The 72,089-nt window shown below is 34.6% G+C and overlaps 3 protein-coding genes and 1 long non-coding RNA gene across 6 annotated transcripts; 2 read left to right on the top strand and 2 right to left on the bottom strand.

Moving 5' to 3' along the window:
- Positions 1-14,323: 14,323 nt before the first annotated feature.
- Positions 14,324-19,102, bottom strand: LOC108487344 (folate-biopterin transporter 1, chloroplastic-like). 2 transcript variants are annotated; one of them, XM_017791660.2, is made up of 9 exons: positions 18,709-19,102; positions 18,390-18,619; positions 17,583-17,647; positions 17,320-17,482; positions 16,500-16,648; positions 16,159-16,413; positions 15,903-16,071; positions 15,459-15,551; positions 14,324-14,880 (listed from the first exon to the last, which is right to left on the bottom strand). In XM_017791660.2, the coding sequence occupies exons 1-9, from the start codon at positions 18,941-18,943 to the stop codon at positions 14,581-14,583; spliced, it is 1,659 nt and encodes a 552-aa protein (XP_017647149.1). In that variant the 5' UTR covers positions 18,944-19,102; the 3' UTR covers positions 14,324-14,580. The 2 variants fall into 2 exon arrangements, with proteins under 2 accessions (XP_017647149.1, XP_017647148.1); XM_017791659.2 differs by having other exon boundaries at positions 18,390-18,634; positions 18,709-19,101.
- Positions 19,103-37,128: 18,026 nt separating this feature from the next.
- On the top strand, positions 37,129-38,076 carry LOC128282630 (uncharacterized). The gene is made up of 2 exons (XR_008272971.1): positions 37,129-37,555; positions 37,714-38,076. It is a non-coding gene; the product is annotated as an uncharacterized LOC128282630 (long non-coding RNA).
- Positions 38,077-41,406: 3,330 nt separating this feature from the next.
- LOC108486918 (pentatricopeptide repeat-containing protein At3g22690) lies at positions 41,407-44,384 on the top strand. The gene has a single exon (XM_017791080.2). It carries the CDS (start codon positions 41,407-41,409, stop codon positions 43,927-43,929), a length of 2,523 nt encoding a protein of 840 aa, XP_017646569.1. The 3' UTR covers positions 43,930-44,384.
- On the bottom strand, positions 44,119-45,615 carry LOC108486919 (protein RDM1). 2 transcript variants are annotated; one of them, XM_017791081.2, is made up of 3 exons: positions 45,392-45,615; positions 45,038-45,219; positions 44,119-44,745 (listed from the first exon to the last, which is right to left on the bottom strand). In XM_017791081.2, the coding sequence occupies exons 1-3, from the start codon at positions 45,448-45,450 to the stop codon at positions 44,378-44,380; spliced, it is 609 nt and encodes a 202-aa protein (XP_017646570.1). In that variant the 5' UTR covers positions 45,451-45,615; the 3' UTR covers positions 44,119-44,377. The 2 variants fall into 2 exon arrangements, with proteins under 2 accessions (XP_017646570.1, XP_017646571.1); XM_017791082.2 differs by having other exon boundaries at positions 45,038-45,226; positions 45,392-45,592.
- Between the last annotated feature and the right edge of the window lie 26,474 nt (positions 45,616-72,089).

Genomic DNA, 72,089 nt, shown 5'->3' with positions numbered 1-72,089 from the left:
TGTATTAAGCCTTGAATGATGGCTAATATTCATTTTGATTTATATGCAAAGATGTTATTTTCATGGATGAGTAAAATGCACAAATGGAATGTTGTCTATTGTGGCTGATTTGGTTGCACAAGATAGCCTTACATTGGTTTTGATTACCATTGTGCAGGTTGTGTAAATAAGGGTGGCTAAGAGGCTTGGTAAATAGCCTTATATTGTCCATATAGGTAAACATACAAGTGTGTGTCTAGGTCGTGTGTGACACACGGTTTTCCTTATGGGCGTGTAGTCCGGCCGTGTGTCCCCTACACGTAAAAATTTCAAGTCAATATGCATGATAGTAAACAAACGGGCAGAGACACAGTCGTGTGTCTCAGCCGTGTGATAGACACGACCCAGCACACGGGCTTGTGATATTTTGGGGATGGTGATGTCAGAAACAGAATGTCTATGTTTTTTCACACGGGCTAGGACATGAGCGTGTCATGGCCGTGTGAAGGACACGGGCGTGTGCCAAGCCATGTAAAAACCTATGTAGGTGTGCATTTAGAATTAATTTTACACAGGTGAAGGACACGAGCGTGTCCCTGTATTGCTTAGGCCGTGTAAACCACACGGGCCATCAATACGACCATGTTGAAACGGATACATGGTCGTGTTGCCCTTCTACATGGGCATGTATCTTGTTTCAAAGTCAAATTTTTTATAGATGGTTTAAGGGCCCGGGCTTATCCTGAATAGTTTCAATGGTCGATTTAGGGCTCGTAGGCCCATAATAATAAGTTTAAAGTAGAAATTGAAAAAGTTCTAAAATAGGACCAAGTCTTGGTGACGTGGGGAATGTTTGTGTGTATGAGATCGAGTTAGCTAATGCCTCATATTCTGCTCCGGCATGGGTTACGGGTATGCAGTGTTACATTTAATGGTATCAGAGCTATGGTTTAGTCGGTTCTATGACTAACCTAGTAAGAGTACGAGTCTAGCCATACATGTCATAACTGTATATTTATAGTGTGACAAATTCTGACGATTATAAATTGTATTTTTTTATATAGTAAATGGATCCTGATAGAGCCACGACAGATGATGTGGAGAGTAAGGTGCCGGCACCAGTCGAAAAGACTACTCCAATTGAGAGTGAGCCCATGACTATAGGCCAAGGAGAAAGGGCTAGAGAAGCCTATCTTCGAATCATGGATGCTTGGTATACGGAGTTCGTTCGTGTGAATTCGAACACTCCACCTCTCCCACCTTCTCTGATTCTTCAGTATGCCCCAGTAGCTCCGCAAGGCGCAGACTTGATTAGGAGAGAGAAGCCTCCGATAGACAAGATTCAGAAGCAATGTGCTAAGGAATTCCAGGCTAACATAGATGATGACCCGGAGAAAGTAAAGTTTTGGCTAGAAAATACCATCAGGGTATTTAATGAACTGTCGTGTACGCTTGAAGAGTGTATGAAGTGTGCAATATCGCTCTTGAGAGATTCAGCCTACCAGTGCTGGAACACTCTCGTGTCTGTGGTACTCTGAGAGAGAGTAACTTAGGAATTCCTCCAGGAAGAGTTCCAAAAGAGTTAAAGCAAGACAGTGGGATAGTGATGGAATATGAACGTGAGTTTGTGAAACTCAGCAAATACGCGTGGGAGTGCGTATCCTCAGAAGCTATCATGTGTAAAAGGTTTGAGGATGGTCTAAATGAGGATATCTGAGTATTTGTTGGCATTTTAGAGCTAAGAGAATTTGTGGTGCTCGTTGAGAGAGCATGCAATGCAGAAGAATTGGTTAAAGAGCTAAGAAAGGTGGCTATTGAGTCGCGGGATTCAAGAAAAAAGACAGAAAGGGAAATCATACCATTCCTCATCTAAGAAATCTAAGGAATTCTCTACTCGATTGAATGTTTCGGTGGGGTTCTCGAATAAGAACTAGAACCAGTAGAACACAGCCTCTAGAGCCCAAGCCACCTCTATCGCGAGTGTCGACAGTGCATGGCCAAGTAGGCCAGAATGTTCACAATGTAGTAGATGCCATTTCGGTAAGTACTGAGGTAAAGAAAGATGGTGCTTCAAATGTGGGTCACTGGACCACTTCATCCGAGATTGTCCCAAAATGGAAGAGAGAGAAAAAGCAAAAAGTGAAGGCAATTAGTACTCCATTAAGGGGTAGACCACAAAAGAACTCTAGAAGCAGGGCTGCTAGCAAAGGTGCGCCAAAAGATGTTGTAGTAAGGTCCGAGGGCAGAGTGCCTGCAAGGACTTACGCTATTTGTGCATGTGAAGAGGTAGAGTCTCCCGACATGATCACGGGTACCTTTTCTATCCACGATATATCTGTTGTTACATTAATTGACCTGGGGTCTACCTACTCCTATATTTGTATGGAATTAATATCCCGTATAAACATGTTAGTAGAGCCCACAGAATTTGTGATAAAAGTGTCCAACCCCTTGGGTAGATATGTGCTAGTAGACCAAGTGTGTAGAAATTGTCCTTTGACAATTAGGGGTCATTGTTTTCCGGCCAACTTGATGTTGTTGCCGTTTAATGAATTCAATGTAATCCTTGGGATGGATTGGCTGACTTCTCATAGTATTGTAGTGGACTGTGGGAGAAAAGTTATTGAGTTAAAATGTGAAGACAGAATTGTTCTTCGGGTTGGGCCAAATGAATTGAATGATTTGCCCGTGATAATATCGTTGTTGATTGCTGAGAAATATTTGAGGAAAGGATTTAAAGATTATCTCGCTTTTGTGCTGAATACTCAAGTGTCTAAATTGAAGATAGAATCGGTACCAGTGGTTTATGTATATATAGATGTGCTTTCAGAAGAATTACCCAGACTACCTCCAGTGAGGGAAGTAGAGTTTGGAATTGAGTTGATACTGGGCACGGTACCCATCTCGATTGCTCCGTATAGAATGGCTCTTACGGAGTTAAACGAGTAAAAAGCTCAACTACAATAGTTAACTGACAATGGCTTTAAGAGACTGAGCTTTTCTCCGTAGGGTGCTCCGGCGCTCTTTGTGAAAAATAAAGATGGGTCGATGAGGTTATGCATCGACTATAGAAAGCTCAATAAGGTAACAGTGAAAAACAAGTATCATTTTCAAAGGATCGATGACCTGTTTAATCAGTTAAAGGGAGCCACTGTATTTTCCAAGATTGATCTGAGGTCAGGATACTACCAGTTAAAGGTGAAAGAGCAAGATGTACCGAAGACTGCGTTTCAGACAAGATACGGGTATTATGAGTTCCTCGTCATGCCTTTTGGTTTGACTAATACCCCAATGGTATTTATGGATTTGATTAACCACATTTTTCGGCCGTGTTTGGATAAGTTCGTGGTGGTCTTTATCGACGACATACCGTTTTACTCGCTTGATGAGAGTGAGCACGCGAAGCATTTGAGGACTGTATTACAGACCCTGAGAGACAAACAATTGTATACCAAGTTCAGTAAGAGCGAATTCTGGCTTAAGAAGGTTGGATTTCTAGGACACATTGAGTCGGGTGATAGGATTAGAGTTGACCCAAGCAAAATCTCGACTATTGTTGAATGGAAACCACCTAAGAATATGTCAGAGATCCAAAGCTTTTTGGGATTGGCTGGATACTATAGGTGGTTTCTAAACAGATTCTCTATGATAGCTACCCAGATGACAAGACTACTGCAAAAAGATGTCAAGTTCGAATGGACAGAAAAGTGCCAACAAAGTTTCGAGTAATTAAATGCTTTATTGACCAAAGCCTATATGTTAGCGCAACTGGAGTCGGGCAAGGAGTTTGTGATATATAGTGACGCCTCATTGAATGGTTTAGGGTGTGTGCTCATGTAAGAAGGTAAGGTTATAACCTATGCCTCAAGACAGCTAAAGCCACACGAGAGAAATTACCCGACCCACGACTTGGAACTAGCAGCTATAGTGTTCGTATTAAAGATTTGGAGACACCATTTGTATGGCGAGAAATACCGAGTATTCACCAATCACAAAAGTCTCAACTATTTTATAACTCGAAAGAAGTTGAATCTACGACAACGAAGGTGGCTAGAGCTGATAAAGGATTACGAGTTGGTGATTGACTATCGCTCGGGCAAGGTGAACGTGGTCGCTGATGTTTTGAGTAGAAAATCGTTATTTACGTTGAGAGCAATAGATGCCCAACTGGATTTATTGGATAATGGTTCGGTCCTAGCAAAGTTGAGAGCTAGACCGACATTTCTACAAGAGATCCATGAAGCTCAGAAAGATGATAAAGAGTTACAAGCTAAGATGATTCAGTGTAAGACGGAATATGAATCCGAGTTTCGTATTGGTGTTGATGGATGCTTAATATTCAAAAATAGGATTTGTGTACCCAAGGGCAATGAGCTTATTCAGAAGATTCTGCGAGAGGCACATAGTGGTTGTTTGTCCATCCACCAGGGCAGTATAAAAATGTACAACGACCTGAAGAAAATGTATTGGTGGTCGAGGATGAAAAGAGATATTTTAGAGTTCATTTTCAAGTGTCTTGTGTGTCAGCAAGTGAAGGCTGAACACCAAGTACCTTCAGGTCTACTTCAGCCTATAACAGTTCCAGAGTGGAAGTGGGATTGGATTACCATGGATTTTGTGACGGGTTTGCCAGTAACCCTAAAGAAAAAGGATGTTGTTTGGGTTGTTGGAGATAAGCTAACAAAGTTGGCACATTTTGTACCAGTACATACTGACTACTTCCTTGAGAGATTGGCTGAATTGTACGTTTTCAAGATTGCGATACTACACGGGGTGCCTTTGTCGATTGTTTTAGATAGGGACCCGAAATTTACCTCGAGGTTTTGAAAAAAGTTATAAGAGGTATTATGAAAAAATTTGAGTTTTAGCACGGCATTTCACCTACAAATCGACTGCCAGTCGGAAAGAGTGATTCAAATTTTAGAAGACATGTTGTGGTGTTGTGTTCTCGAGTTTCAAGGCAGTTGGGAAAGGTACTTGCCATTGGCTGAATTCGTCTACAACAACAGTTATCAGACAAGTCTAAAAATGATGCCTTATGAGGCTTTGCATGGGTGAAAATGTCGAACGCCCTTATATTGGACTGAGCTCAGAGAGAGTCAAATTCACGAGGTCGATTTAATCAAAGAGACTGAAGAAAAAGTTAAAGTGATTCGTGACTAGTTGAACACCGCCTCGGATAAACAGAAATCCTATACGGCATTTCGTTTCAAGTTAGCGATAAGGTATTTTTAAAAGTATCCCCTAGAGGAAAGTCCTGAGATTTGGTAGAAAATGCAAGTTGAATCCTTGTTTTATAGGACCTTATGAGGTTATCGAGAGAGTAGGACAGGTTGTCTATCGATTGGCTTTGCCACCAGAATTGGAAAAGATTCACCACGTGTTTCATGTATCCATGCTACGCCGAGATAGATCAGACCCTTCGCATATGATTATGCCAACAGAGGTTGAGATTCATCCGGAGATGACTTATGGCGAAAAGCCGGTCAAGATATTGGCTCAGAAAGTCAAACAGTTATGAAATAAGAGTGTTGCACTCGTGAAAGTTTTGTGCTATAGACATGGAGTCGAGGAAGCCACATGGGAACCCGAGGAGACTATTAGAGATCAGTACCCAAACTTATTCGCCGATAAGATTTTCGGGGACGAAAATCCCTAAGGGGGGAGAAATGTAACAGCCCGATTTTGGGCCTAGTCAGAATAGTGGTCTCGAGACCATAAATCCAAATTCATAGAAATTATTTTATTAATATTTTGATATTATAGTATGTTTTTAATAGTGCATGAAAAATTTGGTGAATTAATTTTAACGTTTGTGAGCTTAATTGTGTAAAAGGGTTAAATCGCATAAAGTGCAAAAGTTCTAATTTGATAGATAAAGGTGTCAAATAGCTAGAGAATAAAATTTGGGGGTCTTTAAAGGGCAATTAGACCCTTTTAAAAGAGCTTGGCCGGCCATGAGACAAAGAAGAGTAAATGGTCAAAATGTTAGGTAAGTGATGACATATTATGTGATAAAATAATACCCTAAGTGCCTAGCCTTCATCTTTTTCACCTATTCTTTCCTCTCAAATGAAAATATTAGCCAAGAGAAGAGTTTTGAAGCTTGAAATTTTCAGCAACTTATCATCTCCAGAAGTAAGCGATTTTCATACCCTTTGTTGATAATTTTTGCATTTTGAGACCCTTGAAGCATAAGCTTTCAAATGAGGGTACTATTTTCCAAAATGATTAAGAGTTTAGGGTTTTTTCATGAAATGAATTGTAATTTTTACTGAGTTTTTATGGAAGAAAATGAGTCTTGGGTGTCTTATAAACAACTTTTGTGAAAGGTGTTAGCATGAAAACATCTAAAATGACTATTTTGCATAAGTTGTAAAATAGATGATAAGTGTGTGAAATAGTGGGAATTTTGAGTTGCTATAAGAGTAAAAACGGCTCAGCTAACGATAAAAATTGATTTTTGAACCTATGGGTAAAATGGTATTTTGTCAAAATTTAAGGGCAAAATGGTAATTTCACTGAAGAAGTGAAATTTGTTTGCATAATTTTATTTAGTGTCTAAATAAGTGCAATTTTCTATTTTAGATCAAGAAATACCGAATCCAAATCTAGACTGGGGGAAAGCCAAGCAAATCGACTAAATCGACTAGTCGCCACATTTTGTAATCCGAGGTAAGTTGCATATAAATAGTACAACTACATTAATAATATATGTATTTGAAGTGTATTGAAATTATTATAGCATAAATTGCTTGATTTTGGAAATGGGAAAATGTGATGAGAATAGAGATAGTAGAATTCCCGATTGAACCTTAGGAAATAAATCGGATATTCATGCCATAACGTTTGGGTCACTTGTTGTGAGCTGGTGTAAGATATGTCTGGGATATACATCGGCCATATTATAAGAATCAGTATAAGACCATGTTTAGGACATGGCATCGGCATTGAGACGAATGCTAGTGTAAGACATGTCTGGGACATGCGTCGGCCTCGAGACATAAGCCAATGTAAGACATGTCTAGGACATGCATCGGCTACGAGATGTTTCAGTGTAAGACCATGTCTGGGACATGGCATCGGCATAGATATGCTAGAACTTGTGTAAGACCATGTTTTGGACATGGCATCGCACTTTACCCCGTGTTTGAGGCTTATGGAATATCTGATAGTGTTACAAATGGTTCAACGGTGAAAGTTATGATTTCTAGTTAATGAGGAAAGTATAACCCTATTGTGAGTGATACAGGTGAACCCAATATGTACTATATGATGTGTATTGGATATTGATGAATAAGTTTTACTTATGCCCACTTGTAAGTTATGATCTTGTTGATGAATGGTAAAGTTGTTTTGTATATTTATTTATGTGCAACTTACTAAGCTTTATGCTTACTCTCTCTTTTTTTCTTTTTTTTCTTACAGTGCCGCCTATCTAGCTCAAGGACCAAAGGAAGTCAGAGATATCGATCACACTATCAATCGAAGTATTCGGTATAGTTTGATTTATATTTTTGAATATGGCATGTATAAGGAACTAACTTGTGTTTTGTGTTATTATTAATTTGGCCAAATATGTTTGCTTAGGATAAATCCCTCATTTTGTATTAAGCTTTGAATGATGGCTAATATTCATTTTGATTTATATGCAAAGATGTTATTTTCATGGATGAGTAAAATGCACAAATGGAGTGTTGTTTATTGTGGCTGATTTGGTTGCATGAGATAGCCTTACATTGGTTTTGGTTACCATTGTACAGGTTGTGTAAATAAGGGTGGCTAAGAGGCTTGGTAAATAGCCTTTTATTGTCCACACGGGTAGACACACGGGCTTGTATCTAGGCCGTGTGTGACACATGGTCTGCCTTATGGGCATGTAGTCCGGCCGTGTGTCCCCTGCACGTAAAAATTTCAAGTCAGTATGCATGATAGTAAACACACGAGCAAAGACACGACCATGTGTCTCAGCCGTATGATGGACACAGCCTAGCACACGGGCGCGTGCCTTGGTCGTGTGACACTTTGGGGATGCTGACATCAGAAACAGAATGTCTATGTTTTTGCACACGGGCTAGGACACGGGCGTGTCACGGCTATGTGAAGGACACGGGCCAGGGACAAGGGTGTGTGCCAAGTTGTGTGAAAACCACTGTAGGTGAGCATTTATAATTAATTCCACACGGGTGAAGGACACGGGCATGTCCCTATATTGGTTAGGTCGTGTGAACCACACGGGCTATTAACACGACCATGTTGAAATGGACACACGGCCGTGTTGCCCTTCTACATGGGCTTGTGCCCTGTTTTAAAGTTAAATTTTCTATAGATGGTTTAAGGACCCGGGCTAATCCCGAATAGTTTTCAATGGTTGATTTAGGGCTCGTAGGCCCATAATAAGAAGTTTAAAATAGAAATTGAAAAAGTTCTAAAATGGGACCAAGTCTTGGTGACTTGGGGAATGTTTGTGTATATGAGATCGAGTTAGGTAATGCCTCGTATTCCGCTCCGGCGTGGGTTACGGGTATGGGGTGTTATAGTGTCGTCCCCAGCCGAGCGACTTTGAGACTCAGTCTCAATAGCAGGCGAAACTGGTGCCTCACTCGTATCTAAGTTTGACATACTGCTTAGGAAAGAAGACTCAGCTCGAGCCCCCCTATGGCCTCTACCATGGCCTCGAATACCACGTCCGTGAGTTTCACGAGCACTCATTGTATAATTTAAGTTTTATCTACATTAAAAATTTTATGCATAGCAGATGTTTTATGCATAAATTATTAGAAGTTCAGAATTGTTTTCAAAGGTTTCAGTCTCTAACTACTCAGTACAGTTTCAGAAAGTACTAACTACATTATTTTCAGAATTTTCTATCTAATTACAGATATACTTACAGAATCGGCGCCAGAGACTAAGTGAACCACATACTTTCTCAATTATTCATACCATTTGAAAATAACCAACTCTTCCCTTTTTTTAAAACACCTTCTTGGAACCTAAAATTTCACAGCCCAAGTTTTGTAACCTGGCTCTGATACCACTAAATGTAACACATCAAATCCGGCCTAGACGTTATGGCTGAATATGGTGATGTCACAATGAATGAGTTTTGAAAACGGAATTAACTTGATAAACCATTCAAGTTTAATACCACGAGTTCGTTCACAAATAAACTGATAATGTTATTTAATTAATTAATTCTGTCAAAACACTTATAAAAGTGAAAGTTTAATAAATTCACCATATTTTAGAAGCTCGATTTGTTATTTTTAAGAAAACTTATTTTTGCGTAAAAACTGTCAATTTCATAAAACAATTTACCAAGCATGCAAAAAATCAGCAAACTAGAATCAACAGTTTAAAACCCAAAACAAAAGTCCAGAGTGTCCCAAAAATTACAACTCTCAAAAATGATTACCAAAAATATAAATAACCATAATTCAAAAATTTTAAACCATTTACAGTCGAGTGGTCACCTTTGAGTCTCTACCGCACCGATCTGCCTAAGTCTGAGGATTACTTGACAAAATAGACAACAGATGTGAGTTTACAAAAACTCAGTGTGTAACTCAACAGAATTAAGCATGCAAATATTCAGAATTATATACACAGTCACATACATATATAGATTCAGATTCAGACAACAGATTCAGTTTTAGATATGCAGAATCCTACCCCCATCCTCTACATACCAACTCCGACCATCCCATCACACCATGTGGGTTTATAAACACCCACACATCCCTACACACCACATTGTGCCATTAAGACACATATCAGACAATATGCAGTCAAGTTGCCAGAATAAAAGCGATTAACGTCGAACAAAATACTTCCTCCTCATATACAAATCTCACCCCATTAACAGATAAGAAATTCAGATACTGATATAACAAATTAAACATGCTCAACATGCTTTATTCGGATATACATACACTGGTATAGACAGGCATACATTTAGTACCCTACTCAGATCAGTCTATCAAAATATCATAGCATACAAATCAGGGTTAACTCTATAGTAAGCCCACAGTCGATCGGAGCGACCTGTGCGACCATAAGGAAATTTTTAGAATTATGGACCCACATGCCCATGTGGTTTTCCTGTGTGGCCCACACGTCCTGGCCTAAAATCCATACACTCGTGTGACATGCCCGTGTGGGCCCACACGCCCAACTTGGCCTAGCCCTTGTTGCCCACACGGCCGCACTCAAGCCACCATACAGTCGTGTGCTGCGCATGGCCATACATTTGTCAACCAACGACCATGTTTCACACACGACCATCCACATGGGCGACCACACGCCGGTGTGGCGTCGATAGATTCATTTTTTGACTTTTGTTGAAACCTCATTTTTTGCATTTTGGGTACACACCTGGTATCGTTTTGATGTAAAAACTATTCTGAACACTCCAGAACCTAAGAGTCAACATATCAATGCTCAAAGTCAGTCTTAAAACGCGACTAAATCAAAAAATCAAAACCAACCATAGCTCAAATCAAGCACTTATCGCTTACCCCAACACTCCGAACGATTGACTACGATTCTGCGAGAGTAGAATCACGATCTTCCTAATTTGTTGCTGCCAAAACAACCGTATAACCCCAATCAACGTTGGAAAAAACACAAGTTACAGAATAGAAAAGCCCCACTTACCAGAATGTGCGATGAAAACTGAAATAACAAGAACAAAGGTGTGACAGCCAAAAAAAGGAAACGAAATCGAAAGCAAAATAGGAAGAAGAAAACAGCAGAAAAGCAGAATGTCATTTTTTTTCCTTAAGAGAAGGGGGAGAATTTTTAGCAAAAAGAAAAAGAAACCAATACTGATAACCTCCATATCCCATATTTTTCTCCCACTAACCCACTCTCTCAGACTTCCAATACAACCGAAACTCTATCAGTCAGCAGAGCAAAAATTAATACCCACGCTTGTGCAAGAATTCGAACACAGGACCTCTAAGACACCAATACCCTTACCACTCGAACCAGCAGGCTTATTCTAATATAAATTAACAGAAAATTTTATAAAAGCCCACCGAACAAGGGTAAGGCTTAGATTAAAATAACCAAAATTGCCAAAGGTGAGACTTGGACCCCAGACCTCTCACACACAACCAGAACACTTAGCCACTGAAGTAGATACACACTTGTGTTAAATACTCACAAAAAAAAAAAAGAAAGTCAGGGCGTTAAATGAGCGTTCGATCGAATAGAATTAAATGAAAAAATTTTGAGTTAATCGAGTTTGCGAATCCTATTTTATCATCTTAACTCGATTTGAAATTTCCTCGAATCGACTCAAGTGAGATGAAATTCAAATCGAACAGAATCGAATATATTTGTTCGAGTTAAATTAAAAAATGATTTTGGTGTTTCTTATTTTTATGTAATTTTTAAAAAAAAATCAATTTTTTTTTTAAAAATGACTATATAAAGAAAAATTGAAGTAAACAAATAAAGACAACTAATTGAAAAAGAATAAGAAGATTTTGATTTTGAGGGGTAAAATGGGGGAAATAAAAGATTTTTGGGAGATTTTGATTTTTGGGAGTAAAAGGGGGAGGGAAAGTAAAATTTTTAGAGGTAAGGGAGATAATAGAATTTGTGGAGGATTTGATTTTTGGGGTAAAAGGGAAACTAAAAATAAATTGAAGAGAAAGGGAAACTAAAAAAAAAAATTGAAGAGAAGAGTTGGTGGGCAGAAACGGGGACGGGGGATGGAGGTAGTTTAATATTCGATTTATTCAAATTATTAGAGTTATTCACATTCAAAAACCCATCTCGATTCTAACTTGAAATTTAAAAAAAGATTCAAGTTCACTTGATTAACTCAATTAGAATAAATTCAATTTTTTTCTATTTTTCGATTCAAATCAAATTTTGCTCACCCAAAAAAATTGAGGAATTCAAAATAAGGATTATTGGTGCTGGTGGTTCTGAGTGCAAACGATGTCAAGCGCTCGAAAAATTTAGCGATGATTAAGGAACAAGGCTATATATAATAAATAAATTATTATTTGTTAAACTAAACTTTATTTGATAATATGTTTTGATATAATAAATTGAAGTGTTTTTGAATAAAAGTTAAAATTTAACAAAACTAACAAAATGATTTTTCACTTGAAGTCTAAGAGACAATTTTAAATCTTTGTTTTGAACACTTAGAATATTTTTGACAAAGTTCAAAAATGAATTTAAACTCTTGAACTTGATTGAAATAGTTTTAAAACAATTGAAAAAAATACTCCCTACAAAAAGTATCGATATTTTCCAAAAGGTATCAATGTCAATATGATTTTTATCGATACCAAAACTACTGTTTGACTTGAATAAAAACAATTAAGTATCAATACTTTTAAAATTATATCGATATCAAAATTTTATATCAATACTAATTTTGCATTTTGTTTTTATGATTTTTCAAAATTTGACAAAAAGTATCGATACCCATAAAAATTATATCGATGCCTTTTATCAAGTATCGGTAAATCATCCTTGGTATTTTTAAAAACTAACGGTCACTGGATTAGGCATTAAATACTATTAGTATCAATACTCGTAGAAAAAGTATCGATACTTTTTGTTGCAGGTGAATTTAATAATCTGATATTTTTATCTCCAACGGCTCTATTTATTTTCTCAATAACCACAATGGTTGGAAATTAATTAGAGGGTATAAATACCAACTTCTAAAGGCCCTACAACAACAAGAGAAAATATTCAAACTTAAAGATCAATCAAAACAATCTTTGTGCCAAATATTTCCATGCTTTCTTTCTTACACTATTTGCTCAAGTGTTTTTCATTGTAATTGACCTTAATTTGCAAACACATCAATCTTGTAAGAATTATTTCTTTGTTTGCTTCTTTATATCTCTTTGAGAGGGTTTGTGTCTTAAGGTTTAGGTAGAAAGCTTAAGGGAGTTTGTAAGGTTAAACATTGTTCTCAAAGGTCATCAGATTAGTGAATTTGAAAAAATCCTTAGTAGTGAAAAGCTAAGGTAATGAAGTAGACAATTGGGGTCGAACTATCCTAAATTCTTCTATTCATTTCTCTATCCTTTCTCTCTAGCATTCATAAAATTTTTAAAAGTCAATTCACCCGTCTTGACGATTTTAGTTTGATTTATTAAGCTAACATTAGTTATAAAATAAAACTAAAAAAAAAAAAAGGAAAATCTTGAATTTGGTTTAAGTCTTGTAGTTTTTTTAATTATTTTATTTATAAAATTATAATTTTAATAAATAAATTTCATTGTAAAAAGAAAAAAATAGGTATTAATTTGTTTATAATTTTATATGTATTTTTATCGAAACATGAACTTTTTAAAATTTTTAAAGTTTTAAAAGTTTTTATTTTGAATGTTTTAGAAACAAAATTAAATTGATAAAAATTGTAAAGTTGGCGGCTGAATTTGTTGAACTTTTTAGAATTAAGATCAAATTGATCAAATCTGTAAATATTGGAGGGATAACTTTATTATTATACCAATAAAAAGTACTTTCGTTAGTTATTGAACATACGAGAGACCAAAATACTAAATTTCAATAACATTGTTGACTAAAATAGAAAATTTTAAACTTAAATGACCAAACATAAACATACTAATAATTAGGTGACTATTTTTATAGTTTACCCAATTGCTTTCCACTATTGTGTGTCTTTCACCCTTCTGTTTTTTGTTGCAAGGGAGACAGACGCTTTCTTTGCACCAAAGCCCACCTTACCTTCTATCTTCAGGCCCAATGGTAAATTCTTTAATGAAATCTAATATTTTGAAAAAAAATTCAAATTATGCCAATTTACAGTTCTAACACGAATATAACATAAATAAACGTGTCAAATCTATATTAAATTAATGGTTAAAATGTAGATATGAGTATTGAAATTTGTAATTATACTTTATTTTATTAGCATTTATTATTATATTTTATAATATAATTAAATTGATTTACGTGATTTACTTTTATCACTAAAATTTTGAATTTCACTTAATTTAACCCTAAGTTTATTTAATAGTTAATAAAAGGTAGACTTAAAAAATTAAAATTACCCTTTTTTATAAATAATTGTTGATACCATATTAATTTATTATTTTAATTACTAAAATTTCATTAAAACTTTCTTCAAATTATTTTAAAATAAAAATTAATATTAAAAATTTTAACTAAATTTTAGTGATAAAACCAATCAAACGAAAATAAAGTGGCAAAATTCTAGGTAAAATTAAAATATACTGATAAATTTCTCTTTAGTTTAAAAGTAGAATGATAAATATCAGTCAAAACAAAATATTGTTGCAATTTTATGTTTTAAGTAGTTTGCACGTTAACCCTTAGATTAATTATAATCATCATAAAATTTATATGAATATAATACTTTAAATTTGATTACAGTACCTAAAATTACACGAAAACTACAATAGTGCATGGATTAAAAGCATGGCACCCTCCCATTTTTTTTTATCTTCGTTTATACTTTAATCTTGTAATAGTCAAACAAAAGGATCAAACATTTTAGAAAGGAGGGTCCAATGAAATTTGTGGAAAAGGCAAAACATCAAAGAACTTTAATATGTGTGTATATATATATATATATCAATTAGATTTCATCTCAATATCTACATCCTCATTAGAAACAATTCCAGAGTCATCCTCAGGAAGGAGGCCAAGTAGCGGCAAAGGCAACAATGAACTGAGATTGCATAGGATTATCAAGGAGGATAAGTTGTCAAATTTATCCTTGGTTACACCAAACACCTGGGTCAGTACTGCACCTAACAGTCCCCCCACCACACTGCCTCCGTTTGATATGGACATCAAAGTTGCAAACAGTGTTGCTTCCATCCCTTCCGGACATAGCTTGGCTGCAAGTACAAGAACCGGCATGAAAGAAACCTGCAACGTTATCAAGTGCAGGCAACATCAGCAGCGAAGTTGGAATGAAATAAAAGAAACAGTTCAGTTTTAAACTATGTTAGTGAAATTGAGATGAATGCCAGACATAGGTACATATCTAAGAATGTTACGTTTAATCTGAAAAAAAAAAAGAAGTTTTCTATTGATTGGAGGATCACATCCTCGTAATTATGTTTGATTAAATGGTACATAGATACTATTAAGAAAATGAATGTTTTATAGTGTAGATCATACGTACATGTTGAGATATCATAACTATTGTCCATTACAAAAGGGCCTCTGGGAAATTGAAGAATATTATAGACTTTGTAAAAAAGATTCAGATAATTACATCATGCACATGCTGTAACTCATTAATTTATGCTGCTGAAGCTAAAGAAATTTCTTTTACGTTAAAACATTAATTTTATTAAAAAAAGGAACACTTAAGAGGAACCTTATAACATGCAGTAACTCAAAAACCCATCCATTGCACCTATTAATCTTGAAAACTCCTGCCCGTCCAACAACAGGCGTCTAATAAATCAAAAACATCAGAACAAATAAACTTAAATTACCTGACCAAGGACAGTTAGAATCAATGAATCCCCAATCGCAAACCACTCATCACTTATTCCTAACTGCCGGTTCAATCCAGTTACCAGCAACACCTATGCAAGGATGAAAATTATATATTAAAAATGATGATAAGCACTGTGAAATCGAGTGAGAGAAGAGAGGAAGAGAGAAGGGAGCTGCTCTGCTGCTGTTACAGCTTGCTGTTTACAAAAGAAAATAAAAAAGGTTAATTCTGAAAAGTATTTCTTGCATATGTACGTTACCTTACATAACCTATTTATACTAGTAATTACATATACAGAGATGTTATAATCCTAACTTTATGCTAGTCTAGTCAATCCCTAGAATCATAACAGAATAAATCCTCAAGATTACTATCACATCAAGCACAATAAGCAAACCAGGTTAAATATATGAAAGCATAAGTAAATAAAGACACAAACCTGAGTCATTCCAAAGGCTGTACCGATAATTGTTGTGGCAAGAAAAATCTTCCGCAATGGAACTCTTTTTAAAAATCCATTATACAATCCAACTCCGACCAATGATGCAACCGAAGTGACAAGTTTTACACGTCCTAGAAATTCTGGGGTGAAACCAAGTTTATTTGTGCTGAAATGAAAACAGCCTTCTGTTGCAGATATGAAGATTAAGAAAAATAAGATGCTGACAAAGAAATTTAAACAAAACAGAACTTACGTGAAGTAAAAAACGGCAGAGTCTGACTGCGGTGTTGCTTGCCACAAGAAAATAAAAACGGTGGGAAGAAACACATTGGGTTCTCTTACAGCATTCCACAACTGAATAATATTCTCTCTTGAGCTTTCAAGAAAGCTAGGGTTGGCTAAAAGAACATTTTTCCCTCTTGTTGGGCCAGGCACATGCTGTTCTTTTACAAGAACAGCAACAGCAGATGTTATCATCGGTAGCAATGCAGTGATACCAAAAACAAACCTGAGGCATTAAATTGGTGACGAAATGGTTAAGCAGAATTTCTCTAATCCTTCAAACCATATCCACAAACAAAGCACGTCAAGTACCTTACACCATAAGCATCCACTAGCGAACCACTAAAATAGGAGCTCACAATACCACCAAAAGCAGAGGATCCCCAGCATAGAGACTGAAGAGATCCAGATATGGCTTGTGACTCCCCACGAGCCCTCTCCACAACCATGGAATCTACAACCTGCACCACGCAACATTTTCTAACATAATCCAAGAAACATGACTAGAACAATAATAGGATAACACCTGAACAAGGAACTTTTAAGCCTGACATTTAGAATACTTCTTAGTAATGCACGTGTGCACTTGCTCAATCAATCATGTGTAAGTTGCTGATAGAGAAAGAAAAAGGTGCTAAAAGTAGTGTCTGCTACAGTAAGGCATACACTAAGAATACAATTCACAAGTAATACAAAAGCTGCTAAAGCTTTCTAGTACTTGGTTTAATTTCTTCGGCTTGGTAACGAATGTGCTCGATCAAGATTATAAGGATCTTTTATGCTTCACCTATGAGCCATGCATCCAAAGAGGATGTCTAAAGTTCTCAGCTCCTTATGGCTTACAATATTAACTTGCTATTTTATTTTCTTATATTACTTGACACCAATTCATGATCAATAATCATTGATAGAGGATTCTGTAACGTTTCTCTTATAATAAATGTTGGCTGCATACAGAACTTTGACTTCAAATGTAACCAACTCAGACTAGATAATAACATTAACATGGAAAAAAGATACATCACAAGAATGTGCAGGTATAAGAAATCATAGAAACCCTGAACTGCCGTTGCAGAAATAATCAACTTTAAGTGAATAACTGAAAGAATTCTGCAAAGCGGAAAAAACTTACAACATCTGAGAAAGCAACAGAAAGAGATCCAATAAGTATGCAGACTACAGCACCATACTTGCTGTCAACAAAGGTGGCCATCAAACTCCATGAGAGAGCACCAAGAAGTCCAGATAGAACCAAGTATGACCTTCTTCGATAACCAAATAGTGGGAATGAATCACTGCAAAATCATAATGCAACTCAAACCAAATCTAGAAACAAAATACATAACAGTTTCAAATATGATCAGAAACAGAAAGAGATAGCTAAGAGAGCCGCACCTAATAAACCCATAAACTGGCTTAACAAGCCATGGCAGCGAAGAAAAACCGGATATCAAAGCTGTCTTGTCAACCAAATACAACTTGTCAGTCCTTTAAGACGATTATAGGATAAATATGCAATAAATGCAACACAAATTTATTAAAATCTCTCTAAATAGGCTAGTTTAGTATTGCTACTGCAATTGAAAAGTTATTTCATTGACTGTTTTCAGAGCCGGACCAAAACGGCCGGTCGGATCAGAAATCATTTGGGATACCAGTTCGAAGATAGAGGTTAAATCTATTGACCCGCAAACTGTTATAGACGGATTGAACCAAGTTAAAATAACAATTGAATTGGTTTTCTCTATTTTTTATTTTTTATTTTTTACTTTTATAAATTTATAATAATTCATTTAATTGAATCGAAAGAACTGAGGTAGGGTGACCAAGCCGATTTAGTCATTAGTCTAAAGAAAGAAAAATAAAAATAAAATATATAAAAGAGAAAATAATACTTTTATCTTTTATTGCTCATGTTAATTTTAATTAGTTATCTTTTTCTAGAAAAATAGAATAACAGATATTGAATTAAAAAGGTAGCAACTTGGAAGTAGAGGTTAGCAAGTTGAAAAAAAGGTAATTTAGTATCATTTATAAGAGAAAAAGTTTAAATACCAAAGTTGAAGAAAATGATATAGTTTAAATAACAGTTAAAATCCTTTTATATAAATAATAAAATTGTGCATTTAGAAGAAAAGCCTAACTTAATTGTATACAATTACTAAATTAAACTGCTCGAGAATTCAGTTCAAAAGAGCATACCTCTGCAGGATCCAGATGCAAATCATCTTTCAAGTAAAAGCTAACAGCAAGCCTCGAAAGGCCTAAAGCGCCTTGAACGAAGTAGACTATAGCAACCGCCACACTGTCTGGAGAAAAATCAACGCCGAAAATTCTGAATCTTCGGGCGTTGCCTGTATACCTGTCTTTCTTCCTCGAACTAGCGATCGAACTCATCGAGGTACTGGACTCTTGCTCCATCGCTATCGAGTCTCCATTTCCAGAACCTCGGTTAAATAAATTAAACTTAGTTTTTTCTTTCCTTTATTTTCTCAAGAAAAAAGAAGAAAAAAAAACTTACTATTTCTAGAATCTAAAAGCGACTCGTTTCCTCTGGATGAAAGCGGGAGGAACATGGACGTATCGCTTCGTTTCTGGGTATGTTTACGGCGAGGCCTGAAGCGACGAGAGATCGCCAAGGGAACCATCGGTCTAAGGTGGCGTATTTGACGGTGATAAGGAGAAAGTGGAGAGGAGAGGGAGGAGAAAATGGGGTTTTGGAAAGGTAAGATTGAGGATAGAGAATGTAGAGCCATTGAATTTGGATTTTCATAAAAGCTTAATTAACGAATTAAGACGTTAGACGAAGAGAACTTGAAGTTTAAAAAATATAACCTTATTCGTAAAATAATCCCTCCAAGTTTTTTAAGAAAAAAAAAACAATTTAAATCTTATCAAATTTTGAGTTTTTGAGTTCTGTTAGAATGATAACTGTAACCCTGATGTGAATGTTAAATCTTAAATTAGCAAAATAAAATTAATATTTTAAAATTATTTTTAAATAACTACATAATAAATCAGGACAGAATATTTGGAATTTGGACTAGAATTATAAAAACATAACAAAATTTATAAAAATTATAAAAATCATTAAAATTATACAATTTTTAAAATTATTAGAAATTAATAAAATAAAAATAAAATGTATTACATTTATAAAAAAATTATTATTTTTATGTTTTAAATCATAAAACAAACATAAACATCTTATATCATAAAATCAATATTAATAATTTTTGATAAAATTTTATGATTTTAATTAATTTTAATAATTTTTTATATTTTTTATGGTTTTAGTAAATTATTTTTATAAATTTTAATCATTTTAATGATATTTTATAACTTATTTATGTTTTATAATTTCAAAATAAACTTGGACAAATGGGTGTCTAAATTCAAATGAACTTGAAAAGCTATTTGTCCAATTCATTGGTGTACTATTTTTTAAATAATTTGAAATTTTTTTTTTTATTTTTTAAATTTTTTTTCTGAGTTGCATTGCACTACCTACAATCGATCCATGTCATCGTTGGAGTTAGTTTCTAGTTGTCAATGTTGGTCAAAAGGTCTCATTGATCAAAATTGTCAGTTTAGGGCTCAATTTGGTGCAAAATGTTCGAATAGGCTTAATTGATTTTCTTGAAAAAGTTCGAGGGTAAACTATACCTAAAGTTCACTAAACTTTTAATAAAATTATATTTTGGTCGCTCAACTTCAAAAGGTTACAAAATGGTAAATGAACTATTCGAAAGTTTTCATTTAAGTCATTGTGCTATTAAAATCGATGTTGTGTTGCCTTCTCTATTCACACTAGAGTTGTCTATGGGCCGGGTTGGGTTTAGAATGGACCAAGGGAAAATTTAGGCCCATTTTTTAAGCCTGGTCTGGATAAAAATGATAAAACCCAAGCTCAACCTCGTCCTACCAGTATTAAATTTTTTATATTATTTTTATATAAATAAATTTAAAAATAAAATACATCAAATACACTAAAAATATTAAAATAAATGTTTCCCAACAAATAGAAAAATTTAAAAAATATTTAAGTAACACTAAGATAAGTGTAACTTAGTAAGCAAATACCTTTAAAATAATAGCAAAATTAATAATAAAACAAGAGTTATACAATATTCAAACAATAACAAAAAATAGTAGCAATATATAATAGCGAAATGATAGCAAAACAATAAAAAATAGTGACAAAATAGTAATAAAAAAAGTAGTATTTTTTTTTGCAAATTCGAGCTAAGTCAGACTCGGGCAAAAAAAAAAACGTTATCTGAGGTCTTATTTTTTTGTCCAAGCTCATTTCTCAAACCTATATTTTTTATCAAACCTTCCCACTTTTTAGGCAGACTACTGGCCCATGGACAAGTCTAGTTCGCACTATCTGCACCAATTGAAAGTTTTCATTCTTGTAACACACCAAAGTTCTTGTTTTTAAATGGTTAAATTGTTTCAAGTAAAATCATTTGTTCTAGTGGATAAATGTTTTGTTTATGTGTTTGAGGTCCTGTATTCAAATATTTTCTCTTAAATTTTTATTACTTTTGTCCCAACCTCTAACTTAGATGAGTTGACTTATTTTAAATACTGAATGCTTATTGACAAAAATGAGTTTGTTGATTCAGTGGTAAGGCTTTAATTTAATCAAAGGTATTTTTCAAATCTTGAGTGTGTAAAACAAAATTCTTATTGTTTTTCTCTATCTGTATCGCCAAAGGGCATGAAATTGTGTTGAATTTGAATTCTGGGGGAAATCTGGTAAGAATAACTTACCAGATTTAGTGGGGATATGGGTAGATTTTTTAAAATTCTTTTTTTGAAAATTTTCCCAAAAGCCTCCCTCTCTTACCGTCTTATTTTCCCACTTCCAAGTCTTCTCGTTTTCTTCTTTTCTTTCCCAATTTTTACTCTCTATTTTGGTTTTCACGTTAGCAACTTTCGGTTCTATTACTTTCTATTCTAGTTTTTTTTCCATTCTTCCTTCTTTCTGCTACTGATTTGATCTGTATCAATATTCATTCCTGGATTTTCGTTGTTGGTCATGTGTGGTAAGGGAAAATAGATTTAGTGATCGTATTTCTTAATGTGATCTTTGTGTATTTGTTCGCTTCTTAAGAATATTATTTTTTGGTTTGACTTAGTACGAGACATTTAATCAATTATGTTATGTGATTTTGTTTAGGTGAGAGTCAAGAGGCGCACTTTCTTCCAGCTTTGTGAGTGCATTTAAATCTCTGCCACTAAAGCTAATCTACAAAATCCGTAACTCCAAACTTAGAACGGGACTAAATTAGATTGGATTTTCATTTAATACCATTTAACATGATTAATACCAGCCTCGGAACATCCCTAAAAGGTTTGGCCAAAACGGTGTCACATTAATGAGCTTTCAGATCCAAACCGACAAGTAACTTACACTTTTTTGGTTCATAACGAGTATGCAATCGAGACTCGTCATCACTGCTGGTTTGGGGTATTAGAACCAATACCTAAGACCAAAATATCATAAAAAATCAGTAAGTGAATGACCAGCAAAGGCTACAGAGTTTTCAACCAAAGAAACACAATTTAACGAAACACTAATGCTATTAGGTTTCACACTTATGCTTTCTAGATACTAAATCTAAGTTAGCAATCCAAAAGAGATTGAATGCACTATTGTTTAGAAATATTTATGGTTGATCTAACATAGAATAAATTACGGATAAAGGTGTTTAAAAGTGCAGAAAATGAAAGGAAACGACAGCCCAAAAAATGGTGAACAAAGGGGCGATAACCACTCTCAACGGCAGAAACAATAGTGGTTGTTTTGGGTGGTTCAAGATGAATGATTAAAGGTTTTAAAGAGGTTGTTTTGAATAGAAAAAAGAACACAAAATCTAGAAAAATAGTAGCACTAAACAATAGCAAAAGAAGATAAGAAAGGGAGTAATTGACACCACATGTAACACCCCTAACTCATATCCGACGCCGGAACAGAGTTATAGAGCATTACCAGACTTACAGATCAAACAATCAAACATTTAATGTTCATTTATCATTCAAATCAAAAACCATTCATATTCAATCATGTAGTCCCTAATACGAGCCCTCGAGGCCCAAAATAAACATTAAAAATGGTTCGAGACTAAACTGAGTACTTAAGGAATTTTTAGGAAAATATTGAAATTTTTCAAAGTGTAGGAGGCACACGCCCATGTGGCCAGGCCGTGTGTCTCATACGACTAAGAGACATGCCCGTGTCTTAGGCCGTGTGGGCATTCGAAATAGGGACACACGGTCGTGTTCCAGCCCGTGTTTGTACCCATTTAACTCACTGACTTGGGTCACACGGCCAAACCACACGCCTATGTGCCTGGCTGTGTACCCTTCGAAATGGCCTCACACATCCATGTGCCAGGCCGTGTGCTAGGCCATTGAATACTGAAAGGTATACTGACTTGTGCCACACGGCCAAGCCACACACCCGTGTGCTAGGCCGTGTGAAGCTACTGTCTTGCTTCCTTTAGAAATAACAGGGGACAGTGTCACATACGTCTGAGACACACGCCCGTGTCTCTGCCCGTGTGGACAAAAATAGGTCATTTTTCAAGCCATATTTCTCACCCAAAATTGGTACCAACCTAAACACAACAATTTATACATAACCATGACATAAATAGGCATTCAAAGCCAACCAATATCAAGCTTACCATATGTTATAACAACACATACAACCATGATACTTATAGACACCTTAATATGCCATTTATAACATGCCAAATATGTCTTTGAAATCTACCTAAATGATTATACACATATATGCATCTTTGTGCCTAATACTTATCATGTATGTTGCTCATCAATCTCAACTATTTGGTACCCAAAATACCAATTCATAAACAATGCATTCCCATGGCAACCATTACACCACATACAATAAGGCTATTTACATATTTACATAACAAAAAGTATATCCACAATGCAAGCTAATTCAAATGACTAAAACACAACAAAATATATAGGCTACCATTAGCCGAATGACCTATACATGCCATTTAACCAAAATATAAAGTCAAGAGTACCAAAATAGCGTTTGATAGTGTGATGAGATCTCCGACAACTTCCAATCCGAACAAGCTTCTAAAACACTATAAAACACAGAAAAATAAACAAAGTAAGTAATTAAGCTTAGTAAATTCGTATAACACAGAATTTAACTTACCATTTAACCATAATTCAGGTTAATAAATCAAAGCATAACACAGTTTAATTTGGCCAAAGCCTAACAAATGATCACTAACCAAGTTTGTAACACCCCTTACCCGAGTTCAACGCCAGAACAGGATACGAGGTGTTACCAGACTTAAACACATACATACAAACATTTTTGGGTCATACTATTTCGCTCAATTTTTAAAACTTTCAAACTTCCTCGTAACAACCCTAATATAGACTTACAAGGTCCAAAACACACTTTGGAAATGGTTCGGGAATAACCTAAACACTTTAGAAAACTTTGTAAAATTTCAAAGCAGACAGGGGCACACACTCGAGTGGAAGGGCGACACGCCCGTGTGTCTTCTCAACATCATCGTGTTGAAAGCCCATGTGGCTCACACGGCCTGAATATATCGGGACACGCCCGTGTCCCTAGCCCGTGTGAATTTATTTCTCGATTCGAACCTACAGGGGTTTGTATACGGCCTAGTATACGGGCGTGTACCATGGTCGTGTGCCCCTAAAGGGTTGTTGACATCAGAAACAGAATGTCAAGGTTTTTGTACACGGTCATGACACGCCCGTATCTCAGCCAGTGTACAAAAACCTTGACATTTTTTTCTGACGTCACAACCCTTTAGTGGCACACGACCATGGTACACGCCCGTATATTAGGCCGTGTCCTCCACATGGTTGGGACACACGACCGTGTCTCCGCCCGTGTGGTTACTTCTGGGCATTTTGTCTTGCCAAATTTAGGTGCAGGGGACACATGGCCTAACTACACGTCCATGGGACAGACCGTGTGTAACACCTCAAACCCGGCCTGAACGTTATGGCCGAATCTGGCGTGTCACATTACACTACTTTTCGAAAAATATGAACTTTGTTGGTAAAGACTTATTTGAATAGTTGAAATATCATTTTGGTTTGATAAAAACTTTAGTATGTTAAATTCCTTGTCATTATCCATTCAGTTAGTCAAAAAAATTAGTCATATTAAATTGCCATTATTTTATTGCACTGATTTAAACGCGGAAGCTTTTCAAAACTTTGAAGGTTAAATCGTGTGTCTTTGCAAATAATCGATATTTTGAAAGCTCGTCTTCCCCTAGACTAGCAGTTTTAAGTAAGCAAGCAAATACCCAATTAAAATTTAAATCCATAAAAGGCCTTATTATATCATTAAAAACCCAAAACAAAAATTCAGATAAAAGTAAATTCATACATAGCATAACTACGGTCATGTGGCCACCTCCGAGTCCCTCACAGCACCAAATCCTCTAAAGCTGGAGATTACCTGCACAGTTAAAAAGAAGGGTGAGTTTACAAGAAACTCATTATGTAATCCCTTATCTAATAGTCAAAATACAGTACGCAGTAACAGTTTGGGCCTGAGCCTATTTAAGTGTCAGTGCAGTAATACAACAGTGAAACCCACCCTAATCCAGCCAAACACACCACTCCTTACCACCAATCACACCACGTGAGGACAAAGTCGACTTACCCAACCAGACACACCAATATCAGTATCGCAGCAAAGCTACCAAGATGCAGATCGCAAAAAAGTCGCCAAGAATCGATATAAAGGCTAAAAGCCAACGATCGATATACTTCATCCATAACAATATCCCAACCCCATGCAATATGTCATGTCATAATCTCATACGTGAATGTAGAATGTCATGCTCAGAGAGAACAGTTAAATCATAGCACAAATTAGTCTTTTACCCTCTAGGGGTAAAATAGTCATTTTACCCTATAGGGGTATTTTGGTCGTTTTACCTGCCTTAGGGTCTAGGTACTCTTATCGACCCATCAGAAGGTCTATAGTCACCTCGAGCGACTCGTATAACCTCAACAGTCTTAATAGTGTAAATAGGCCTAAGACCCATATGTGGCCCAAGTAGGCCCACACACTTGTGTGGCCCATCAAGCTCAGAAGTTACCACGGCCATGCGAACTACACATCCCAGTCCAGTAATTACTATATATTGCGAAATTTATCCCTGTGAAGCTCACAAGCCTATTGGGCCCACACGGCCCATTTCGACCCATCGTGGCCCAAAACGGTCTAAACCCGTGAGAACGCTCATGGCAGCCTCTACAGTCTAATACCTATGTTTCGTGGGTTCAGTTCACCACATGAGTAATCGCACGCCCATGTGGCCTCAATCGTCATATTTTTCGACTTTTCAGCTTTTGCCAATTTACAGTATAGGTGGTGTGATTACAACCTGATTGCAAAATCGAGTGAACAGCCCACCACGCCAAAGCCTACATTCATTCAAGATTTACCATTAGTTTTCCAATCATTATATTTCTTAATACTAAAACCCAAATCATTACTCACTACTCACCTTGAATGAATGAAAGTAGCTTATGGCCCTGCTGATTAAGAATCGATCTCACGTCCTTACCGATTATCTACTTTAGCAATGAAACTTATTAGGCAGGATTGTTTACCAAAAATAAGACTTAAAACCCTCAACACTTAAAAACCATAGAAACATTTGGCCAAACAAGCCAACTTACCCCCAAATATTAGATTGAATGCTGAAATGAGGCTTCTGAATCACTTGAGAACCCTCCACTCCAAAATCAACCGATAACTATGGAAGGATGATAGAACAATCAGCCGGTTGTCAGAGAGTAGTTAAGGGATGCAATATTCAGTTTGGTAACTGAGAGGCCTATAGCATTCGGCCAGAATTGGAAAAGAGTGGGAAATAAAGATTCGGCCAAACAAGAAACAAAGTGCTAGGAAGAAATAATATCAAGAACCAAAAGGGGAAAGAAATCTTTTCAAGAGAAAGAACTTGAAAAGAAACAAAAAAGTAAAGAGCCAACACAAAACTACCTAAATAGACTTGAGTAAATTCGGCTACAATTGCAAAAAGAGAAAAAGAAAGAATAAGTTGCACAAGAAGCCGGCTAACAATTATTGACCAAAAAGGGACCTAAAGTAGCACAAAAAGCAGAGAAAATGGAAAGAAAAGAAGAACAAAACAAAATCTGAAAGACCCCAAAAATGCTCTCAATTGTTGAAATAAAAACACACCCCTCCCAAAACCGAAATCATGAGTTTTCCTCAAACAAATTTGGTACAAACCCACACACCCTCAAACTCCCCTTTTTCCTCCTAAAATCTCTCCATAATCCTCTCCTTGATTTCCTCCACATAACACTCCCTGACCAAGTTAAACTCCACTCAATAGAGTCTCAAACAACATCTGCTTCTTACACGGAAATAGTAGCAAAATAAATACTCCATTACATTACCATGACTTGAACCTTAGACTTCAGGTAACAGTAACATGCCACTCACCACACGACCACAAGCTCATTTGTGTCACATTTCAACTACAATTATTTATAAGGTCTACATGCTAATGTCCAGATTCATTCAAGGGAAAAATAATTTTTTTTTGCTAAAGCCAAGACTTGAACCTAGGCTTTTCTAATACTCTCAAACACACCCAAAACACTTCTGGCCATTAAAACAAACATGCAACTTGTTTCATAACATGCGTAATTACAAGATTTACATTTTTAGGGTGTTACACCATGTGTCACACACGGTCTAGACACATGCCCGTATGTCTGCCTGTGTGGACAAAAACAAGGCTATCTACCAAGCCTTTTTGCCACCCTTACTTACACCAACCTACACAACATTAAACATCTCCAATCAAAGCATAAACAAACATAACCAAAACAGCCACATCCATGAGAATTTTCATCAAATGCATTTAATAGCAATCAATGTTAGCCAACATCAATGGCTAAAAAATTAAATATCACACTCATATAAGCCAACACTTATGGTTAAACTAACATGACACTAAACAAAAAGAACAAGTCCCTATACATGCCATACTCAAAACATTTAAACTAGCTATACCAAAAACTTCAGGTGACAGTGTGATCGATGCCTTTGACGTCCCTTGATTCCCGATACTAGCTTGGCAACTCTATAAGAAAATGAAAAAGAGAGGGAGTAAGTATAAAGCTTAGTAAGTTACAAGTAAATAATTAACATTGCTTTACCAAGTAACATCATACTCATAAAATATCATACACTTGCACAAGTTTCTTGAATGACTATAGACATAACTTACTCATTTCATCCTTACTATTCATATACATAACCCGAGCTCATTGTCATGAATTTCGTGTAGGTACCTGTATTACTTGAAACGTAATCATAACTTTTCTCAATCATGATATAATCTTTAAATTACCCGTTGAACCAGTTGGAATAGTAAATGAATACCCGATAAGCCTCATTCAAAGGGTAAGATGCTGATGCCATGTTCCAAACATGGTTTTACACTAGCGCACATGTCGAGGCTGATGCCATGTCCCAGACATGGTCTTATACTAACTCTCCTATCAATGTCGATGCTATGTTCCAAACATGGTCTTGCACCAGCTCACATATCGAGGCCGATGCCATGTCCCAAACATGGTTTTACACTAGCTCTCATATCAATACCGATGTCATGTTCCAAATATGGTTTTACACTTGCTCACATATCGAGGCTGATGCCATGTCTCAGACATGGTCTTATACTAGCTCTCATATCAATGTTGATGTCATGTTCCAAACATAGTCTTACACTGGCTCACATATCGAGGCCCATGCCATGTCCCAGACATGGTCTCACACTAGCTCTCATATCGATGCCGATGCATTGTCCCAGACATAGTCTTACACTAGCTCTCATATCAATACCGATGCCATGTTCCAAAGATGGTCTTACACTAACTCACATAACCCTAGTATTACAGCATGGATATCTGATCTATTCTTATGGTTCAATAGGAAGTCTCACCACATCAAATTTCGTCATGCATATTTGTAAAAAGATCGAGCATTTCATGTAATATCAATAATTTAATGCATAATAACAATAGAGTTGTAATATTTATGTGCAACTTACCTCGGTATACAAAAAGTAGGCGACTAGTTGGATTTAGTCTACTAGTTGACCTTTCTCCGGTCTAGTCTAGATTTCGTATTTCTTGATCTAAAATAATAAAAATTCACTGATTTAATCATCATATTAATCAGTGCATTTCATATTTTGGCAAAATGACCATATTGCCCCTAGACTTTCATAAAATTATGATTTTACCCCTAGGCTCATAAATCGATTTTTATCAAATTTCCTATTTAACCATACCTAGTCAAACCTTTATTACACTTATGGCATCTCCCAATTTCGATTATTTCACACAATTACTACCTATTTTATAACCTTTACAAAAGGGTCCATTTTAAGTGTTTTTCATGAACACCACTTCACAAGAGTTATTTATTTAACAGCCATAACTCATTTTCTTCCATAATATTTCAGCAAAAAACACAAAATTTTTCATGGAAAAACCCTAAAATTTCAACCATTTTCTAAAATAGCCTCCCATTAGTTAGCTTATGCTACAAGGGTCCCAAAAGTACAAAAATTATCAAGAAATGCTATCAAAATCACTTACTTGCAAGAGTAAAGAGTGGCTGAAATTTTGAACTCCCAAAACCCTTAAAATGGCTGGTATTTTTTATGGTATGGAAAGAAGATGAAAAAGATGACAAGCCCTTTTTTTTTGTTTTATTTTTTCTTATTTCTAGTCAAAATAAGCTACCAACTTCACCTAATTTTGACTTTTCTACTCTCCTTTGTCTCTATGGCCAGCCACCCCTATTGAAATGGGTATATTTTCCCTTTAAAGACCCCTAATTATGATTCTCTAGCTATTTAACACCATTTGCTAGTAAAACAAAACTTTTGTCCTTTATGCGATTTAGTCATTTTTTACAATTAAGCTCACAATCGCTAAAATTAATTCATCAAAATTTTCATGCATCCATGTAAATGTGCTATAACACATAAAATAATATTAAAAATAATTTCTCCAGCCTCAGGTTAGTGGTTCTGAAACCACTGATTCGACTAGGCCTAAAATCGGGCTGTTACAAAGTTAGTCATGTAATTCATATAAAAATCGAGAATTATGTATGAGTTCAACAACTATTTAAATTCCATATACATGTAACATTTATACCATGTATCCATATATCTTATATATATAAACTATTTTTATGTAATTAATGTAAATACCTGTACTAGTTCGTATCAAACTCATATAAACTCGTAACAGAATTGTGCTCGTTGAACCACTTAGAATATCATTAGATGCGTGGGTAGTATACATGAGGTGTACTGAACAGTAATCCGTCAATTCTTGTACATGTATGCTCATATGAGCTATAAACTATAAGCTCCTTTGAGCTGAATAACGGTAAACTCATACGAGCTGAGTATCAGTAAGCTCATAAGAGCTGGAATCGGTAACTATAATGACATGTCATTTGTATACTACAAATTTCTAAGGTTCAAATGGGGCTCGGTATTCTTCGTACGTCATCGATTATGCGCTCGATAATTTTACATAGTAATTACACAATCCACATACATATATTTCAATTTAAATCATATAATACACAATTTAATTAACAAACTTACCTCAAACTCGTGCAGAGAAAAACGGTCGTTTAATCTAAAACTTTGTCCTTTCCCTGATCTAAATCCATGTGTTACTTTTCTTAATATGCAGGGGATTAGCTTAGGAAAAAAATTCAAGCTTCCATGGCTATTCTTTATTGTAAAAATCAGTTGGAGGAGAGAATGAAAGATGATAGCTTTAATTTTTTTTATTATTTTATCTTTAATTACCTTTTTACCAAATTACCCTTACCTAACTTTATAAATTTCACAATTACCAAGCCATGCACATCCACTAACTCATTTAATGGTCTAATTTCCATATAAGGACCTCCACTTTAAAGTTCTATAGCTATTTAATACATTTAGCTAATAGAATACAACTTTCGCACTTTACGCGATTTAGTCATTTTTTCACAAATTAAACACATGAACGATGAAATTTCTTAACAAATTTTTTTGTACGATAATACTATCATGCTGTAGATCAAAAAATAATATTAAAATAAATTTTTTAACCTCAGATTTGTGGTCCCAAAACCACTGTTCCGATTTCATTGAAAATGGGTTGTTACACCACACCAAGAGGAGAATGGGCAATAAAAAGAGAGGTGCAAGGCTAGGGTTTGGGCTACACAAAATAGAGAAAGAAAGAAGAAAAATGAGAGAAGAATAGAGAGAAAGAAGGCTTGGACAGCTACAACAAAAGAAAAAACCGAATAAAGGCTAAATAGAAAATAAAAATTTGACTTTTAAACCTAGGCCAACTAGGTGGGACGACACAAAAATAGGAAGGGAGAAATATTGCAACAATTTTAATCAATTTGCAAGGGAAGGGATTCAAATTCTAGTTTCTAAACCAATTACATTGTCTCCTTATCTTCTCTTAGCTATTAAGCCAATGGTTCATTCTTGTCATAATTTTACGGATTTAAAATTAAGAGTTTGGGATGTTACAATTACACAGTTTGTTTGCACGGTCGTATGGCTCCAACCCAACATGGCATTAGGCTATTACATGGCTTGCCCACACAACCATGTCACCCGCTCCACACAGCCTCAGCCTTCCACACGATGAGAAGACATGGTCATGTGACCCATGTTTACAGAATTTTCCTTTTTTTTTTTTTCAAATTGATCCATGTTTAATACCAGATTGATTTTAAGCTTTCGTAAGCTAGATATAAACTTGAATTCAGTTGTAATGCTTGTTATACTTGATTATATGTGATGTATTCAAATTTAATTGAAATTTTGAATTATAATTGCATGTAATTGATTTGTATTTATCTGTAGCTTTCTATTATTCGGGTTCGACGACTAGACTATGTAAAGAGTGTTACAGCTTGTATACCATTTACACGATGTTGCTGCAAAGAACTCGTAGATCATTATATGATGTCGCCAAACTTCTTCAAATCCCATTTCAATCTGTTCATTCCTCCATTATACCAAATTTCCTATCTTCAACTAACCCGCCAAAGTAACTCCCTCCATACTCTGCATTTTATAAACATACATTTCACACATAATATTACACTTTTTACTCTAACATGTTGTACACCACATATCAATACGTCAATACACAACAACATCTTGCATCCAAAAAACATACTTACAATCATTCATGAATTTCTACAGCGTTATGCATGCATAGCTTACTTATTCATTGTAATTATATACAACCATGGAATTCAAGATAAACTCAGAGTAGACATATGAGCAGAACATTCAAGCAGCACAGCGAAAAGCAAACATCAAAATGGGGTATAGAAACTCACATGCTATCCTTCTTCCTCGTCATCTTAGCTTGTCCGAATGTTAGTTGTAACAGCCCGTTTCAGTGAAATCGAAACAATGGTTTTAGGATACAAATTCAAGGTAAAAAGAAAATTTATTTTAATATTATTTTATAGTCTTTGGTATGATAGAAATGACGTATAAAAATTTTGGTAAGAAAAATTTTACTGATTATAAGTTTAATTGTTAGAAATGACCAAATTGTATAAAGTACAAAAGTTGAATTCTAGTAGCTAGAGGGATTAAATAGCTATGAAATTCAAAATTTGAAGTCCTTATAAGGTAAATAGACCATTAAGAGAAGTTAGTAGATAATTATGATGATTCATCCATGGAAATTTAAGAAAAAAAAGGACTAAATTGGAAAGTGGAAAAATAAAATATGATAATTAATTAAAAGACAAAATATCAACTTATTTCATCATCTTCCCCAAATTATTTTCATGGAAACCCTATCTAAGAGAAGAGAATTCAAGCAAGCTTAATTGGGTAAGCATTCTTGTCTCGTTTTTAGTAATTTTATATTTTTGAGATCATAATAACCCAATCTAGCTATTTTGGGCATTAATTTACAAAATTATCAAAATATTAAAATTTTTTCATGGATTATTAGTATGCTGAAATTTTGAAATTTATGGTAGAAAATAAAAGGTTGTTGATAGGTAAACAACTTTTGTAAAGTGAATTTTGATGAAATTGTGATTTAGGGACTAAATTGTAAATATGTAAAATTCATGGAAAATTTTTTATTTTTGTGAAATACATGGATTTTTATTGTTATATGAAAAATTCGGCTAGGCTTGGAATAAGGGTTAAATTGCATAAATTTTATTTTTCGAGCCTAGGGATGAAATCGTCATTAATTAAAAAGTATATAGGCAAAATGGTAATTTTTCCTAGGATGTGAATTGAACTGAATCGATTGTGAATTGTATTAAATTGAGTTAAATTTACTCGTATAGGTTCGGATAACTCAAATACGAAGTTAGATCGTGGAAAAGAAAAAGTGTCAGATTAGTAGATTTCAAATACACGAACATTTGTCAAGGTAAGTTCGTGTAACTAAATTGTGTATATTTATATGCTTGAATTGAATGTTGTGTAGGCGATTGTATTGTTGCTATGAATATCAAATTAATATTATATCCAACAATGCCTGACAAACATCAAGTCCCGATTGAATAAATGAAATTCGATGGATACAAGTTTCTCGTATTGGTTGTGATCCTGCATATGTTCCGGACACACCACAGCTTGAAAGAATGTCCCATTATTATCCCTTTTGAGCTTCCCGTTATATGGTTCTTGCGAGCTTCCCGTTAATAGCTCTTCGAAGCATCTCGATCCGTTGTGATCCTGCATGTGTTTTGGACACGCTGCAGCTCTTATGAACGTCCCGTTATATGGCTCTTCGTGAGTTTCCCAATTAAAGGCTCTTTGTGAGCTTCCTGATTAATGGCTCTTTGGAGCTACTCGTTGTTAGCTCGTATGAGCTTCCTGATTATGGCTTTTATGAGCTTCTTGTTATACAGCTCGGATAAGTTTCCCGTTACATGGCTCACATGAGCTTCCCGTTATATGGCTCAAGAAAGTGCTTCCCAAATATGAATTGACAAATTATAGTTTGTACACTTCAAGTCTACTACTGTGTATCCATCGATATTCCTAATAAATTCAACAAGTAAAGTTCTAACAAGGAATAATCTGAATTTGAGATGAATTATTATGGAAAAGCACATGTTATATGGATATATGATGAGTAAAGCTTATGTATATGAAAATTATTACATGATGAGCTCATTCTTGATTCTTGATGTTTACATGAAATGAATGACTAACAAGTTTCTTGAGATTATTTGTGATTAGGCTAACTGCAAAGTTTCTTTGGATGAATTTTCACATGCTTAATTTAAATGTAAATGCTAAGTTAATTTCCCTTTATACGAACTTACTAAGTATCAAATGCTTACTCTGTTCTATTTCCTCTATTTTATAGTACTCGGAAGCTCGTGAAGGTTGGAAGCTGGTCAGAGATACATCACACTATCCATTGGCTCATTTTGGTATAAATAGCAAAATTTTCTTTGGGCATAATGGCATGTATATGTTAATAGATTAATATTGATAAATGAATGTTTTGGTTGTAATTAGCCATTGGAATGGCTAGCGATGGCATGTTTTGATGTATATATATATATGAGACTATATTATGTTTGGTATGTATGTGCTTAGATTGGTTGGATTGGTATATTAGGTATAAACATGCTTAAATGGGTATATGGTCAATTTGGTAAGTTGGATACTTGAAAAAATGTGATAATATATCATGCATAGGATTTAGTTTTTGGCTTGACTTGAAGGTTAGGCTTGGAATTGTGTTTAAGTGTTAATGTAGGTGGAAGACAAGTTTGGGTGAGAAATAAGAATTGGAAATGACTTTATTTTGTCCACAGGGGCAGAGACACAGACGTGTGTCTTAGCCATGTGTATCACATGGGCGTGTGTCCATGTGTCCCCGCATCTTTTTAATTGCAAAACAGAATGCTCAGGTATTGTCACATGAGTAGAGACACGTGCGTGTATCTCAACCGTATGTGGCATACGGCTTGGCAAACGAATGTGTAACTTGGCCATGTAACTCCTGCACCTAATTAATGTAAATTAAAATGTTCACACGGTCTAGCACACGGGCTTGTGACTTGCTTGTGTGACCCAAGTCAGTAACCACCCTAATTTGGGCACGGGCTGGGACACAGCCGTGTGTCTTTATTTCGAATGTCCACATGGCCTGAGACATGGACGTGTCTCTCGACCCGCCACGTAAGGAGACTAATCACCTTTGACAGAAGTTCGCGGGCTGCTGAAGGAAACTAACCAAAGCAAGCGCCTTTCGAAATGATCTGGTACGAGAATTTATAGGGCTTTTCTCATAAATGTTCAGTCAGGCCTAGATCGAAAGGTTGCCCCAGCCAGCAGTGAAAAAAATCATCATCAATGATGATTCGAAATCATATGTCAATTCCTACAGAGCAGGGGGTGTATTGAAGCATACGTCCTGACCACACGAGCGTGTGTACCCTATACCTAAGAAAAATATTAAAATTTTGCGAGAAATTCTTTGAGTACCCAGATTAGTCTCGACTTATTTCTTTTGCATATTTTAGGTCTCGAAGGCTCATATAAGGGACAATATGATTATTTATGATTGATTTCTGATATAAAAGTAGAAATAATATGAAATGTTTGTATTTGATCTATTTATTCTGGTAATGCTCTGTAACTCTGTTCCGGCGACAGATACAAGTTAGGGGTGTTACATCGGTACTTCTTTCGTCCTGGTAGCTAAGCATGACAACCAAATATACCGATTAAATCGGAGGCATTCAAGCTTTATATCCCCGAATCCAGTTTCATGCACAAATTTTAAAAAATTTCATAAACCCTAACTCCTCTTTTCCTTAATTTTACGAATACAATAAGATTAAGAAGCTTACCAATTCACCGGATTCACTATATTCCAAACTTAAATCTCACGATCACTGCCCCACGCAAGACTTTCCTTAACTTTCTCTTCTTCAGAGCAACCAAAGAAGATGATGCAGAAAAGAAGAAAAATAACATAAATGAGGAGAACTCTGCCTCTAGAATAATCTTTCTCACACATATATATAAACTTCTATACACGGTTATCAAAGCCACACATAACCGTCCATCAATAATCATTCTACCTCACATTAAGGAACCAGTTCGTTCCAACTTAACTAAAATAGAATTAAGATTCAACTATTTACCATTCAACCAATAAAATTTCTAGATTTTTTAGTAAAGTCCATCGAGTGTGCAAATTCTTGCAATTAACTCCTGATCCTTCATAATTTCGGGCTTTAATAGGAACTGGGTGTGACAAATTTAGTCCTTAATGCTACAAAATTATCTAACAAGTTTAACTTGCTTCTAATTTAGTCATTATCATAATCTAAGCTTTCTAACTATCAATTATTCAACTCAAACTCAAAACCATTAATTTTACTATAATGGAAACTTGCTAAATATTAACTAATTGAATAAATTAATATATGGGCTAGTAATTCAAGCTATTATGATCAAGAATCTATAAAAAATTCAAAGAAATTGCTAGATTACCTTTACAAATTGATAGCCAAAAGTTTGGTTGAAAGCTTTGAATTTCTATTTTAATGGCTTCAACTTGAGAAGGAAGATGACAATTTCATCTTTCCATCCATTAACTTGACTATTTATAGATTGATTAACACTTAATTAATTATGATTAGTTAATTGTTTATGTTTTACTTATTTTCTTAATTATAAGATTAAGATTTAGTGGAAACCATCATCGCCATCCACCATCGCATATTTAAAATTAGTTAAATAACCATTTTAATCTTTTGGATAATTGCTGACTAGTTCCCAAACATTTTCTAAATTAAAGTTTAATAGCGATTGGACTTTTATAATTTAGTCTCGAAGCTTCAATTAACTATTTTCTCGGCTAAATTATTTAACCGATCTTTAATATATTTTTATATTACTCTGTAAATATTTCTATTTTACTTTTACGAATTCAGTTTACAGAAATAAAGTCCCAAAACTAAAATTTTGACATCACCTAAAAATCGAATCGTTACGGTCTTTATCTATATAAGTGTTTTTTAATTATTTATTCAAATGTAATCTAACTTGTTAGTTATTCTAAAAAAGGATAATTTTTATTTTAGTTATCTTAAAATTATTTTTTATTAATTTAATCATTATTATTAAAAAATTGATCAAACTTGTCCACCCTTAAATCCATCTATTCTACCGCTAGGTTTTTTTAAAAAAAAAATCTTTTTTCTTGTGTTTTATTCATTGTTCTTTTTTCATTTTATTCATTACGCTATTCTTTCTTAACTGCCGTATTCTGATTAGAGGTGATCATGGGCCGAGCCAGACTGGGCCGGGTCCAAATAAAATTTTAAGCCCATCTACTAGGCTCGGGCCCAGCTTGGCTCTAAATATGGGCCTAAAAATTTATCTAAGCCCGGCCCAAAATAAAATTACTAAGCTCGAGCCCGGCCCGGCCCGACCCATATTAAATTTTTTTCTTATTTCATTAAATAAAAAAATTTAAAAATATAATAAATTAAATATATTTAAAAACATAAAAATAAATATTAAAACAAATAAAAATAATACTAAAATAATTATTAAAACAATATATAAATTGACAATATAATAAAAAATGGTTATATTAAAATTTTAAAATGATTAAAAATAAAATAAAAATATATTAATATATAATTCGGGCCGGGCTGGGCCTAGGCTAAAAAACTCTTACTTAAGGTCCGGCTCGTTTTCTAAACGGGCCTCGTTTTTTTACCCAAGTTTATTTTTCAGATCTATATTTTTACCCAAACCCTCCTATTGTTTAGGCGGATTTTCGAGCCAGGCCGGGCTGGGCCACCCAGCTCATGATCAGCTCTAATTCTGGTAGCACCATTAGTCAGAAAAATCACCAAGTAGTCCATCTTTCCTTTCTCTTTCGATTTAAAAATTCAAATATTCTTGAAACCCGCAAGAAAACCACGAAAATATTGAGTCAGTTTCAAACTTATCTGTCCCGATCTACTACCTTCGTCGTTAGATCGCCTAGGGTACTTGATATATGGTTCTCCTTGACCGAATAGATCCTGTCACCGTTCAAATTGTCTAATGGAATTCCAGAGCTTAAAACCCAAATTCAAACAGAGATAAGTCCCCTTCTCTTTATTTTTTTTTTCAATCTCTTTTCCTCCTTTTATGAATATTGGTTTTTCTCTTCTTTGTTTGCAGGTTTGGATTAGCTTCTTCAAAACAGTAAGGAGCAATTCTTTTTTTTAAATTCTGTTTTTTTATATTCTGGTTGGATCTTTTGTGTTGTTGTTGTTGTTGTTTTTTTTTTTTTGGTATCATTCATTGTTTATGGTTTGTTTCTGGTCTTTTAGTATGGTGATTAAAGTAGTGGGTGCTTTTAGGTTCAATGGCCAATGAGGTGGAGGTGGAAGCAGTAATGGTGACAGTGAAAGTTGGATGATGAAGGAGATGTTGTGTGGGAGATGGAGTATTAGACAGTGATGGGGGTTTTGAGTGGCTAAGGGTTGTGTCAAATATGGCAATGATGATGAGGGATTTAGAGTTGAGAGAAGGGGTAAGAAAGGGAGTAGTGTGAGCTTGTTGATGGTGGTTTAGAGAGTGAATGGCGGGAAAGGTAACAGTGATGCAGAGAGAAAAAATGAACTAAAAGAAAAATAAAGAGAAAAAGAAGAAATAAAAATAGGAAAAGGAATTAAAACATAGACTTAATGGTGGAAGAGATGATTTAACAGTATAGTGATTAATTTAGAGAAAAAGAAGAAATAAAAATAGGAAAAGGAAAAAGAAGGAAAGAAATAAAAAAATAGACTTATAACACCTGAAATTGAATAAGACTCTCTAATGAAATAAGATTATAATAGAATAAAATTGTAATAGAAGTGTAATGGAATGAAATAAAATTCAAATATTACATATTTACATCGTTTGGTTTAATAGAATAATAAAAGATCAAAATAGATCACAAATGACAGCTTTACCCTTAAAATAAAAAATATTTGATTATATTATTAATATAGAAAAGTATTTAAATAAAATATATTTTAAATTAAATTAAATAATTTCTAATAAAATTATATTAACCACCGTTCATCATATCTGGATGAATAGGCCAGAATTACTGTTCATTTTTCCAGAAAACCACCGTTTCTTGAAGCTTTCCAGAAATAAGAAAACCATTGTTTCTTGAGCTTTCTTTAAGCTTTCCAGAAATCCACCATTTCTTGAAGCTTTTTTTTTTTTTTTAAGTTTTTCCAGAATTATAGTTCATATATTATTGATAAAGTTTTCTTCTAAGTTTTCGTTTCTACATTATCTGATTCTACAATTCCAAAATTTTCAGATCTACCTTTCTTGAAGTTTTCCATGCTTTGTGTGTTTTGGATGGAAGTTTTGACTTTGTCTTTTTCGAAAATTCTCTAGAAATTAGAAACTTCTCTCAACAATGCATGCAAGTTAAGAGAGTTATTACGGGTGACATCAAAATGTTCTGACCTAGGATTTTTTTTTGAAGATTCATCAAAATGTCCCTTGAAATCTTTCTTTCATATTTTCTAATTTATTTTTTGCGAAATTTCTAAAAATAAAAGCATAGATCTACAAGAACAGATTGTGGGTTCCTTATCGATTTTGGTCATCCTCCTTCCTAATTTTCGATATTTAAATCTCTATATAATAGTTTAACCCAAAATTGAGACAGAAATGCTTTTTTTTTCTAAGTTGTTGATGCAAATTTTGAGATTTTTCTTTTTCTTTTTCCAATAAAAAAATCTAACCATATTATTCTTGGAACCATTGGAGATTATCTGTATTATTGTTAAATTCAATTTAACACAATTGATGATGAAGAAGAACAGTAAAAAACGATGGACATAATTGGAAATAAAAAAATCGCTATTACTTGTGTTGCTAAATTGTCTATTCCTATCCTTAACTACCAAATATGGATTTAGTAAATTCGCTGAAAAAACAAGGAATGACATTCCATGGAATGGGTCATTCAGTTAATCAAACTTGTGTTTTACTGTTCATTGAAGAATAAGGAGGGAATGGAGTAGCCATTCCCTCCAACCAAACGTGCTGTTAATGATAGAAGAGATGATTTACTGGTGTAATGATTAATTTAGAAAAAAATAAAAGAAATAAAAATGGGAAAAGGAAAGAAAAAAAAAAAAAGGGAAGGAACTAAAAAATGGACTTAATGAAAGAAGAGATGATTTAACGGGGTTGTAATTAACTTGATCAATTATTTTAACAGCGGTAACCAAATTAAAAGAAAAAAGTGATGAAAATAAAAATAATCCTACTTTGAAGTTACTAACGAAATAATCTACATTTATTTAAATAAACAGATTGCTTTTCATTTATGAAAAGGAAGTTGCTAAATCGAGACGATTCCCAGATTTTGCAATATTTAGCGACATCCTTGCAATTATAGAGTTGTTGAAAATTTTATTTATTTTTAGTTTTAATAGTTTTGTTGGCTTATTTCACCCTTTAGTGCCTCAAAATGTTCAATTTCTATCTTTACTTAACCAACCCACTCAAATTTCTTTAATTTTTCGAATGAGAATTAATTGAAGCAACCATGAATGATGAGTTTTCTAGCTAGTCTACTCTCACTCTCACCCTAGTAATTTTAGGGTCATTTTGTATAAACGATGCATTTACCTACGATTAGATCTGCTCATGAGCTGATTCATCCAATTTAACTCAACTTGAATGTCCGCCCAAAAATGAGAGAGTTTGGGTAAAAATATAAGCTCGAAAAATAAATTTGGGCAAAAAATAAAGTCCATTTTAAAAACGGGCCGGGTCTAGGGTAAGACATTTTTTGCCTCTAGCCTAGCCCGATTTCACTCAATGACAAAAAATATATATTATTATTATTATTATTATTTTAATGATATTTTCTTGATGTTTTCTCTCTCATTATGTTGCAACTATTTTATTGTTATTGTTTGGATATTGTATAACACTTATTTTATTGTTAAATTTTTTTATTATTTTAGAGACAATTTCTTGTTAAGTTGCATATATCTTAGTATTATTTAAGTATACATATTTTTTGAAATTTATTTTCAATTTGTTCAGAAATATTTATTTTAATGTTTTAGTATTGTTGATGTATTATATATATTTAAAAATTATATAAAAATAATATAATAATAAACAAAATTTAATATATGAGCGAATTAGGGCTAGAGTTTTAGCATTTTATCTGAAATTTGAACTTGAGCAAATTTTTAGGCTTATTTTTTGAGCCGGGCCTAGCAAATGAGCCTAAATTTTTACTTGGGCCTGGCCCAAACCCGTCTCGACTCATGATCACCTCTACCTGCAATAAGTGTAAAAATAATTGTGACGATGAGATTAGATACTGCAATGTAAGACAAAAAAAAAAAAGTTAAATGTACCGTATTAAAGATAAACGTCCATCCAAAAGGGTCTTTAACAAATTTTACTTCTATCTTTTCTTAAAGAAAAAAAAATTGTGAAATTGAAAGAAAATTCATAAAAACTATAAATGTTCATACCTAAATTTTAAATAGAGTTAATCGAAAATATTAATCAAATGATGCAAAATGGACTACTATAAAAGTAGAGTACTAAATTTTGAACAAATAAAAGTATATATTATAAAATTTAGAGAAAATTTTAAAGTTATACATAAATTTTGATTTAATATATGTATAAATTTTAATTTGTTATAATTATACACAACTTTAATTTAGATTCAAATGTATACTTGAAACTTTAATTTTGATTCAATCATACACATTTAAATAAATACCTTAATTTATTTTTATATTAAATAAATATAATTATTTATATATATTATATATAAATATAAAATAGTAAATATAATAATAATTTATAAAATTAAAATAATTCAAAATTTCATATATATATATATAATTACATAAAATCATTTTTATATATAAAATTATATGTGATACCGGTAATAATAATAATAAAATATTAATGTAACCAAGAAAATCTTCTTTTTTTGCCATAAAATCTGATTAAAATTGGCCATTGCTGCAGCTGCAGCACGAATATTACACATCTCACCAATGGCGGCAACCTCTCTGTCTCCTGTAATAACTTCTCAAGCCTTAAAAGCTCTCACAAACCAAACCCTACCCAAAACCAATGACTCCTCTCCGACTGGTTCTTTGAAAGATTGCAGAAACCTGACTGAACTCAGAAAACTGCACTGTCAAATCGCTAAGCAAGGACTAATTCAACGTCCCTCTACTGTAGCGAAGCTTATCTCAACATGTACTGCATTGGGTACTTTTGAGAGCTTAGTTTATGCTAAAAATATCTTAAATCAATTTAGATACGATAATCAAAATGATGGTACTTTGTTTATGTACAATTCACTGATTAGAGGTTATTCTTCTATTGGTCTTGGCAAGGAAGCTATCTGGGTGTATCTTGAAATGCTGAGTCTGGGCATTTCGCCTGATAAATACACGTTCCCCTACTTACTAAGTGCGTACACAAAAATTTCAGCGACTGCTGAGGGTTTTCAGGTTCATGGATCGGTTATAAAAATGGGTTTTCAAGGAGATATGTTTATATTGAATTCTTTGATTCACTTCTATGCAGAGTGTGGGGAAATTGTGTTGGGACAAAAGGTGTTCGATGAAATGATTGACAGAAATGTTGTATCTTGGACCAGTTTGATTTGTGGTTATGCAAGGTCTGGTTTGGCTAAGGAGGCTGTTGAATTGTTTTTTGAGATGGTGGAGGAAGGTACTAGGCCGAATTCAGTTACGATGGTTTGTGTAATTTCTGCCTGTGCAAAGTTGAGGGATCTTGAATTGGGTGAGAGAGTGCGTGGATACATTAGTAGCTTGGGAGTGAAAGTTAATACTTTAATGGTGAATTCGCTTGTGGATATGTATATGAAATGCGGTGCTTTTGATACTGCAAAGCGGCTGTTTGATGAATGTGAACAGAAAAACTTGGTTGTTTGCAATACAATAATGTCAAATTATGTGCATTCCGGGATGGTGAGGGAAGCACTCTTTATCTTGGAGGCAATGCTGAGACAGAGGCTGGTGCCTGATAGGGTTACTATATTATCTACAATCTCAGTATCTGCGCAACTAGGTAGCATTTTTTTGGGAAAATGTTGTCATGCTTATGTTTTGAGGAATGGACTTGAAGGTTGGGATAGTATTTCAAATGCTCTAATTGACATGTACATGAAGTGTGGTAAACAGGAAGTGGCATTTGCGGTTTTTCATCACATGGCTAACAAGACAGTTGTATCATGGAATTCTGTAATGGCTGGTTATATTAGAAATGGTGATCTCAGTTCAGCTTGGGAAGTTTTCAACAATATGCCAGAGAGTGATCTTGTGTCTTGGAACACTATAATCAGTGCTTTGGTACAAGAGAGCATGTTCGAACAAGCCATTGAACTTTTTCGAACAATGCAAAATAAAGGAATAAAAGCAGATAGGGTGACTATGGTGAGTATTGCATCTGCCTGTGGATATTTAGGAGCACTTGATCTTGCCAAGTGGATCCATGCTTATATCAAAATGAACAAAATTCCCTGTGACTTACGTCTAAGTACAGCTTTAGTTGATATGTTCGCTAGGTGTGGTGATCCTTCAACTGCAATGAAGATCTTCAATAACATAGAAAAAAGAGATGTGTCGGCTTGGACTGCTGCCATTGGAGCAATGGCTATGGAGGGAAACGGCAATCAAGCTATTGAGCTTTTCAACAAGATGCTTCGGCAAGGAGTCAAACCTGATGGAGTAGTATTTGTGGGGTTGCTAACAGCCTGCAGTCATGGAGGGTTAGTCGAGCAAGGGCGAGATATTTTCAAGTCGATGACGTCAGTTCACAAAATCTCTCCTCAAATTGTGCACTACGGGTGTATGGTTGATCTGCTAGGCCGTGCTGGATTCTTGGAAGAAGCTCTAGATCTCATAAAATTAATGCCAATGGAGCCTAATGATGTAATTTGGGGGTCTCTTTTAGCAGCATGCAGGATGCACAGAAATCTTGATATGGCAGGATATGCAACTGAAAGGATGAAAGAATTAGCTTCTGACAGGACTGGTATCCAGGTGCTTCTCTCTAACATATATGCCTCTGCTGGGAAATGGACTGATGTTGCAAAGGTGCGGCTGCAGTTGAAAGAGAAGGGGGCTCGAAAAGTGCCTGGATCAAGCTCAATAGAGGTAAATGGACAAATTCATGAGTTCACTTCGGGTGATGAATCCCATCCAGAAAGGATGCACATAGCTGCAATGCTAGATGAAATGCACCGCAGAGTGGAGGCTGCCGGCCATGCTCCAGATCTTAGTAATGTTCTACTTAATGTTGACGAGGAGGAGAAAGAATACGTACTTAGTAGACATAGTGAAAAACTAGCAATTGCGTTTGGGCTAATCAGCACCGATCAGGGCACACCGATCCGGGTTGTTAAGAATCTTCGAATCTGTTCTGACTGCCATTCATTTGCCAAATTGGTGTCAAAAACGTATAACAGAGAGATTATTGTCCGAGATAATAACAGATTTCATTTCTTCCAGAGAGGGGTCTGTTCCTGCAACGACTATTGGTGATATCAACTTGTAACTTCACTGATTCTTGCGTTCGCAGAATCAAAATAAAAAAGTTGCATTTTTATTTTATTTTTCACATGCAATGGCCATTATTTTATTGTTATATAAATATACCTGAAGCTGAAATGAACCTCATAATAATCTTTCATTCAGATACAAGACAATAGCGGGCTCGACATCCAGACTACATTTTCTCCAAAAGGTTTATGCAATATAACATGATAACTACAAACACGCATGGACAGAAAGAAAGAAACTAGTAACTTGTGCAATCTTTTTCATCCTGAATGTATATTGGAACTACATTAACAAAATAACAACATTTTTACAGGATGAAATGGAGGAAAGATGAACATTTTTCAAACCTCCTACTTAAAATCCATATTTCTTTTTGTCACAGAATCAGGGGCAGGCCATGTGAAACCTTGTGGACAGTTCTGCATGCACTTCACAATTGAGGGAAAATGGAATCGATGAAAGCATGGTGCATTGGATCTGACTGCCACAGTTTGGCCATGTGATGATGTGATGAGGTCTGTCGATGAAGTTCTTCAACGAGCCAGACAGTAGCTTCAGCTTTGCAAGGATGAACGATGATGTCAAGGGGCCTATGCTCGTCCTCACTGCCGACTCTTGAATGATCCCACTGTTTTAGGAGAATGTTAGTGAGGTAATGCAAAGGCTGCCCATATAATTGTTTGATGGATCTGCCTAATCCCATCCATGTGGTAAACGGAATAACAGAGCCCCGTTGTGTCGGAATTGGTAATTGCTTCATATATTCCTGATAAATTTCAGCCTTTCTGATCAACAAGCCTGATATCATGAAACAAGGATTTTACAATGTATCATAAAAGAAGCATCTTCCCCATACAAAAACTACTTTTGACCTTGATTGTTAACAAACAATAATACGGACACACTTGATCTCTTTGAAAATTTGAAGATGAAATTGGCTAAAAATAACCCCATATCACAAAGGTAATAATAACTAGCTAAGGCGAAGCTACAGGTCAGATTCAACAGGGGGATGAAGGAGTTTACACGAACAAATAATTATAGGTTTCAACAGATGGAGCAAAAATTGAAACCCATTTAACAAAATTACCATCAGAGGATAATTCTTTAGGAGGTTGATCAACTGCGACATTTTTGGTTCCATCATTGACCTGAACCTCGACATCGAAAGAAGAATATGATGATGATGATGATGATGAAGAAGAAGATTCATCCGATGAAATTACATCAACCTGGTCACTCCATGGCAATGCCCGCTTCATGATGTTCACACTGCAGCCTTGCAGAAATAGAACATATTACTATCCCCAGATAATAAAATTCGAAGCTACCCATATTTAAAAGGAAAAAAAGGGAACCCAGATCAAATTAAAAGAAGAAATGAAATAGAATATTATAATTTCAATGTAGGGTTTCACATCAGGAAACATTGAAACACTCTTACCCGAATTTTCTCTTGTTAACAGAGAGAGAAAGGGAATGTAAGTTGCAGTTCCTTTGCATAAACCCTAACAAATTCCTTTTATCTCTCGGTCTTTAGATTGATTGATGACTTGTTTGGCTACTGGGAAAACCTCAAATTTCGGGAAATAACCGGAAAAAAGTGAATATTTGGATTTTTTTATAGTTAAATTATACTCATTTTCTTATTTTGGTGCTTAAAAACATATGATATTTAAGTTGTTATTTTTTCTCAGGTTTATACTTCCTTTAGAAATAATTTAGTTAAATTATTAAATCTATTTGAAAAATTTAACCAATAATTTGTTACCTAAATTATGTTATTTTTTCGATTTTGACATGATACTAACACTATTTTACCTAAGGTGATATCTTTGTCTTTAGTGAAATCGTTAATGTTAATTTTTTTAAAAGATAACCAATTAAAAATTATCTTGTAGCAAAAAAGACAAATCATTATTTTCTATATATACATTTAAAATTATTAAAATTTCATAAATAAAAAAACCTAGAGAGAACTAATTCAAATAGTTTTTTTTAGCTTAGTTCAATTAATTTGTATTGGTTCGCAAATCAACCGATTCAACCCCTGTCTTTTGATATATTTCCAGTCGATTTAGTTTGGTTCTAAAAACATTGGTCTTGATCGATGAAAGAATTTTTTTTGATCCTATCAAGTTGAGCAAGTAGACAGTGAAGTTCGAAAATAGAATCAATCACCAATATCTCGACCTAGAGAGGGTTAATTTCGAACCTCGTTGACATTCTTGGATATTATAAAGGAAGAAGAAAGAAAAAATATAAAAAATAGAGAGAAATAAAGTAAAAGAAAAGAATTAAAATTATTTTCTAAAGTTTATATGATGTAACAGTCTACTATTGATTGAAATTTTTTAATAGATATAACATTTTAGTATAAAATGAGTAAAAAATAATAATTGGAGTAATACTTGTGATTAAAAAGCAGTTTAGTACCAACTTGAGAAAAATATTATTATTTAGCCTTTAAAAAATAAATTAATGGTTTGACTAACTAATGTATCAATTTGAGAAAAAAATATACTTTAGGTTCCACTTATGACAAAAAAAGTTTAAATATCAAAATAGGAAAAATGACAAACTTAAATATCAATTTGTGGATTAAGCCTTTTTATATCAATATATTTGGAATTTCAAAAGGGTTATATTTGGTAAATTGCAATTTCTTTTGCCTCAAATTGAAATTTCAACTCGCATTTGTATTTAAAATTAAAATAGTTGTATCGTTAACTAATTTTTATCCCGGTTTGCTATTTTTACCCTTCACTAATTATGGGTAAGTTTTTGTTTTAGTTAATTAACTTAAAAATTATAATTTGATCAATGACATTTTTGAAAATGCTTTCTTTTGTCACCCTATTGTTAAGTGACACTTCATAGTTGACATAAAAACAATTTTAGTCTTGCCAATTTTACCTTGATTATTATAAAATGATAAAAGTGAAATTCTTTTTAAAAATTAGAAAATTCTAAAATCTAAAAATTATATAAAAGTAGATAAAATTTCAAAAAAAAAAAGTGAAATAGACACTCCAAATTTTCTCTATGTATTATCTATATAGAAATATCTAATACCCATTTTTTAAAAAATAATGTAAAAAATAAAAACATTAAGAAAAATTATTGGTTCTCTATTTTTTTACATCTTCATTTCTTAATATAGCTTTTTCGTTATAAAAAAATAGAGTATAATTTGTTTTTACAATTTGAATTTTGACAAACATTTTAAATGAACTAAAATTTGAATAAATTTTTTTAAAAATGCGGTATATATTATTTTTGCTAAAAAATGACATGAGAGTTGATTTCATATGTCTCTATAATAGTAGCTCTAGATGTTCTTCAAGGGCATGGAACTCAGTTAAACCAGACTCTATTTGATAAAACAAATAAAATGTTTTTGAAGAAAGATGGTTTTTGAGCAAAGAATTAATCTCAAAGTAGAAATCCATTTTAAAGTCTTTCTAAAACTTCAAATACTTTGAAAAATAATTTGAACACTTAGAAATATTTTAGACAAGTTCAACACCCTTCAAAAAATTTTAAACAAAGTGAAAAACTACTCCCTAAACAAAAAGTATCGATACTCATTCCTTTTTTGTCGATATCTTTACTAGTATCGATACAGTTTTTGTATTTTGACTTCCAAAATTTTTGTAAGTAAACACATTGAGTATCAATACTTAAAATTAAGTATCGATACCTAGACTATCTTATCAGTACATTGTTTAGTATTGATATGGATTTTTCATTTTGACTTCGAAGAATTTTTGAACAAACACATAAAATATTGATACCCATAAAAAAGTATCGATAACTTTTATCAGGTATCAATAAATTACCTTTGGTATCGATGTAAATATGCTAACGATCACTAAATTGTTGCATTAAATGCTAATAGTATCGATACCTATAAAAAGGTATTGGTACCTGTTGTTACAAGTGACATAAAGATATTGGTATTTTCATCCCTAATTGCTCTATTCAGTATCCCAACAACCAAAATGGTTGAAAATCAATTTGGGACTATAAATACCAGCTTCCAAAGGTTCAACAATAAGTAGAGAGATTAAAAAGCTTAAAGTGCTATTCTATCAACCTTAGAGCTCAATTTTCATATCTTTTTTATATGCACTTGTGAGTATTAATTGTTTTTCTTTCAGCTCTAAGTGTTTCTTTTTTGTCTTTGTACTTAATTGACAAACATTATGATCTTGTAAAGATAATTTCTTTGTTTGCTTGTTTGTTTCTCTTTGAGAGTGATTGTGTCTTAAGATTTGTGTAGAAATCTTAAAGGAGTTGTAAGGTTAAACCTTGTCCTCAAAGGTTGATCAAATCAATGAATTTAGGAAAATACTTAGTTGTAGAAAGCTAAATTAGTAGAGTAGGCAATTGAGGCCGAACCATTATATCATTGTGTTCATTGTTTTATTCTTTTTTCTTTACTTCCACAAATTTTTAAAAGGTCAGTTCACCCTCTTTTGGCTAATTTAGTTGAGTTATCGAGCTAACAAACTTGACTTGAAAATATTATTAATTTAGTTTTAAGAAACACCAAGGAAGCATGTAATGATTTAACTTTTTTGGTTTTGTTTTTTTTAATGTGTTATTGGATTTTATTGAATGATAAGTTTCTTTAGTTCACATATATATTCGTTCTTCAATAACAACATATTCAATATTTTATTTTTCTAGAATTTGTATATAGAATTTTTATTTTAAATAATTTTGAGTTTTTAAAATAAATTTTATATATAATTAGGGTCAAATTGAGGAAAATATAAAAGATGAGGACTCAAATTTTATTATACTAACTAAAAGTGTCAATTATCAATCATGTGACAAAAAATCAAAAATGTTAATTAGTGACCAAATTGTAAGACCAAAAGTGTATTATAATAAATGCAAATTAATTAAATAAACTTGAATTAGTTACTATTTGCGATAATATGTTGAAAGTCGAAAATATATCATTTAAAAATAATTTTTTTATCATTAAATAATATTATTTCAAGCTCGAATCTAAAAAAAAAAGTTTCAAGCTCAAGCGTAAGTCAAACTCGTTAAGATCCACCTAAATATTTTGTTTTACTTTTCAAAAAAAAATACTTTTAAATTAATTAATGATAAAAACATTTAAATATTAATATAATATAATATTATTTTTAAAGAATAAAATGAGTTAGCTCAACCTTGCTTGGAGTTGAAAAACATAAACTCAAACCTTGTAACACCCCTTACCCGTATCCGACGCCGGGACAAGGTACGAGGTATTACCGGATTTAACATACACATACATGCAAAAACCAGGCCATAAAATTTCTTTCAATTCAAAACTTTTCAAACACATGCATGTCATCCTTTATTTGGGTCTATGAAGCCCAAAACATACATCGAGATTGATTTGGGACTAAACCGAGAACTTTGAGAAGTTACAGGGAAAACTTAGAAAATTTTCCCATGAAATAGGGTCACACGCACGTGTAGACATATGGACACGTCCGTGTGTCTTTGACACGCCCGTGTCCTCATGCTGTGTAACTCTCTGTTTATGATGTCAACATGCAAATCGTACCACACAGCCGGGCCACAAGCCTGTGTCTTCAGGCCGTGTCCCTCACACGGTTGAGACACACTGCCGTGTCTCAGCCTATGTGGCCAACACTTAGGCTATATTCCAAGCCTTCATGTTACTCATAATCCCTTACAGCCTTGTGCACATTAAAATCACAAATCATGGCATCATTTTAGTGATTAAACACCCCTTAATAAGACACATTCATAACATTGACATGTCCTCTTACACGTAATGCACCTACTCATAAAATATAAAGTCTAGATTCATTAACTCACATTCATAAGACCCATCATTTTGGTGACCACTTTTACCATTTTCTAAGTTGCCAACTTACCCTTCGGGCACTCATATTTAACCATCGTCATGTTGTTTTTATAACATACAATTATTACATAACTATGATCACCTCAAATGGTCATAGAGCATACATCCAACACACATGTCATATTACCAATCATGCGTGGCAACCAAACATAATCACATCATAAACATTGGACATAACATGAATAGCTAGGGTTACAAACCGTAATCAATATGAGCCACATCTCATGGCCATATACATATAACTTAATATAAGCTAATACGTTTGGCTAAAATCATGATAACACATGCCATAAAACTATATCTCTATACATGCCACTCACTTGAAAATTTATAACATATGTTTCATTATCCTAAAGGTAGTGACTTGATAGTGTGATGTTGCCTCTGACGATCTCCAACCCCGAGCTATACTGACAAAGCTAAAAGAAATGGAAAGGAGGGAGTAAGCTTCACGCTTAGTAAGTCTATATAAAAATAATAAGCAATTTATCAATATGCTTCCACTAATTCTTACAACATGATCTCAAGATAATACTCTCATAATTGCCTTTTTACCTATGTTCAGGTCAAGCTGTTTTCTTGAGTCACAGTCACTAAATTATTTATATCTGGAGTTATGGAACTCCAAATTAAGATCCACTAATTTTCCCAAAAACTAGGCTCAAATAAATTCTTACCATAAAATTTTCAGAATTTTTGGTTAATTAGTACAATTTATTCTTTAAAGTTACCCCTTTTTCGCGGTCTGACAGTTCCGACTCCTTTTCACTAAATATTAATTATCTCATAATGCAAGATTGGGATGATGTTACCATATATTTCTCTTGAAAATAGATTCATCAAGGATTCTAAGAATATAAATTATATCCCATAATTATTTTTTTAAAATTTTCAATGATTTTCTCAAATCAGAACAGGGGATTTCAAAATCATTCTGACTCTGTCTCACAACAATTTAAATATGTCATAATTTGAAACTCCTTTGCTTACAGAGTTTCTTCTATGTGAAACTAGACTCATTAAGCTATAATTTATATTTTATTCAGCCTCTAACTCAATTTTCACAATTTTTGGTGCATTTTAAAAGTCGGACTACTGCTGCTGTCCTAAAACTATTTTAGTGTAAATTAATGATACTAAGTCTATCTCACCTTGTTAATTCATTTTCACCACATTGGTAAAGATGCATATTTATACATCATAAGTATAGACCTATAATCACAAGGCCATCACAAAATCATTCTCATAGGCATGAATTACCTATTTACATCTTCACCCAATGTGCATTATAAACCGAAATCATATCTCATGAGCTTGGCATGCATACATGTGTTACTCAACATGCTCATATTCATTCCTTAGTAATCATACAACATGAATTGAATTCACATCTCATCAATTTCTTGTAAGTACCTGTACCACTCACTACATGGTCATAAGTTCTCTCATTTCGATATAAACCGTAAATCTCCCGTTGAACCATTTGGAATACTACAGGATATTCAATAGCCCCAAACATGGGATAAGATGCTGACGACATATCCCAGACATGGTCTTATACTGGCTAGCACATCAAAGTTGATGCCATGTCCTAGACAGGTCTTACACTAACTTTCATATATCGATGCCGATGCCATGTCCCAGACAGGTCTTACACTGGCTTTCATCTATCGATGTCGATGCCATGTCCCAGAAAGGTATTACATTGACACACAACAAGCTGACGCCATGTACCGACATGTCTTACAGTAGCTTGTATATCTTGAGGCCGATGCATATCCCAGACATGTCTTACACTGGCTTGTATATCTCGAGGCCAATGTATGTCCCAGACATGTCTTACACTAGCACACATATCACCCAATGTCATGGAGTGAATATCCAAATGTATTCCTAATGTTCAACCGGGAGTCTTTATTACATTAATTTCTCAACATGCGTACTCATATTCACAATCAAAACAATTTATGCAATATCAATTCAATCACTCATCATAATAATATAGTTGCATTATTAACATACAACTTACTTGTTTCAATGGAATGTCATATTCCATTAACATATAAAGTAAATTAACAATAACATGGATAACATGTTTATTTAGTCACATGGACTTACCTCGAATGCAATTTCGGCTAATTATTCTCTTTTTGTCCTTAACCTCGTACTTTCTCGATTTAAGCCCAAATCTCGATTTTCTTGATCTAACATGATGAAATTCATTCATTTAATCATTACATTAATTAAGCATTCTATAATTCACAATTTGGCAAAATAACCATTTTGCCCTTAGACTTTACAAAAATTATGATTTTGCCCTTTGGCTCGTAAATCGATTTTTGTCAAATTTCCTCCTTTACCAAGCCTAGCCGAATTCTTTTTATAACTATAGCAACTTACAATTTCAATTATTTCACACATTTACAACTTATTTTACAACTTTACAAAATAGCCCTTTTTAGGTGTTTTCATGCAAACTTCTTTCACAAAAGTTGTTTATTATACAATCAGGACTCATTTTATTCCATAAAAATTCAGAAAACCACATGAATAATCTCATGGAAAAACCCTATACTTTCAATCATTTTGCAAAATAGTCCTCTCATTAGCTAGATTATGCTACAAGGGTCCCAAAAGTACAAAAATTATCAAGAAAGACCATTAAAATCACTTACTTGCAAGGGTGAAGAGTGGCTGAAAATTTCAAGCTTTCAAAACCCCTATTTTTCTGGTATTTTCAGTGGAGAGAATGAAGGTGAAAAGATGATATCACTTTCTCTTTATTTTATTTTAATTCTAGTCAAACAAGTCACCAATTTCACCTAACCTTTGAAAATTTTCATTCCTTTGTCTCTATGACCGTCCACCACTAATTTAAAGGCCTATTTGAACTTTAAATATCCCCAATTATGGTTCTTTAGCTATTTAACACATTTAGCTTACAAAACAAAACTTTTTCCCTTTATGCGATTTAGTCCTTTTTCTCAATTAAGCTCACAATAGCTAAAATTAATTCACCAAAATTTTCGTGTACTTATATAATCATGCTATGACACATAAAATAATATTAAAAATAATTTCTCTGGCCTCAGAATAGTGGTTCCGAAACCACTATTCCTACTAGGCCCAAAATCGGGCTGTTACAATTCTCCCCCCTTAGGGACATTCGTCCCCGAAAGTCTTACTAAAAATGTGGTGGTATTCGCATAGGCTCCATTATTCACAACATTACTAGAGAACCCCCTACTAAGATGGAACTTTTAGTTCTTAACACTTCAATCTTTCGTACCAAAGTCATGAGCGGTTCTTCATTATACAACACATCAACTGAATCTTAATCTATATCGGAGAACTCATATACGCAAAGGCTACGATCCATACCGTCATATCACCTATACACATAACACACTTGAATCTTCTCAAATTCGCATGGTGAAGCTAGTCAGTACATCACTGGCCTTATACTCTATTACCTCATACGACCCAATAGTTTAACGAATTCAATTCTCAATTACTCTTAAATTTGAAATAATTTGCAGATCTCTTCAATTACTCAATAACAAACCCACATAACACTTCTCTTTTCTGGAGATAGGAAACATCTCGATAAGAATTCTATAGTACTCTTTCTCAACTCCATTCTAGGACCAACATTGGCTGAAGTAGGACTGAAGAAATTTGATACTTGACTTTAGTCTTGTTATTACTTCAAATATTCATGCACAAAAATCAGAAATGTCGAGTCCCAAACTTAATCACTAATACATTATTTCTATGAGTTTTCCTGCAACACTTCTGCATAGGTTCTAGGTTTTCTGTTACAAAAATCTTTACTCTAATATAATATCATTCATCAGGTCTGACTTGAAATTTACAACTAGATGTCGATCCTCACTATACTCGTTTGGCTTACAATTCACTAACACTTTTCTCAGCTGCACAGACTTGCAATAAAATTTCAGTTTCAATCTTGAATTCGGCTAAGACCGATCCTGTCAATAAACAAATTCAACCGTGTAACCATCATTCTCAAAGTAAATGGGGTTTTCTTAACCAAACGCTTGTAACTATTTTTAACCTTTCTCAAAGATTAATAATGACTAACTCGAAATCTTTCAATAGCTCAAGTCACTTATGCTAACTCAGACTCAGATCTCTATCCATGACATCAGATAATTTAAGCTATCACATTGTCTTATAGCCTCAAAACACATTATAATCCATTTAATGACATATCATTGAAAAAAATTGAGAAAGCAGAACTAAATTTAATACCTCGGTTAACAACACTTCCAACCATTTAAAACTCCACTAGCATCTAATAGACCATCTTAATTTCCCATGAAAACGATAACTTTATCAATCAGAACAATTTTAACTCATGTCATGGTCTTCTAAAATATGCATTTTTCATTCAGACTATCTGTGTTTTTACCACGAAGAAACGAAATTTTGTTCCCAGATCTGAAAATAGACTCGGACATAAATATCTCATTTAACCTTTCGAGCAAGTATTCCACACAGGTTGAACAATCGAATCGACCTCAATCATCAATCATTAATAATTCAAGAAATTCCTTTATACTAATAACAAAATAAGTTGAACATACAGTCCTTTTATAATTCTTTCATAACACAAATCAAAATCCTTTATGAACTGCTTTTGTTCAACCAAACCATATGGTGTAACACCCTTCGCCCGTATCTGACGCCAGGAGAGGGTTCGAGGTGTTACCTGAATTAAACTCAATCAATCACACAAAAATCGGGCTGTAAAATTTTGATCAATTTAAAAACTTTTCTTTTCACATGCAATCTGTCCTATATACGAGCTTACGAGGCCCAAAACATACATCCGGGGTGGTTCGGGACCTAACTGAGAACTCATGAAAAACTTAGAAAATCTATTGCATTAAGGCTTCACATGCCCGTGTGGGTATAAAGCACATGCCCGTGTGCTAGGGACACGCCCGTGTCCTGAACCCATGTCCAAAAACCTGGACATTCTGCCAAAACCACACGACCAAGGCACACGCCCGTGTCCTATGACCGTGTCCTTCACACGGTTGAGACACATGGCCGTGTCTCTTGCCCGTGTACTACTACCGTGCATACTAACTTGAAAAAATTAGGTGCAGGCGACACACGGTTGGACAACACGCCCATGGGGGTAGACCGTGTATCACACATGGTCTAGACACACGCCCGTATGTCTACCCGTGTGGACAATTACAAGGCAATTTTCCAAGCCATTTGTCACCCTCACAACATATGCACACATACTTATCCAATAACATACAACATGGCATAAATGAGCTCTTAAACATCTACAAACATGTTATGCTCAAGTCAATTTCTTATGCAATAAATATCATAGAATTTGCTCACATCATTACCACATACTAGTCATAACTATCATTACATCACAAACCTCGTGTCCATCACTAAGCATGCATAATCATTTCCGCAAACCATTCATGAGGCATTATTAACTATTTATCAATCACCTAATCTTGCATCAGTTACTAACTCATCAATGAATCTCATTTCAATCTCTAGGCATACATGCTATAAGCCACATCACAAGAGATAGTATCATACATATATATGAATAAACATTTAGGCCCACAACATCATTAGCCAACATAGGCCAATTCACAAGGCTACAACACTTTATCAATACAAGCCAACACCTTTGGCTAATTCATAATATCACATACTCAACATTAAAACCCTATACATGCCATAGACTCGAAACACTAGGATTTACTTACGCCAATAGCGTTAACTCGACAGTGTGATAATATCTCTGATGGCCTCCAACCCGAGCTAACCTGGCAACCCTAGGGAACATGGGAAAGAAAGGGGGGTAAGCTTTACGCTTAGTAAGTTCATATGAAAACAATTACCAGCTCATGTACATGTTTTATCAATGTTTACAACATATTCTCAAGTTCACGACAAGTTGTCTTCCTGAGAAATATTCACTAAATTATTTATATATGGAGCTACAAAACTCCAATTTAAGTTCCGTTAATTTTCTATGAAACTATACTTATGTACCTTTCTACGATAAAATTTCCAGAATTTTTAGTTTAGCCAATTAGTACAGTTTATTCCTCAAAGTTACCCCTGTTTCACTGTCTGACAGTTTCGACCCTTCTGCAGTAAAGCTCAATTATCTCATAGCATAGGACTCGAATAATATTTTAGTCTATTTCTCTTGAAAATAGACTCATTAATGATTATAAAAATATAAATAATATCTCATAACCATTTTTTTTACAATTTATAATGATTTTCTTAAATCAGAACAGGGGATCTCAAAGTCATTCTGACTCTGTCCCACACAACTTCAAATATCTCATTATGGAAATTATTTTGCTTACATGGTTTCTTTTATAAGAAACTAGACTTAATAAGCTTTATTCCCATATTTTATTTAGCTTCTAAATCATTTTCCACTATTTTTAGTGTGTTTTCAAAGTTACACTACTGCAGTAACTCAAATCTGTCAAGGCTAAGTTACTCATTCATGATCATTGCTCACAAAATTAATACAACATCATTTCATCCATCATGGTAAGAACACATATTTATGCATCATAGATCATTCACATACCAAGGAATTCTCATAGGCTTAGTGTACATACCTGCACAACTCGTAACATAACTCAAGTGCATACTCACCAATGACTTACCTCATTGGGACTATCATCAACTCTTTCCTCGGATTACCCGTTGAACACTCAGAATACTAATTGGATACTCAGAAAAACCTTTGCACATAAGTGCCTCAATTGTAGCTAAAGCTACCTCATATCTCATGGAATTTAAATGCTCACTCTTGAGCTAGTCATCTAGACTCATAATTCCTAGTGACATGTCACTTGTATCCTAATTTATTCTTAAGGTTCAAACAGGATTTTTCCTCGCCTATCAAGGCTTTGTCTTATCATATTTCTATCACTCACATACGCATTAATATTTGTAAAATTCATGTGATGATAACATTTAAATGCATGTATAGCATGGTATTGTTTACATATGAACTTACCTCAATACCACAAAGGTGAAAAAGACATAATCGTCCATAAATTTATTTTCCCCGTTCTAAGCCCAAATCCATTTTTCAACTTCTAAAACATCACATTTTGCTAATTAAAACAATGTACTGATAAAATCAGTCCGTTGACATACTTTGGCAAAATTTACAATTTTGCCCCTTTATTTTGCCAAAATTACCAAATTACCCCTAGGCTCGAAAAATGATTTTTATTCAATTTCTTTACTCTTTAAGACTAGATGAACCATTTTCATAACTATAGAAACTCATAATTTCAACTATTTCACACATTTACAACTTGTTTTACAACTTTGCATAATAACCTTTTTAAGGTATTTTCATACAAATTTCCTTCACAAAAGTTGTTTATTAGACAACTATGACTCATATTCTTCCATAAAAACTCAGAAAACAACACATATACATCAATGAAAAAACCGTAGACTCTTTATCATTTTACAAGTTAGACCCTTCATTTGGAAGCTTATGCTTTAGGGGTTCGAAAACTGTAAAAATCATCAAGAAACAACCAAAGATTACTTACTTGTTAGGGCTTAAAGTGGCTGAAAGTTTAAAACTCAAAACCCCTATTCTTTGCTGCCAATTTCGTGAAGAAGAAGAAGAAATGAAAGAGAAAATGACATTTTATTTCTTTTTCCTTATTTTATTACAAATTAGTCAATTAGAACACCTAAAAGCCACAAATTTTGGCTCTTTGACCAATTGGTCTCCCCTTGGCCGGCCACACACTTAAAAAGGGTCTAATTTCCCTTTAAATGCCTCCAATTTTAGTTCTCTAGTCTATTAACACATTTAGGCATTAACACACAACCTTTACATTTTACGCGATTTAGTCCTTTTTCGAAATTGGACTAGAAATAGTTAAAATTAACTTACCAAAATTTACATGCACTTATAAAATTATATTATAACACATAGAATAATACTAAAATAATTTTCTCCGGCCTCGGAATAGTGGTTCCTAAATTGCTGTTTCGACTAGGCCCAAAATCGGGCTGTTACATTTCTTCCCCCTTTTAGGGATTTTCGTCCTCGAAAATCTTACCAGAAAAAGTTGCTCTCAACTTTCACGAGTTATTTATATCTTTTTTTCACAACTTACAAAACAATTCAGCCCAAGCTCATACTCAGGATTTCTGTATCCTTTCCATAGTTACCATAAAAGTCTCGGCTCAATTCGAAATATTGAAAACTGACATTCTAAGAATTATAAGCTTAGAAACACAACTCGTCCAAATCCGTCTAACAATACCTCTGTATATATCAAAATAGTCATGCAGACTACTATCATCAATCTATCACAATCCAATATGGTATCTCTTATTTACCCAGACAAGAGAGACATCCTTGTACGAAATTCATACTAGTCCTTTCTCATTTTCTTCCCACTGTCATCACTGATAGTAATAATCTCGTATACATTTGATATTTGGCTTTACCCTATAGACAATTCAACATCCTTTGGAAGAATAGACAAGATACTGCTGTGAACTTTGCACTTAATTCTCTATATAATCCAGAGTTTCTCAGTACTCTAATCTTACTCTGAAATAATAGTAACAGAAACTAGAAATCAAATCTTCCTTGCAATTCCAAATTAAAAGTCGAATCATGATGTGCTTGTTTAATTTATCACTTATAGCCACATTTCTATACTCTGGTCGTCAACTGTTTAGAAACTTTACTAACTTGAATCAAATGATTCCAACTTCATAGATGTGATCTCTTTATTAATCAGGACAACTTTACTTATACAACATCTCTCGAATGAAAGAAATCTAACTAATTATGTTTTCCGTATCATACTTATAAGAATAAAACCTCATCATTTCTGACTGTACGACTACTTACCAAAGAACATGTAACGGAAATCTCAAACCAGAGAATAAACTTAAAGGCATATAACTTAGATTTACTTTTGCAGAATAATCATTCTTTACCCTAAAAATTTTAAAGAATCTCGACACTGAAATCCCTACACTTCTATAGTGGAGCCAGAAGCATAATCATAACAGATTCTTATATCACAAGTCAAAGATTACTCGTAAAGATAAGCCAAGCTTGATAATTCTCGAAACAAGAAGGAGAGAAAAACCAATATAAGAAATTCCAAGATATAAGGCTATACCAGAAATCCGAGAATATAATCCAGAAGAAAATAATAAAGATGATCCGGAAAATCCCTCAGAGAAAACCAGAAGGAAACTACTGTTTGTACACTCTAGAATTCCTCGTAACAGAGATAATATAATTCCCGTATATATATATATATATATATATATATATATATATATAATAATCAATAGAACATCAGAATAATCTCACATAGATTTTTACTATCGATTTCATTCCAATATATCAGAATAGAAATCTGAAGAGATGGAGAAATGTCGATCATAACTAACTGGACCAATAGAGCTTTTCATCTAGTATCATAGTCACCAGCATCCTCATACGATAGAATTCCCACTCGAAAGGGATAACCATACGTATTCCCCAGAATAGAGGAAAATATAGAATACTCAAAAGAGAAAGATAGCCATAACTTTTATTTAATTGAATCCCTCACACTCAAATATCTGTGCAAGTCTGACATTATTCCACTAACTAATTCAGTCTTCACTAATCCCATACTATTCCATTATTGTACTCTTTAGTTTCACTTTTGCAAGCTTATGTAACATATCTCTCGAGAATCTCATCATATAACTCTATTCTGGTAATGGGGCGAAAATTGTAAAGCCTCTAAACTTTTGACTCTCAAGCAAATACATATTCAACAACAACATAGCATTTCGCACATTGATTCAAACATTTCAAATTTCCAACTTGTTATGAACACATTTTCACATATCTCCGTAACACATGCAACTTTATTTCATGTGAATATTAGCTAAACATCGGTGAGCTTATCACAATTCAAACTTTCATTTCTTTTACTCAAAGTACCTTTAATGTCTTATCAAGTTCCCACATTTAGTCTTAATCACTTTCCAATATTTATCAAATTGGAGAATGTCTTACGATTTTGAGTACATCGCTTACTTGATGCCATAGTCCAACTATGGTCTTGTACTAGCTCTCCTCCATCTGTGTCGATGCCGTGTCCCAGACAGGTCTTACACTGGCACATGTAACCGTGCCGATGCATGTCCCAGACATGTCTTACACTAGCACATCTCATAGCCGACGCATGTCCCAGACATGTCTTACACTGTCTCTCATAATGTGGCTGATGCATGTCCCAGACATGTCTTACATTAGCCTTCGTCTCAATGCCGATGCCATGTCCCAGACATGGTCTTACACTGGCACACAAATCTCATGTATTTCCATGGTCCAACCATGGTCTTTTCCGCCAATTCATTGGTGAATGATTGTACTCATTCCCTGCGTTCCACCCAATTTGATATTTCATTACAACTTTCATTACGACCAAGGCACACGCCCGTGTCCTATGACCGTGTCCTTCACATGGCTGAGACACATGACTGTGTCTCTTGCCCGTGTACTACTACCATGCATACTGACTTGAAAAACTTAGGTGCAGGGGACACACGGTTAGACAACACGCCCATGGGGGCAGACCGTGTATCACACACGGTCTAGACACACGCCCGTGTGGACAATTACAAGGCTATTTTCCAAGCCATTTGTCACCCTCATAGCATATGCACACATACTTATCCAATAACATACAACATGGCATAAATGAGCTCTTAAACATCTACAAACATGTTATGCTCAAGTCAATTTCTTATGCAATAAATATTATAGAATTTGCTCACATCATTACCACATACTAGTCATAACTATCATTACATCACAAACCTCGTGTCCATCACTAAGCATGCATAATCATTTCCACAAACCATTCATGAGGCATTATTAACTATTTACCAATCACCTAATCTTGCCTCAGTTACTAACTCATCAATGAATTTCATTTCAATCTCTAGGCATACATGCTATAAGCCACATCACAAGAGATAGTGTCATACATATATATGAATAAACATTTAGGCCCACAACATCATTAGCCAACATAGGCCAATTCACAAGGCTACAACACTTTATCAATACAAGCCAACACCTTTGGCTAAATCATAATATCACATACTCAACATTAAAACCCTATACATGCCATAGACTCGAAACACTAGGATTTACTTACTCCAATAGCGTTAACTCGATAGTGTGATAATATCTCTGATGGCCTCCAACCCGAGCTAACCTGGCAACCCTAGAGAACATGGGAAAGAAAGGGGGTAAGCTTTACGCTTAGTAAGTTCATATGAATACAATTAGCAGCTCATGTACATGTTTTATCAATGTTTACAACATATTCTCAAGTTCACGACAAGCTGTCTTCCTGAGCAACAGTCACTAGATTATTTATATCTGGAGCTACGAAACTCCAATTTAAGTTCCGTTAATTTTCCATGAAACTCTACTCATGTACCTTTCTACTATAAAATTTCCAGAATTTTTTGTTTAGCCAATTAGTACAGTTTATTCCTCAAAGTTACCCCTATTTCACTGTCTAACAGTTCCGACCCTTCTGCAGTAAAGTTCAATTATCTCATAGCATAGGACTCGAATAATATTCTAGTCTATTTCTCTTGAAACTAGACTCATTAATGATTCTAAACATATAAATCATAACTCATAACCAGTTTTTTTTACAATTTATAATGATTTTCTAAAATCAGAACATGGGATCTCGAAGTCATTCTGACTTTGTCCCACACAACTTCAAATGTCTCATTATGGGAAATTATTTTGCTTACACGGTTTTTTGTAAGAAAATAGACTCAATAAGCTTTATTCCCATATTTTATTCAGCTTCTAACGCATTTTCCACTATTTTTAGTGTATTTTCAAAGTTACACTACTGCAGTAACTCAAATCTATCAAGGCTAAGTTACTCATTCATGATCATTGCTCACAAAATTAATACAACATCATTTCATCCATCATGGTAAGGACACATATTTATGAATCATAGATCATTCACATACCAAGGCATTCTCGTAGGCTTAGTGTACATACCTGTACAACTTGTAACATAACTCAAGTGCATACTCACCAATGACTTACCTCATTGGGACTATCATTAAGTCTTTCCTCGGATTACCCGTTGAACACTTGGAATACTAATTGGATACTCGAAAAAAACTTTGCACATAAGTGCCTCAATTGTAGCTAAAGCTACCTCATATCTCATGACATTTAAATGCTCACCCTCGAGCTAGTCATCTAGACTCATAATTCCTAGTGACATGTCATTCGTATCCTAATTTATTCCTAAGGTTCAAACGAGATTTTTCCTCGCCTATCAAGGCTTTGTCTTATCATATTTCTATCACTCACATAGGCATTAATATTTGTAAAATTCATGTGATGATAACATTTAAATGCATGTATAGCATGGTATTGTTTACATACGAACTTACCTCAATACCACAAAGGTGAAAAAGACGTAATCGTCCATAAATTGATTTTCCCCGTTCCAGGCCCAAATCCATTTTTAAACATCTAAAACATCACATTTAGCTAATTAAAACAATGTACTGATCAAATTAGTCCATTGACACACTTTGGCAAAATTTACAATTTTGCCACTCTATTTTGCCAAAATTACCAAATTACCCCTAGGCTCGAAAAATGATTTTTATTCAATTTCTTTACTCTTTAAGACTAAATGAACCATTTTCATAACTATAGCAACTCATAACTTCAACTATTTCACACATTTACAACTTGTTTTACAACTTTGCATAATAACCTTTTTAAGGTATTTTCATACAAATTTCCTTCACAAAAGTTGTTTATTAGACAACTATGACTCATATTCTTCCATAAAAACTCAGAAAACAACACATATACATCCATGGAAAAACCCTAGACTCTTTATCATTTTACAAAATAGACCCCTCATTTGAAAGCTTATGCTTTAGGGGTTCCAAAAATGTAAAAATCATCAAGAAACAACCAAAGATTACTTACTTGTTAGGGCTTAAAGTGGCTGAAAGTTTAAAACTCAAAACCCCCATTCTTTGTTGCCAATTTCGTGAAGAAGAAGAATAAATGAAAGAGAAAATGACATTTTATTTTTTTTTCCTTATTTTATTACAAATTAGTCAATTAAAACACCTTTAAATGCCTCCAATTTTAGTTCTCTAGTCTATTAACACATTTAGGCATTAACACACAACCTTTACATTTTACGCGATTTAGTCCTTTTTCAAAATTGGACTAGAAATCACTAAAATTAACTTACCAAAATTTACATGCACTTATAAAATTATATTATAACACATAGAATAATACTAAAATAATTTTCTTTGGCCTCGAAATAGTGGTTCTGAAACCGCTATTCCGACTAGGCCCAAAATCGGGCTGTTACATATGGTATCTTGCTACTCCCAATAGAAATCAAGATTACCAATAAATGAAACCCATTACACATTCTGGACTTGAGCTACCACAGTCTATATGCTGGCAAATTTCAACCTTCGTGTGATCAGGCTAAAGATATAATCATAATAAACACTTTTAACTTAGACTCAAGAATATCCCATACAACGAACCATGTTCGATACATATGAACAACAGGAATGACAAACGATTCGAGACATTTACTTTCAAGATATGAAGACATACAGAATTTTCGAAATATTAGCTCAGATGAAATAAATAATAAAGATTTTAATGATCCCCCAGAGAAAAGAAATCCATAATAGGATACCACACTAGCCTGCTCTTAGTACTACACACGTGACCTAACCATTTGATACAAGTAGTAGCCTCCACTTAGTACTACACACGTGATTGGAGTTGTTGGGTATGCATAGTAGCCTGCACTTAGTACTACACATGCAACCTAACTATCTGGTACACGTAGTACCCTGCACTTAGTACTACACACGTGACCTAAAATCATCTTAAACACATAGTAGCCTGCAAATAGCACTACACATGTGTTCTCACAATGGATAATTCGTATCATTTCTATTCCGAAGGTTCAACCAGGAAATTCCTAACTTTTTAACATTTAACAAACTCATCATAGTCTATTTTGATTCATAATTTACATCAAATGATCATTAAATAGGTAGCCACATCCCATATAATAAAGAAGTATAAAAACATAAAAGGAATCATTATATTATTTACATGCAAACTTACCTCGGATGCGAGCACAACTATTTATTTCGATTTAGTCCATAATCTTATTCATTCCCAATCTATGCCCGAATCTTATTTTCCTTGATCTATAATATCACATTTAGCTTGAAAAATAGACACATTATTCATATGGGTCCAAAAATCATATTTTTTTCAAATTTGCTTTTTGACCCCTAAATTTCACATATTTGCACTTTTGCCCCAAGGCTCGTAAAATGATTTTTATCCAATTTCCTTGCATTTTAAGCCTAGCCAAATCATTTTCATAACTATAGCAGCCCCTAATTTCCACTAAATCACATTTTTATGACAAAATTTGTAACTTTTGCAAAACGGTCCTTTTTTACAATTTCATCGAAAATCACTTAGTAAAAGTCATTTATTACACACCGAGCGTTCATTTTCCACCATTAGACATCAAAAACATGCATGTCATCCATGGGTAAATTTTAAATATAAACCCTAGCTCAAAATATGGGTAGAAATGAGTAGATCTTGTTCTGACGATTTTGAAAACATAAAATCATTAAAAGCGGGCTAGAACGAACTTACAATTGAACTTGGAAGCTTGGAAAACCATAGCTATGTCTTCTCCATGCAATTTTTGGCCATGGGGTAGAAGATGGACAAAAATTGGCGTTTAATTTTTTTTAATTCATTTTAATTACTAGATTACCAAAATGCTCCTAACTTAAAAAATTCTATTTTACCCATTTCATGTCCATTTTTGTCCAAAAAATTATCCAATGGTATAATTACCATTTAAGGGCCTCCAATTTAAAATTTCATAACAATTATACACCTCTAACATGTAAAACTCAACTTTTTCACTTTTTACAATCTAGTCCTTTTGACCAAATTGAGTGCCCAAACGTCAAAATTTTCAAACAAAATTTTCACGAAATCATCCCGTGAAATTTTAGGCAGTAAAAATATAATAAAAAAATTTTATTGTGTCGAATTTGTGGTCCCGAGACCACTGTTCTGACTAGGCCTAATTCGGGTGTAGGTTAAGTGAGGTGTAGGTTAAGGGGTGGGTTTGGGTTCCCGACCCAATGGTCTATTCCCTTAAAGCATGTTTGTACCCACATGCAACAACTGGATAATGAGATCGCGAAAGATCAGTTCAACCACTTAAGGTTGGGTTGCTCTCTTGTGTTAGAGGATCTCATTACTACCAGAAATGTTTTTTTTTATTAGATAATCACAACCCCAATGGTTATAGACCTTCAAAAAACACTTCTGAGGTTTCTAATGACTTAGTCATTATTTTTGGTCTAGAGGAAGAAGGAACCTTCAAACTTCTTTTATTCATACTACATGCTATGCATATGCCCCTAGTCCATCCCTTTTACAAGGTCTACGGGTGAGTCTTTTAGATGAAGATTTTGTTCCTTGTATAGTTGATCCTATTTTTTATTTTACAGGTTTTGCTTAATCGTCCACTACTTCTCAAGCTTTGAATAGCATGGATGTGGATGTTATCATGGAGAGGAATCTAAAGGCCATTGATGACGCTGGTGCAAGGGTGTAGGTGGGTTATAGCAACTGTAAGAGACTAAAGAGTGATGGGGGCTCTTGTAGTACAGAGGAGAGTAATGGAAGTAAGCTGATTCATCGTAGAAGAGGCAAGGGACCAGTCACATCTAAGAGGGAGCTTACTTTGCCCATTCCCTCGGCTCATTACGAGACTTAAGCTGAGTCTATCGCCACTATTGTTGGTGTCTCTCCCCTTACTTAAAGTCCACCTAGTACACTTACTCCACAGTTTGCCTCTTCTATGCTGCCCTCTCTTACTACTGACTGAGACATCCTCTCGCTCCTTCTGTTGAGACATCAAGTTTACTCCCTTGTAGGGACTATTTTGTTGCGAGTCAGCTTCTAATAGAGATTTACCGACAATAGGAGAGTGACTCGCCCTAGGCACTGAAGGAATGTGATTTACCTTCTTCTTTAGAAACTCACAAACCCACTTTCTAGGATTTAATTGACTCCCACCATATCTAGATAGATGAAGGCAGTTTTCTTGGTTGTGCTCTTTACGAGTGATGCAATGCAATTGAAGCTGGACATGCCTAATTTGTGATGGTCTTGGATTTTAAAGATCAAGAACTAGCTAAGCTCCGCTAGGTGTAAGAGGCTACAGCCTTCCAAACGTAGAAGTCTATAAAATCTGCCTCCGACTGGGAGTCTAAGTACAATTCTCTAAAGATATAGTCTGAGGGTAGGGTTTGCCAGTTGGAGGATCAAATCAAAACACAGGAGGAACAACGTTTGCTGGACCTAGAGAAGATCCAAAAAGATAACACTGATGCCTTGGTGCAATACAAAGCATAGACTGAGGCGGGGATCGTGGATTATCTTCCCAAGTTGAGTACATGAAATCAACTTGTAAATTTTGAAACCCAAATACCAAACATATGCATTTCAAATTCAGCTAATATATGACATTCCTATGCACTAATTTATGCATTTCACTATCTTATACAATTACATACAAATGGGTCATATGTAATAAGCTAACTTATAATATAATCCTGTGACAGACCTAAAGTGACCCTAGTCGGGAAGCGGTTTCGGGACCGCTAAACCGAGTCACCAAATTAGTTGAACATGATATTTATGGTCTAAAATATGTGATTATGAATGTGTGAAAGTTTTAGGCTTCGATTTAGTAAATTGCATGCGAATTTAGTCAAAAGGACTTATGTGAGAAAATTTAGAAATGTGCTAGGCAAATGTAAAGTGGCCTAATAATGCATGTTGTAGAAATGGTGGGTTTGCATGTCAAATTGCCCAATATTTGTGCTAATGGCCGGCCATGCTATGAGTGGAAACATGTCACAAACATGTTATGTAGTGATGTATGTTAGGAACAATAAAATAATGAGTATGGGTAATAAAGAAATGGAAAAAGGAAAAAAATGTGTGTGGTTGCCCCCTCCATTGCAGTGAATAGAAGAAAGAAAAAGAAAAAATGTGTCCATCCTTTTTCATTCTTCTTGACCAAAAATTCAAAGGAAAGAAGGGAGGAAATGTTGAAGAGATTCGGCCATGCTTGTAGCTAGGTGAAGGTAAGTTTGATATTGTGCCATGAGATTCATGCATGTTTTCTTTTGTTAGCTTGAGTTCTAACTAACCCATGGTTCAAATATTTACTATGTCATGGAGATGATATTCAGCTAAGGTGGATTTGTGTTGATGTTAATTGCATGCTAAAGGTGAAGCTTGTAATGATGCATGTGATAGTGGATTGATGACTCTTGAATCTCCTTTTTATCATCCTTGAGTGAGACATTAAGTTCTTTGTTTAACCATGACCAAAATCGAAATGATATGTTGTTGTGATGCATTCGGCCATGGTAGAAAGTAGAGAAAAAAATATGGTTGTTGTTAGATGAAGTAGAGTCTAACAAATGAGCACATATGTGCATTAGTTGATATGAGGAAGAATCGGCTAGCAAGTTGTGTGCCAAGGCTGAATATAATTTTGTATATTATGGGTAATGCATGTGTGGAATTAATGGAAAGGGAGAGGATGCTTTAATAGTGTATATATGTGTGTTAGCCAAGTTTTGAACTTGAAACAAATGGTGTTTAGTCAATACAAGTGACCATACTTGTAGAATGTATTAAGTGTTGCAATCGGCCTTAGCATAGATGTGTATGTTCGGCCATAGGTAGCCTATTGATGGCTTTAGCTTGACTTAGAAAATTCGGCTAAGGGGAAATATTAGCTAGTATGTTGAATTCGATTCGTGATTTCGTACATATGTGACTCTAATGTCTAATGCATATATGGGCTAAGTACCTTGAGCTTCTCTTTTGATGTTCGAATGAATTGTATTAAATTGCTTGATGTGATTAAAAATGTGTATGATCATTGTGTATTTGAGCTAAAAGGTGGCCATATGACCTATCAAACTATTTGTCATATTCGGCCATAAGCTAGCAAAATGAGACTTTAATAAGTTAAATTTGTTTGAATTAGCTCAATAGCTTAGGGGACCACAGTTGGATAAGGGAAAGGAAAAAGTGATCGAATAGCCATTGAAGCCGTTCGACAACATCCGAGGTAAGTTTTCGAGTAATGGAACTTAGATTATGATTTGATTAGATCATGCTCTTTGTGTGTGGCTATTGAGCCGAAATTGCAAGTGTGATAAGTGTCTTGTGTTTGAGTTTTGCTAATGAAGATGAAATACGAATGTGTCATGATTTATTGATAATTGTGCTTGGTTATTCGAATGATGTCCGGGCTAAGTCCCGAAGGCTTTGTGCTAAGTGACTATATCCGGACTAAGATCCGAAGGCATTTGTGCGAGTTACTAAATCCGGACTAAGATCCAAAGGCATTTGTGCGAGTTACTAATCCCGGGCTAAGCCCGAAGGCATTGGTGCGGTTTACTAAATCCGGGTTAAGTCCCGAAGGCATTTGTGCGAGCTACTATAACCGGGCTATGTCCCAAGGCATTTGAACAGTAGCTATATCCGGTTAAATTCAAAGGTACGTGATTCGGGAATGAATGATCTTGCTGTAAAAATTTCGGTTAATACGCTTGTGAAATCCGAACAATGAGGTATGTTTCGTATGTGCTCTGAATTAGTTGAGCCCTTACAAATAAGTATTCGCTCAGTTGATAAATGAGCTACCGGCCTTTGGCTAAGTTGATCTTTGTGCATGAATATAAGGATTGGTATGTTAAGTAAGTATGATATGGAGAATTTGTGCATATGAAATTATCTGTTTAGCTACATGAATGCTATACTTTGGTTGTGTCTAAATTCATGACTCAAACTTACTAAGCATTAAATGCTTACTCCGTTTCTTTGATTCTCTGTTTTATAGATTTTGGTTCTTCACTATCGGACTCGGATTTTGAAGTCGAAGTCGCCCACACTATCAAAGCTCCTTCTTGGTATACTATTTTGGCTGAACTTTGAAATGGCATGTATAGGACTACCCTTTTGTTGTAGGTCATGTACCTTTCGGTTTTGTGTAAATATGGATAGCCATGCGAAAATGGCTTAAGTATACTTTGGGCATGGTATTATAATCATTGTATGTTGTTCATTAAGAGGTATGGAAATGTTTGGAAACGATTAGCCATTGGGATGGTTAATCATGATCATATTTTGTGTTATTTTTGTTTAAGGGCTAGTTGAATCATGGAAACTATGAAATAGGTAAAGCCTACCTTAAAGATAGATGCTGACAGCTGCAGTGATGTGGATGTGAAAAATCACTAAAAATAGTAGGAATGAAATTAAATAGTGAATAAATTATGTAAACGAACCTTGACGAGTCTATTTTCATAGGAGAGTAACGAAACTATCATATGAACAGTATGTTAAGAGATACTTAAGTTTTCGTGAGATAGGGCCAGAACGGTTTCTGGAGTCCCTATTCCGACTTTGTAAATTCATTATAAATTGCCTAGAGATAATTAGAAGTGATGCCATATATGTATAGATTCCTTTTCGAGTCTAGTTTCTGTAGAAACAAACGGCATCAGTATTGAAGCCCTGTACAGGGAGATATCCAAATCGTAATGCAGGAAGGTCGGTTTAGTTGCACCACAACAGGGAGAATTTAACTAATAAAGCTGTACTAATTGGCCCGACCAAAATTCTAGAAAAAATTTGTAGATGCATATATGAGTCTAGTTTCAGGAAAAATCACAAAACTGATTTTCGAGTTGTGGAACTCAAGATATGATTTTTAAGGTGACAAGACACGCTTAGCCTACCGTCTCGAAATTTTAAAATGAACTGTGCAAGTAAGTGGATTAAGCCCGTTAAGCCCTCGTGTCCAACTCCGGTGACGGTCTCGGGTATGGGGTGTTACATTTTTATTGGTATCAGAGCTAAGGTTTAGTCGATTCTAGGACTACCGTAATGCGTTTGGGTCTAGCTATACATGTTATTTTATGTGATTATTTGATAGTGTGGTGATTTCTGACATTTGCAAATGTGTTTATTTATAGTAATGGATCCCGATCTCGACCGAAGCGGTAGTGATGATCTTGAGAGTGTAGCGCTTTGCTCCGTACAAGGGGCGAGTCTTGGCGGACTCTCAACCTAATGCTAGTAATCCAAATGATGAAGCTAGACAAGCTTTCTATAGCGTGATGAATGATTGGTTTAACCAATACATTCGAACTAATACGGCTGTTCCACAACCTCCATTCCCAACAAATACAACCCCCGCACCTACAATGCCTCCGATAATCGACCAAATAAGGTCAAATAAGCCCCAGTTGATAGAATCCGAAAACAGAGACTCTTGAATTTAAGGCTACGGATAGCGATGATGCCGAGCAAGCTGAATTTTGGTTGGACAACACTATTCGGGTACTCGATGAGCTATCTTGCACACTTGATAAGTGCCTAAAGTGTACTATCTCCTTGCTACATGATTCTGCCTACTATTGGTGGAATACGTTGACTTCTGTTGTGCCCAAAGAGCAAGTAACTTGGGAGTTCTTCCAAACCGAGTTTCGAAAGAAGTATATCAATCAGAGATTCATTGACCAAAAACGAAAGGAATTTCTTGAACTCAAACAAGGTTCCATGTCGGTTCTGACTATGAGCGAAATTTGTGAGGCTTAGCCAGATGCACGAGAATGCATTTCCTCGAAGCCGTAATGTGTAAACGTTTGAGGATGGGCTAAATGATGAGATAAAGGCGTATGTTGGCATTTTAGAAATCAGAATTTGTGGTACTTGTCGAGCGAGCTTGCAAAGCCGAGGAGCTCAATATGGAGAAAAGAAAAGTGAGGTGGGAGCAAAGGAGTTCAGTAAGAGGTCTTGGGAAGCCCTTCCCACGATCATCGAAGAAATTTAGAGATGGCTTAGGCGGTCAAGAGACACTTGGGCTTATCTAGATGAGATCACGATCGACCCCGTGAGTGCACGAGTCACTTGATCGCCGATGTTGGAAATGATCGTCGAGACGAGCGAGTGTCGATATTGTGGTAAATGGCACTTTCGGAGTTGTAGATTCCATGACCGCTCCTATTACAAGTGCGGTCGTTGACCACTTCATTAAAGATTGCCCAAGGTTGTGCGAGCAGAATGCAAATCAGAGTGGGAAACCGGGTGCTACCACTGCTCGAAGTAGACCATCTAGAAATACGAGCAATGCTAGTGGTGGTCAGAGAGGATCTAGGGATGCTACGACCAGATCTGAGGCTCGTGCTCCAGCTAGGGCTTATGCTATACTGCATGCGCGAGGATGCTTCCTCGCCAGATGTTATTACCGGTACTTTTACTCTCTTTGATACTAATGTGATTGCTTTGATTGACCCTGGTTTTACTCATTCTTATATATGTGAAACCTTAGCATCCAGTAAGACTTTACCTATTGATTCTACTTAGTTCGTAATCCGGGTGTCAAATCCCTTGGGTCGTTACGTGCTTGTCGACAAAGTGTGTAAGAAATGCCCCTAGTAATTGAGGTTCTGTTTTCGGCGGACTTGATGCTTTTGCCATTTGATGAATTTGATGTTATTCTTGGTTTGGATTGGTTGACCCTGCATGATGCGGTTGTGAATTGCAAAAACAAGACTATTGATTTGAGGTGCGCAAATGACGAGATAATCCGAGTTGAGTCTACGGACTTAAAGGGTTGCCAATGTAATATCGGCAATGTTGGCCCGAAATATGTAAGAAAGGGTGCGAAGCATACCTTGCGTATGTACTTGATGACAAAGAATTGGAAAAGAAACCGAATCTGTGCTTGGGTGGTTTGTGAACACCGGATGTTTTCCCGAAGAATTAGGGTTTACCACTGCTCGGAAGTAGAGTTTGGTATTGAGCTTGTACACAGGACTACGCCAATTTCGATAGCTCCGTGTCGTATGGCACCAACCGAGTTAAAAGAATTGAAAGCTTCGGTTGTAAGAGTTGACGGATAGAGGTTTCGCTAGACCAAGTTTCTCACCTTGGGGTGCACCAGTA

The sequence above is a fragment of the Gossypium arboreum genome, chromosome 10 (assembly GCF_025698485.1).
Source record: "Gossypium arboreum isolate Shixiya-1 chromosome 10, ASM2569848v2, whole genome shotgun sequence".
Taxonomy (NCBI): domain Eukaryota; kingdom Viridiplantae; phylum Streptophyta; class Magnoliopsida; order Malvales; family Malvaceae; genus Gossypium; species Gossypium arboreum.
Note: the sequence above shows the minus strand (reverse complement) of the source record. Positions and strands in the feature narration are given on the sequence as shown.

Excerpts from the sequence above, each read along its gene's own strand:
- LOC108486918 (XM_017791080.2), top strand. The coding sequence starts at position 41,407 with ATGGCGGCAACCTCTCTGTCTCCTGTAATAACTTCTCAAGCCTTAAAA.
- LOC108487344 (XM_017791659.2), bottom strand. The coding sequence starts at position 18,943 with ATGGCTCTACATTCTCTATCCTCAATCTTACCTTTCCAAAACCCCATT. Across the intron at positions 17,483-17,582 it reads CCAGTTTATGGGTTTATTAG|TGATTCATTCCCACTATTTG; the intron begins GTGCGGCTCTCT and ends ATGATTTTGCAG. Across the intron at positions 16,072-16,158 it reads TCTGCCGTTTTTTACTTCAC|CACAAATAAACTTGGTTTCA; the intron begins GTAAGTTCTGTT and ends TTTTCATTTCAG.
- LOC108486919 (XM_017791081.2), bottom strand. The coding sequence starts at position 45,450 with ATGCAAAGGAACTGCAACTTACATTCCCTTTCTCTCTCTGTTAACAAG. Across the intron at positions 45,220-45,391 it reads GTTAACAAGAGAAAATTCGG|TGTGAACATCATGAAGCGGG; the intron begins GTAAGAGTGTTT and ends GCAAGGCTGCAG. Across the intron at positions 44,746-45,037 it reads TAAAGAATTATCCTCTGATG|GCTTGTTGATCAGAAAGGCT; the intron begins GTAATTTTGTTA and ends TCATGATATCAG.